Source organism: Aegilops tauschii, chromosome 2, assembly GCF_002575655.3.
Source record: "Aegilops tauschii subsp. strangulata cultivar AL8/78 chromosome 2, Aet v6.0, whole genome shotgun sequence".
Classification (NCBI taxonomy): Eukaryota; Viridiplantae; Streptophyta; class Magnoliopsida; order Poales; family Poaceae; genus Aegilops; species Aegilops tauschii.
The window spans coordinates 461,314,785-461,386,315 of NC_053036.3; the positions used below are offsets into that span (position 1 = coordinate 461,314,785).

The window sequence follows — 71,531 nt, forward strand, 5'->3', positions numbered from 1 at the left end:
CTTTCACCTGTCCTAGAGAAGCCCCCATCTACATGAATCTTGACAACCCCATCCGGCGGCGCCTTCCAAGGTTGTCGTGAGTTTGCACCTGCCCTACTCGGTGCAACCTTGTCTGTATCCGGCCTTCTCAGCGCCTCCAGCTCTGTAATAAGATTCAGCACAAATGAATGGATAGCATGCGGACTCTGTAATATACCTTCATGGATTGCCTTCCGACGAGCTGACCAAATCGACCAGAGCGTGACAACCATCTCCGTGAGATGTTTGTGTGGCAGAGTCTCAATCATTGATAGAATCCAGCTCTTTGCGTTTAGCTCTCTAGTAGAGTGAATATGGTCGACCACCTCTCAGTCAGCTAATGCCCAGACACACCTCGACATCGAGCACTTCACTATGTTTTGTTGGGGCAGTGAGCCGAATTGACCCAGGGCCCCTGTGAGAAGCTTTCGGCTGGCTGGGCCAGTGGCAGATTCAACCGAGAATGGCCCGACAAGAGCGCTAGCTCCTCCAGTCGCGGCCCAGAGAGGCGAGTTAGATCGACGGATCAAATCTCGCCTGACAGCGCAAACATTTCTGTTCCCTTCTCCACCTCCCCGACACACGACCTGCTCCGTCGTCAGATCTCGAGCTCTCCCTCTCCCCCTCCCCCTCCCCAATGGAGCCCGGGCTGAGCATCGAGTCCGGGTCGGCCATCCGGGTGGCGGTGCTGCCGGTGGGCGGGCCGATCCCGCCGCAGTGCCTGCGGGACTACGCGGCGCTGGTGGCGGAGCACGCGCGCGTCGACCTCGCCTCGCTGCGCCCCTACTACTCGGAGCACCAGAAGAGCCCCTTCTCGCACCAGCCCTGGGACACGGGCTGCCTCCGCCTCAAGTTCGTGCTCGGCGGCTGCGTGCCCTCGCCCTGGGAGGACTTCCAGTCCTCGCGCAAGGTGCTCGCCGTCGTCGGCATCTGCCACCTCCCCTCCTCCCCGGACCTCGCCAGGGTCGCCGCCGACTTCCTCGACGCCGCGCGCACCTACCCCTCCTCGCTCGCCAGCCGCTGCTTCGCCTTCTGCCCCACCGACGCGCAGGTACTGCCTGCCCCGATCGCATCTCTTCCCAGACGTCGTTTGTATCGACACACGCAGCTCAGCAGCCGCCCATCTGGGTGATCCAGTTCATCATTTGGTTGCTAGTCGCTCTACCGGGCGAGTATTCCTATGGCTCTTGCTCTTTGGCTATTACAATTAAACTGACCCGAGATCTAAGTGATCATGCAATCCACACTTATGAACTAATATACACCAATTCTAGCTCGAGGGATGGTAATTAGTTCGATTGTCTAATTTTATCCCACTAGCATTTCAAGACCCAAGCCACCCAGGGTGGAATCACCATGCTAAAAAAAACCATTCCAAGACACCTGGAACTTACCCAGTTAACCGAGATGGAAGGAATGACATTATTTACTACTCCAGAGGCAGGATATATAGTGTTGATTTGAATTGTCGGTCTGTGTAATTAAAACTTTACTGATTGCACCAGTGTTGTGATGACCCTTCTAGTCTTGCCTTTTTTTTACCGCTTCTTGCTCTACTTTAACTGATATTTGCATTGTTGTCTTTTGTAGTTGCTAGAGGAAAGGAAGGATGGCATTATTATGTTCCCTCCTTCCGATCAGAAATCACTGGAACTTCATATGCTTACAATGATCCAAGATCTTGCCGCTTCATTGTTGATGGAGTTTGAGAAATGGGTCTTACGTGCAGAATCCACAGGAACTATTTTAAAGACACCTTTGGACTCACAAACCAGTCTTGGCTCAGAGGAGGTTCATACTTTAGGTGTTCCGAGTATTTTGACCAGTGTATGTTGATGATGTAAATGACTCGCTATTCTATTGCTTATATAAGCCAATATACTTCTATATTTTCTAGGTGATCAAGGCCAAAAAAAGAAGGCTGGGCCGTGCACAAAAGATAATAGGAGATTATTGCTTATTGGCTGGATCACCTGCTGATGCTAATGCACACTACACCACAGCAATAGATCTTGCAAGATTGACAGGGGATGTATTCTGGCATGCTGGGGCACTCGAAGGTAGTGTCTGCGCATTAGTGGTGAGTGTTCATGCCTACGAGTTTTGGAAATTCACAGCATTCTTATAGCTGTTTAGGGGCTGATTTTGTGGCATTAATCAGGTTGATAGGATGATGGGCCAAAGTGATCCTGTTTTGGAAGATGAAGTGAAGTATCGTTATTATACCATTATCCAGCTGTACAGAAGAGCAACTTTACAAGATAATGCTCAAAGGTATTGAATTGGCGTGTTATCTTTCTTAATTTAACAATTTCTATGTACAAACATCTTGCTTTTAGTTATTACATTCTACATAAAGTGAACCCCTTTTGCTTTTCACGAGTTACATATGAGAAGATTTTAGTACTTTCATTGTCTTGTATTTTATGATCTGCTGATACATTGAAGGAACCATACAAAAAAGTTATTCATTTATTTCACCAGGGCATTTGCTATTTTGAAAAAAAGTTGGCCATTATTTTTTGTCTGGTTTCGACAAATTCATGATGGCTTCAAAAAGTGTTTCTCTGTTCTATCCTTCTTTCCTATTTTTGCTCGTTTATTAGAGTAGTATTTACTAATATTCCATCAACACTGGAAACTGGTCCAACAGTTGCATGTTATATTGAGCTCTTTACTTGGTGATTTTACTTAACACACTAACACTGAGCTGTATGTCTTGTTTAGAGTTTCACCTGTGAGCTTTGAGCTTGAAGCTGCATTGAAGTTGGCAAGATATTTGTGCAGGTGAGCTGTCCCATTTAGCTATGAGTTGCATAGCCAGTTTACTTTTCTTGCGACTGATTTGCAGTTAATTCTTATGGAATGAGCAAACCGGATATCTCTAATTCTCTATTATGGAATGATGTATTCTGTGCTTAGGATAAAACTATTGATTAAAATGATATGTCTTTCTTTATTAGACGTGAAGTTGCCAAGGAGGTGTCAGATTTATTAATGGGTGCTGCAGATGGCGCCAAGGCTCTAATTGATGCCAGTGACCGGTTGATACTATATATTGAAATTGCGCGACTATTTGGCTCTCTTGGGTATAAACGCAAGGCAGCATTTTTTTCAAGACAAGTTGCACAGTTGTACCTTCAGCAAGACAATGCATATGCTGCTATGAGTGCTATGCAGGTTCTAACGATGACTACAAATGCATACCATGTTCAAAGCAGGAAGACTAGCAAACCTGATCATGCTTCACTGAAGGTGAGTTTGTTACTTACTCGTAGTATGCTGAGGATTGATTAATTGTTATTTATTATGTTTACTGCATTGTGTATTTGTAGTAGGTTATTTTCAACTTCTCTAACATACCTTCCTTTTTTATTTCTTGGCTGCTGCTTTGCTCTTAGTTTAAACCCTGCCAACTTCAAAATTTTGCTGTATCCTGATAGAAATATATAGGGATGCAAATTTGGAACCTTCAGGGTACCCTTCAACCCTACTTAGTTCAACTAAATGAACTAAATTTTCAGAATTCACATCATTTTTGAAAATTTAGTTCATTTGGTTGAACTAAGAAGGGTCAGAGGGTACCCTAAAGGTTCCAAGTTTGCATCTCTAGAAATGTAAAATGGAAATAAACTCTGCTAAGTCAGCTGAGAGTTGATTGCAGCTTCTTTCATTCTTTATGATGGAAGTACACTTTGCCAAGTCAGCTGAGAGTTGATTGCAGCGTCTTTAACACTTTCCTTTATTAACTTGTATTCTCTTTTATCATCTTGTTCTTTGGTTGAGGTAGGATTAATGTGGACTATGAAAATATAATTTGTAGTTAGCTTATTAGAATAAACACAGCGTTGACTAGGAAAATATATGCGGATTATAAAACTGATGCTAACAAGTACTATTAAACAGACACACCTTTCCTTGACTATTTAGATATCCTTGTCGTAACCACATGTTAAAACAGCTGACCATGTTTACTATCCTGATATTTTGATCAGTTAATTTCTTAGTTTAAATTTATTGGCAATGCCATGTACCAAACTGTTGTATTTATGGTTTTCTTGGCAACCCCTTGTTTGTTTAAGGAACTCGGTGCCAGCAACAGCAATGCCGATTCTGGAAAAGCGCACCCTCAGTCTGTTGTGTCATTGTTTGAGTCGCAATGGAGTACCCTTCAAATGGTTGTTCTAAGAGAGATATTGATGTCTTCAATCCGCGCTGCGGATCCCCTCACGTCATGGAGTGCCGCGGCTCGTCTTCTTCGATCATTTTACCCGCTCATCACCCCAGCTGGTCAGAGTGGGCTGGCAAGCTCTCTTTCAAACTCTGCTGACAGGCTTCCTTGGGGCACACGTTGTGCCGACCCATGTCTTCCTTTTATCAGGCATGTTACTTATCGTTTTTCTCGTATTATCATGTTCGCGACAAGGTTTACGAGTTGACGAGTTGTTCCGAGGTTGAAACTCGTAGACTAATCGACACTAGTCCGACACTGAAGTTGCGACTCAGACTAGTCGACACTGAAGTGTAGTCGGCCCTGGAGTTGAGACTCATAGACTAGTCTATAGACTAATCTTGACTAGTCCTTGGACTCTTAATCCATGGTTCGCGTAACAAGAACGAGGCTTGCTGAACTGTGATGTGATGAACTTAGTAATCTGCTGCGGAAACATTACCGCATGAGTATCAAAAAGTTGGTTAAACAAATGATAGAATACGCAAAATCTGGTTAGACAATGTGATTATCATAATCCACCACAATGCCAAAAAGAGCCTGAGTGATATAAGTACTACTACGTTCGTTTGTAAATTGATGCAGTTTTTGGACATGGGCATGATCTCCAATATGCAACTTTGGCCGTTACTTTTTTATTAACATACTAGTAATAATAATAAAAATATTATATTATGAAAGTATTGTTCACGACAGCTCTAACGGGACCATTTTCACCTAGTCAACCTAATTACTTTGCTGTATGTCATCAAAGATAGAAAAGTTGGAGTACATTTCCCAAAAATGTCATCTGTTTCAGAAAGAAGCTCTATATTGCTAGTTGTCAAAGATAACAAAGTGGGAGTACACTTTCCAAAAATGTCATCTGTTTCAGAAAGAAGCTTCTGACAAAATCTGCTTGTTTATATGTTTTCGATGACTTATTTTCATTTCCTTGTTTTTTCAGGTTACATTCTTTACCATTTCATCCTTCACAAAGAGACATAGTAAAGCGCAACCCACATAAAAAGGAGTGGTGGATTGGTGCCGGTCCTTCTGGGCCTTTTATTTATACACCTTTCACCAAGGGGGGCACATCTGGGACTAGCAAACAAGAGATAAATTGGATTGTTGGAGAACCAGTCCAAGTTATGATAGAGTTAGCAAACCCCTGCAGCTTTGACTTAGTTGTTGAGAGCATTTACCTCTCTGTTCATTCAGGAAATTTTGATGCCTTTCCGGTTACTGTTAATCTTCCACCAAACACCTCCAAATTGGTTCTGCTATCTGGAATTCCAACAAAGGTTGGACAAGTATCGATTCCTGGGTGCATTGTCCACAGTTTTGGTGTTATTACAGAACACCTATTCAAAGAGGTTGACAGTTTGCTCCTTGGAGCTGCACAAGGGCTTGTTCTTTCTGATCCTTTCAGATGCTGTGGCTCTAGCAAGTTTAAGAGTGTTAACTTCCCCAGCATTTCTATTGTTCCTCCCCTTCCTTTATTAGTTGCCAACGTTGTGGGTGGAGATGGTTCTATTCTTCTATATGAAGGTGAAATTCGCGATGTTTTAATTACGCTGACAAATGCTGGAACTGTGCCAGTTGAAGAAGCAAATATTGCATTATCCGGGAAGAACCAGGATTCTGTTATTTCAATTGCCCATAATACATGGAAGTCTGCACTTCCGATAAAACCAGGTGGAGAAGTTACATTTAAAGTGACACTAAGAGCCTGGCATCTTAGCTTGACAGATTTGGAAGCAGATGGCAGCAGATCTCCTGCAAATCCAAGGAGAATAGCAAGAGAAGGAATCAATCCCTTCTTGAATATTCACTACGCTGGTGGGTTGCAGGATTTTAAATCTTCTATATTCTCTGTCATCCTTTAATATGTGTGAAATCAAAATTACTCAAATGAACATCTTGCCACTCCAGTGCACTCATACTACTTTATATACCATCAGAACACATAAATCGTCCTCACCAAATGACTAAGGCATGATATAAACAAGTAAATCCATGTAATTGCTAGTTTCCCTCTGTCACTTGTTATGGGCGAACAACCTTGATTTGATGTTTTCTTTGTAGTGCTTGCTTCCTTAAATTAGCAACCATGTTTACCATTGACCTACCACTTTACTACTGTGAACATATACAGATGGCATGTGGAGAAGATTTGTCATTGTGACCTGTTGTAGATATCCTCATAACTTTTGTTTCATGGTTTGGTTTGAGACTAAATTTATACTTTCTGTTACTCCAGGTCCTTCAGCGGCCAAAGGTAATGGTGAGGTTTCTCTCCCACCTGGAAGACGCCTTGCTGTTCCATTAAATATCTGTGTTGTACAGGGCATGCGCCTGGTAAGAGCACGCCTGTTATCCATGGAAATACCTGCCCGGTTTAGTGAAGCACACTTGCGACATGTCAGTGGAAAAGATAATATAAGTGATGAAAGTAATATGTTGCATAATGACATTAGCTTATTGAAGATTGATCCCTATAAAGGAAGTTGGGGCCTCCGCCTTCTGGAACTAGAGCTTTTCAACCCTACGGATGTTGTTTTTGATGTCGATGTTTCTGTCCATTTGGATGGGACTATTGTTCCAGAAGATAACACTGCTGATGTGGCCTGTCACAAAACCAGAATTGACCGTGACTATTCTGCCAGGGTTCTCATACCACTTGAGCACTTCAAATTACCTGTTCTTGATGCTTCCTTCTTTGTAAAGGAAAACGGAAGCGATGAGCAACTTGGGTCCAAAGTGGCCACCATAGCAGAAAAGAATGCCAAGGCAGAGTTGAACGCTTCTATCAGCAACTTGATTTCAAAAATAAAAGTGAGGTGGAATTCTGGGAGAAATAGCTCCGGTGAGCTGAATATCAAAGATGCTATTCAGGCAGCATTACAAGCATCTATATTGGACATATTGTTGCCTGATCCCTTGACATTTAGCTTTAGACTTGCTAAGGATGCCAAGCCTGCTAATGATTCCAGCCATTCTACTGTTGAGAATGTTGGTCCATCTGCCGGTGAGAATGTTCTGAGGTGTAAAGATCCTATATCAGCTCATAAAATGACCCATATGGAAGTTCAAATTCGGAACAACACGAAGGAAATTATTCAGATGAACCTCAGCATTTCATGCAAAGATGTTGCAGGAGAAAATTGCTTCGAAGAAAACAGTGCAACCGTCCTCTGGGCTGGTAATCCACTTATTTGTATAATAGCCCATTTTCTTTCTTTACCATGGTCTGTTTTGAGTTTTAGTTTCTGTGTTCAGGAATAGTATCGTTTTTACATTATTCAGCATCTGTTCTACTCTGACAAGTTTCTTTTTCTGTGTAGGTGTTCTTAACGACATACAGTTGGAGGTTCCACCATTGCAGGAGGTGATACATCCTTTCTCTGTCTACTTCCTAGTACCTGGAGACTACTCGCTGCAATCTTCTTCTGTTATAATTGATGCCACGGATGTTCTTCGTGCTCGGGCAAAGGCAGAGTCGTCGGATGAACCTATTCTATGCCGCGGATCCCCATTCCATATCCATGTAGTTGGTACAGAGTAGCAAACACTGTTTTGGTGTAGTTTAGAGGCAGCGATTTCACCATGACATGTGCAGCTGTGAGGATCATGTACAAGAGCATTATTCCCCTGTACACTTGTGATTTATTTGAGCTACTTGGAGGCTTCCTTTGTAATACAATTGTGTTTGTGTACAGTGTAAAAGCATCCGCCAAGATTAATATGGTGAACTTACACATGCCCTTAGCTGTCCCGTAGGCTCTTTGATTCAACGGATTTTTATTCTTTTTGGGAGGATTATAATTCTCAGAATTTTGCTACATGGGTTGTATGATTCGCAGGATTGCAATCTATAGGGACTTTTGTACGGGATTTATTTGAACTCATAGGAAAAGTTTCATCCACCTAAAAATGTTGGATTCTAAAAAAACAATAATAGGAAAAACACATGATTAGGATGACATGTCACACTGATCCTATAGGAACTGAAAACATGAGAATCTGTAATAGAAGTTGTTTGGTTGCACCACATTTAAAATGCAGGAACTTTTATTTTTATAGAAGATAAGATTAGATGCATGTCATAGTTGTCAGGGAGAGGAAAATTTCCATGTACTTGGACCTAAAATTTTCCTTTGGATTGCAAGCAAAGAAGACCATAGGAATAATTCCTATGGTTTATATTCCTACAAACCACACAAGCTCTATAGGAAAAATTCCTAAGGAACATAATCCTCTAAAGATCTCTTTGGATAGCAGGAACTTTAAAATACATGAATAGGAAAACGTAAGATTTAGATGTCACGTATCATGAAATCCTATAGGATTATAGAACACAGAAGAGGTTTGTGTGGTTCAAATGAATTTTATAGGAATTTTGCGGGGTTGTATTCCTTGGAAGTTTTTCTTGTGTAGCATGTTTGGTTTGTAGGAACAAAAACCATAAGATTTTTTTGTATGCAATTTCATTGGGAACTTCCTATTGGGTTCGAGCTCATGGGGAATTTCCACTGTTTTAAATGCCAACTATGATATACACCTAATCCTTCAGAAAAATTTCCCCTTTTTGTGGTGCAACAAAACATCTACAATAAACCCATGTGTTGTTAATTCCTTTAGGATTCAACATGACATGACATCCAATTCCCACTTTTTTCCTATTCCAGCGAACCAAAGAGGCCCTAAAATGAGGTTTGAAATCGTGTTAAATTCCTATGGAACGTGGAGCACATAAATGGATTTCATGGAATTTGGTGACCCCAACCCTATGATCCCAAGGGCTTCCACAACTTTTTTCAATAAGAGCACTTAAAGGCTTCCTTTAGTTCATAGGAATATAAAAACTATAAGAAGTGAGATGACATGTATCTTAGATCCTATGATTACGAACTAGAAAAGAGATTTCATTTGGTTCACACGCTAGGATTTTCTCCATCGAGTCTAAGTTAATTTCTTTCCTCTAAAATATGAAAGATGTGAATCAATCTTGTATACATATATTATTGTATATTAGCAAACGAAAATGGCTCTAGAAGGGAACTTCCTATAGAAGTCCTATCCTGTAAAATTCCTACGAAATTTCAGTAAATTAAAGGAGGCCTAACTTTTTTTAGAACTTTTCTTCAATTCAAAGATGACCTAAGATTCCTATGAAATTCCCGTGAACTAAACAGATAAAGTGGAGCCTATTTATTCAACGGATTTCATAAGAACCATTGGCTATAGCCCACATGTAGATTTGTTTTTTTGCTTTCTGACTGAAGCCTCCTTAGTGAATCTATATCCTTACTTTCCGGCATTTTCAGTTAGTGAATCTATGTCCTTCGTCTTCCCTTTTTTGAAAATGCATGATTGTAGTGGCATGTCCAATCAGATCATACAGGATTTTTGCACAAAAATGAAATGTTCTTTGAAAGAGGAGTGGATGGAGATTTTCTAATGAAATGTAACAGATTTCTTAGAATAAACATTTCTATAGGATTCAATTCTATGAATCAAACAACCAATGTAGGAAAAATTCCTAAGAATTCTTATCCTCCAAAAGTTCCTATAAATCCTTTAAACCAATTCCTTTTTGAAGTTGCCTCAGACACGTACCTGAGAAGTCCGTAAACTGGGCAGGGAAGCGTATAACTAGTTTAGAAATAAGTTCCTCACTCTCTCGGTCTCTCCTACCTTCCCGCACGAAACCACCGTAAACCCCCCACGACAAATGCTCCTCCGGGCGGCGGCCGCCGCCGCCCACCGCCTCCGCTTCATCCCCCCGGTCCGCTGCATATCTTCCTTGAAGGTCCCGTGGCGCCGGGACGCGGCCCTGGACGCGTCCATCGACCGCGACCGGCGCTTCCACCAAGCGTCCCGCCTCGTCCGCGAGGTGCTCCTCTCCCCCGGCCGCCGCCTCCTCCTCCGCTACCTTTCCAAGCGCCGCCAGCGCATCCGCCTCCCGGTCCACGTCGCAACCTTCCTCCGCCGGTACCCCACGCTCCTCTCCGTCTCCCCTCCCCCCGACCCCGTCGCCTCCCCGTCCCCGCAGCTCGCCTCCTTCCTCGAATTCGCATCCCGTCTCCAGGCCACCCACTCCCCGCTCCTCGCCTCCAGGCTCGCCAAGCTCCTCATGATGTCCTCCACGCGCGCGCTGCCGGTCGCAAAGATTGCTGCTGCCAAGCGCGTCTTCGGCCTCCCGGACGACTTCTTGGTCTCGCTGGTCCCGAGGCACCCCGATCTCTTCCGCCTCGTCGGCGTCCCAGGGCCGGACGCGTCCGGCGACGCGTTCCTGGAGCTCACCTCCTGGGACGACCGGCTCGCGAAGTCCGCGATTGAATTGAGGGCGGACAGGGAGGCCGATGTTGTTGGCATACGGCCGAGGCCGAACTTTACAGTCAAATTGCCAAAGGGGTTCTACCTCAAGAAGGAGATGAGGGAGTGGGTGAGGGATTGGCTTGAGTTGCCGTATGTGTCACCCTATGCCGACACTTTCGGGCTTCACCCGGCGTCACCAGAGGCAGAGAAGAGGTTGATTGGTGTTTTACATGAGGTATTGTCCTTGTCAGTAGAAAGGAGGATGGCGGTGCCAATTATAGGGAAGTTTTGTGATGAGTTTAGGCTATCGAATGCGTTTTCTAACGCCTTCACAAGACACCCGGGGATATTCTACGTTTCGTTGAAGGGTGGCATTAAGACGGTGATATTGAGGGAGGCGTATGACGAAAATGGAGAGCTTGTGGATAGGGACCCTATGATTGAGTTGAAGGAGAGGTTCGTGGCAATCATGGATGAGGGCCATAAGAAGTATTTGGAGGAGTTGAGGAGGAGGAATGAGATGCTGCAGAAAGAGAGGGCAAATGCCATTCACAGGGGTGCCAAAGTTGACACAAATATTGAGGAGGGAGATATGGAGGGATCAGAGGAAGATGAAGTATATGATTATGCACAAGTAGAATCAGAAGGAAGAGAGCCATTGTGAGTGGTGGTTGTGATGTTCGTTATTCTTCTATGATAATGTGACCTAAAGAACAGTGGCAAGGAGATTGGATGTTTTGACAGATTCGAATGTGGTCATTAGGCAGCCAGTAAGAAGATGGCTTAGTTAGCAGGTAATAAATAATACGAGGTTAATCTTGAACCACTTTGTTTTTCAAATGATGCTGAAATGTAGGTTTATCTTCCTTTTTGGAAAGAGTTATGTGGTGACAGGGTTTTCAATGATTTACCACTTAAGTCTTCAGTCAGTAGTTTTCAGGAGATCCGTTTTTGTGACAGATTAAGTCACCTTTGGACTGGGAGGACACAACAGCTTCTGTTTTGGAACCATAGGAACATTCTGATCCAAGTATATTCTTCGTAAGCCGACAACTGATAACTTTCCTTTTTGTTGCGCTATAACAAGCTTTAGTCATGCCGTGCTTTAGATAATTGGACATATTTATAGTTAAAGATCTGAGGACTGAATATGTTTGTGCTCTATAGGGTACATATGACACAATACAATGCAAATTTTCCTTGGGATGAAAGTGCTGTCATGCTCCATTAGATGATTACTGTTTCCTCCAATCCAAATTGTAGGTATTTTAGTGTTAGCCAGAAGAACTAAGGATGTAGGTAAATGCCAATGTTACCCTTCATTTATATATATAACTCCCTTTTTCCTCCCAAATAAATTCATGCTAGAGATATAGGTTCAATTCTTGGTGAAATTTATGAGGGATTAAATTGGAACCACATAAGCAAAAGTGACACTGGGATCATTCAAAGACTTAAGTTTTGAATCAAGTTCGAAAGGCCAAAAGGAAGGAAGTAGATGTGTACCATATTCAGGTGTTATTTTATAGAGTAAGTATTGGCGCATTTGACAAAATTCAAGCCCATAGTGGAAGTTCGTGTGGTTAAACCAAATGTGACACTAGAGGGCGGTATAAACTATTGTCTTGCAAGATAGTAAATGACTTATGTTCATAGTCAGATTGATCAAACTCCAGACATGATAGTTATGTTAAATATTACCAAATGGTTTGCACACGTGACAAATTAGATGACATATATCACACATTTTAATTTCTCGAGTGGGACTATATTTTCTGCCCTCAAAGGCTCAAGACCATAGACTTTTGTAGCTCCATCTGGATTATGCAAGTAGCCCGATGCTTGCACATTACCTGAAAACAACTTGGCAGATGTGACACTAGGGCAGTATAAAGTATTGTCTTGCAAGATAGTAAATGACTTATGTTCAGAGTCAGATTGAACAAACTCTACACATGATAGTATTGTTAATATTTCCAATGGTTTGTTCACATGACAAATTAGATGATATATCACACATTTGAATTTCTTGTGTGGGCCTGTATTTTCTGCCCTAAAAGGCTCAAGACCACAGACCTTTGTAGCTCCATCTGGATTATGCAAGTAGCCCTATGCTTGCACATTACCTGAAGTTTAAACTTGGCAAATAGCTTTGCTTGAGTCAAAAAATGTTAATGTTGTAATGTAAGCTTATCTCAGCTTTCGATTGATCAATCTGGCTCCGTTTTGGTGTGCATCTTTTAATTGTAAACATAAGCTTACAATTGGTCTCGTTTCATTTCTTACTTCCCAGTAGATATCTCCTCCAAGTTTATGCCAGGCTTGTTGGGTGCCTCCTGAGGCCATCTCCGTGAGAAGCACTTTTAAATCGTTACGTGTAACCACCTGGACCATACAGCTTGAGCAGGCTAGCTAAGTTTTTGTTACTGGATGAGCATCTCTTTCATCCCAGGCACTTGGGCCCCACAGTGTTCTGGCCCCGCTTTTCAGCAAGATAGGCAGCCTTCAGCTATCTTGCTTTCGTGTTTGCTCTCCCCCCCTCCCCCTGGCCGGCGTTTCAAGCCGCAGCCGCCGCCATCCACCACCACTTCCGACGTCCTCACCACCTCCACCTCCGACGTCCTCACCACCACCACCTCCGACGTCCTCACCACCACCACCTCCGACGTCCTCACCACCACCTTCACCTGCTCCTCTTGGCCCTCGTGCAATCGACTGCCTTGCTGGACCTTCTTGCCCAGCACTGCAGAGTCCAGCTCCCCTGTTCCATCTCTCCAGGAGCAGGCCCAGATTCAGGACCCCTCTCCTCCCCTGGCCAGGGAGGGAGGTTGGACGACGGGTGATGGTGCCTGGGAAGGTGGGCTGGCGATGCTCCAAGGTGGTGTGGCAGAACTGGGGGTGAAGGCATGGCTTGGCGGCTGTCGGGAGCAAGCTGTGCCCCACGGATGTTTGGCGTAATCGGAGCATGCGCCAAGCGCAGCAGATGGGACCTAATGAAAGAACTGAGCACTCACTCAAAAGTATTTTCATATAGGCATTCAAATTTCTGCCATCTGATCAGCTTTTGGTCTATTTAGCTATATGCAACACCAATTAGTAACTACATCTTGCAGGCGGGCATTTTTTTTACCTCTAAAATTACAAAGTGCATCTGATAGCATAGCATGGATCCTAATGGAAGAACTGAGCACTCAAGTATTTTGGTATTAGCATTCATATTCTGCAACTAGGATAGGCTTTTAGTCGGTTCACTAGAATAAGATGCAAGAAGAACTGAGCACTCACTCAAATTATTTTGGTATCAGTATTCAGATTTATGCACCTCTGATAAGCATTTAGTGCGTTTAGTTTTAATTTGCTAGAATAAGAGTTTGTTTTTCCCAACGTAATTGAAAAAGACATGGACAATCTCCACATTTTTAGTCTGAGAGAACAAGATAGAAGATGGAGTAATGACTGACATGTTATTCTCCGAATTACTTCTCGCCTAAAACTTCAGAGGTTGTGCATAAGTCCACGAGGGACTGGGCTTCAATACCAAAATATAATGTTTTTCGGGTAACTCCGCCATTCACTTAGATATACCAACTCCTTTACTTGGTTTTCTTAATTGCTGATATTCCCTGTTGCCCAACACATGAGCATGGCTTGATCTCTTTGCTATCTAAAGTGTTGTTTGTTTTTGACACATAATTTACCTTAAAAGTACCTTCTGATCTGTAGCGTTTCATTATCTACTTCATTTGTTTCTGAATATGATTTGTTGCAATTAACTATTTAATAATTATGTTTGCGCAATGGACAAGATTGCTTCAACATCTTTTGCCTCAACTGAATCCCTTCTGATATTTTCCTCAAACAGGTTCCAAAACTATCACTTCATCGGCTTTTTACTAATGTGTGATGTTTACGCTGGATTGATGGAATCCTTATCAGCTATTAGAGTGGTATAAACATCTCATTCTCACACTGAGCTCTGACTACTATGTGTTGTAAATGTACTCTGTACTCAAGGAACATTTATGTATGCCATTAAAAGGTAAGTTTGCTTGTTGCCAATTGCCATTGTCACTTATGATCTATCTGTTGCGTTAAAATCCAAGCTACATCATATTCTTACTCTTAATATTTTAAGTCTACTCTTATCTGGATTTTTCTGATTCTGTATACACAGTTATGTTACAAAATTCTTGTGGAGGAAAAGTGTGAGCTTCGCTATTTCCAGGCATTATAGACTCTTTAATGTCTTAAGGAAACGAGGCGAACAAGGCTGGTAAAGTATGATAATGCTTTAATCGACAACCAAATAGAGTTCCACAAGATACAAGATTTAACCCATTATTCATTAGCTGAGCTTCCTATTATGATTGGTAATTGGTTATCCTCGGTACTCGCTAAATTATGTTGTAGCAATACTTTTCTGTGACACATAAGAGCATCTCCAACCATAAACATCAAATTTGGCCCAATTTGTCCACGGACAACAGCCGACCAAGCCCCATCTGTCCGCAGGGCAACGACACCCCACATTCCTCCTCCCCGAATCCATGCAAACCATGCACACAGATCATTCAACAATAAGCCAGCATGATCCACGACAAATAAAATTTAACAATCCACACATAGCCTGTAAAACGAATAAATCAAGTGTTTTTGTTGCGCGCGTGGGTGCAGGCTAGTGCCTTTGCGCATGTGGGTGAACCACATAGTGTTGGTCAATATGATACTCAACTCTTTGATGATCCTTGTGAGCCTCACCTTCTCTCGCAATCTCAATGCAGGGACTCGTAGGCCGTGTCTGCAGAGGCGTTCGTGTCCTTGGGAACCCTTCTGGAATGCCTCCATTGCGAAGCCGTACGGACATCGTACATGGCGCAGTGGATTGCCCCTTACCATCCAGTTTTTGATGAAAGTCACAAGGTTGGAATGTTACATAGTGGTTGGGGCGCACCAGTGGTGCGCCGCCTGAGTGGTGATTCTGCGGTGCCAGGTATGCCTTCGCCAATTCAAGTTGCTTTGTTCAGTTCTTGTTAGCACATGCACATGGCAATGATGCTCTTTGGTCAACGATTTATGTTGATGCTTCATGTGAAAAGCAAATCGAAATCCATCATAGGCAATGGAAATGAATCTTGTCTCTTTCCATATAAGTAAGCGGAATTGTAGCACAGTACTAACAACCTACAAGTTAGCTATTTTTACCGACACCACTTTAGAAAGAGCGTTGACGGACTGACAGCTCCACCGCTTTATCTCCCGTCCGCCGCGTCCAGCACCCTTGCCTGAAGGAGACACGGGGAGAGATCGAGATGGGCAGCGGCGGCGGTGGCTTGCCGGAGTAGAACCAGCCGGTGTGTGTGACGGGAGCCACCAACTACGTTAGCTCATGGCTCGTCTGCACCATGGTCCGGCGAGGCCGCTGTGTCCACGGCACGGCGAGGGACCCTGTATAGAGATGTTTTCCTCAAGTTGTGTTCATGGAAATAACAATGAAATCTGAGGATGGTGACAATTCCAGCCGAGGAGTAACTCTAGAGTACAATGCATCAGTTCTAACACCATACCTCATGAGCGTACACATAGAAATTCCACATGGTCGACCCGAAACATCTCACCACCATCTGAAATTCTTGATAGCCGCCTAGTTCCCTTGCACCCCACGCTACATCTGCTCGCTGCTTACTTTATTTTCCTCTCTAACCTTCACCGCTGCCCTTGACTCTCGAATCTCGACCACCACTCTAGGAGACAACCTGCAGAGGAAAAAAATTGATGATGAATGGGATCGGCACTGGGTGACAAGTTGTGGACAATTGGAGAAGAACGAGCCATCATCGGAACTCACAACTCGTCCTCACCGGCTTGGTAACGATTCAAATGAATCAACCACTCAGGTGACGAGGAGCTCCTAGTACTGGCACCATAAAGAAACTCAATGAAAATTAGGTACAGGAGAGTTTGCGCCTGGTAATGATTCCCATGAATCAACCTCCAAGGTTCTCCAGCAACCTAGAGCACCAATGATTTATTCTTTCAAATTAAGAACAGGCGGGCACACGATCCAGCCGGCCTGCCGATTGCCGATCCGCCAGAATCCAACCTGCAAAATCAAGCACCCATGACAGTAAATCATGAAGAGCATATTACTAAATCGAAGTTATTTCCAATTTATTTTAATAGAAGGAAACTCCTTCGCTGGTCACATTTTCTTGAGTGATAACAATATAAGCTTGTTATGCTGCTCTGTATCAAGCAGTGTACAATCATGAGCATCAGTCAAATTGTTTAAATGTTTTGCTAAGCAATCGCCAGTCCCTGTGAACTATGGACATTTGAGAAAAAAAAAGATTACTTGTCGAATGAATGAGAGCAATAATCGCATGCAGTTTCAGTACCCTGGTAGCTCCTCCTATTAGCTCTACAGCATAGATGTCACCAATTTTCATGCCTGACTGCATGAGTACATCTTTAATTGGAGTCAGAGACTGCTCCATAAATCTTCAAAGCTCTTCATAATTTTCATGTGTTATATGGTACTCCTGTAACAAACATCATGTTGATCAACATGTAAAACCTTTTAAAAAAATCCAATCGTGATTTAAGATTATAGGTTCACTCTATGCTAAGAGAAAGCAAAGGAGAGCTGAATGCATAAGTTGGGGTAGAAGATCAGCCATTACAGAACAAAGCGGTAAGGAATAAGGACAACAATTGCCGCAAGGAAAATACCAAGAATGACAAGAAGCTAACATCAATCATAACCTTGCAAAACCCTAATATTCAACTATGGATGAGTGAGCTACAATATTTAAAATCCAATCAAAGGTAATAATAAGAGTACAATAGTAATTATAAATTATTGTACTCTTTGCAAATTGGAAAGATACATACCGGAAGACCATATGACAATAGTCTTTCCAAAAGAAAAATTGGCAGAGCAGTGTGGAGGGGTATACTGCGAGCCTTAATAGGTAAGTATTATCAGCGCTCTAGTTCCAAAATCATTTCAACAAACTTCACACAAAGGTACAGGGGCGATTTTACCCACGGGCCACGGTATACCTGAAAATCATTGTTGTCTCGTCAATTAGTAGCTAATGGAACATCACTAAACAAGATGATGATTTGACTAATGGAAGCCATGAAATTAAAGAGTTGGTTTGATGGGTATAGACATACACTCAATAGGGGTGGTGTTGGAAAACATGCCAAGAAAATGTGACAGTGACAAGGATCTGTGAACAATTGTTTTATTACCTAAATGGAAAATACTCATGTATGGAATAATATACATTAAATTATTGTAGCACATCTTCCTCAAAAATGAAAAATAACTCCTTCACACAACATGGACCATATTAATTATCTGAAGCCAGTATTGACCTCTTTCCTCGAAAGAAGAAACTACTTTTGTTGTACTCAAACAAGAAAAAGTATAACTACTTGGTAATTCTTCAGCATTGAACTGACTACCGAATGCTGATCTTTCAGGTAGTAACGCTGCGCTTGAATAATCAAGTGTTTGGTAGTCTGGTGCCTGAGATCTGCAATTACTTATTCCTACTTACATAGCTAACTTCATTTAAACGGGATGCACCAGCCTTAAACATACATACGCACTATGCAAAGAAAAACATAGGTAGATTCCTGTGGCTCAATTTAGATGACATGGAAAATTACAGTGATACATTGATGCTATTCAACGCTCACCTGATGCCGAGTTGCAAATTGAGCATTAGAAAATAGCTCATGTGGCCCTTGTAAAAAAAATCCGTTGGCCCTCTTACTTGTTTTGCTAGGTATTTTCCTGTGTTTCACCACTGTCACACATTCCCGAGATAAGCACTGCTTGTATACATCCCCGTTCGTAGACCAAATCCTTACGAACATCACTGTTTACGCTCGTCACTATATATACAAGGATTTATTGGATACATCTTGTGGTAAGTGATGCAATGAAAATGGATGCATAACTTCAATGTAGTTGAAACTATACACAAGAGATATGCAGCTTGACAAAGAAACAAATCATACACAGAGCATCCAAATCGAATAGAACCAAGGGGAGAAGAAGAGGGGTGTGAGACGACCTTGTTGACAAGCCGAAATCTGCCGCCTGAGAAGTTCCTGGGCGGTGCCTGGTAGGAGGCGGCCATTTCAAAAAACAAAATGCAGTGTGGGTAGCACATAGATATGCAAGTGATGAGAGCTTGAAGTGAGTAGAATTTCTCAAACATCTGAGTTTCTTTCGACAATCCTCTGGCACCTAAAATATGTAACCTGGCATGGAAATGATGTATGTTTGAATTTTGTGAAACCTGGGATGATGACAAAACAGATTCTTCAGTTTCTCGTTATTTGAACCATCAGCGAGACTACAAATTATGAGTTCGCTACACATCGAAGTGTGCATCCCATCAGTGGACATTCAAAGGACCCAACAGTGGACATTCAAAGGACACTGAATACACATGCACCCACACTACAGTAGTCACATGCCAAGCACACTGACGGAGGTTCCATTTCAACATCTCTTCCTTTGAACAGCTATAAAATCTTCAGGTTCAGGTTCAAAGCACAAGGGTTCAGGGATCTACATCAGGTGAATGACAAATGAAAAGCAACTATCGGCAACAAGATATCAAACTTATATGCCCACATCTGCATCACAAGGCAAACATAATGAAATTATATTCAGATGGACCTTGATTCGGCATTCGCTGCACTAATCGGGTGTAGTGCTTGCTGTTCATTATTCTTGCTATCAGCTAGAGAAAATTGCCAGAGAGTTTCAGATTCTTTTAATTAATAATCATCATTATTCTACGAGCTTCTGGTTTTGCAATGCAGTAGCCAGTACGTAAAGGTAGCCAAGATGAGATAAGTGGCCCTGATTCCGTCAGGTAAACCAACGCAATTTGCATCGCAGACAAACAAAAATCAAACCCTAGCCGCAGGGTCCGCACAAACCAGCCCTCATCAAAATCAAGGCTACAAGTGTAAGGATAGGAGGCGATGTTTACCTTCGTTACAAGGTGACTTTGCTGTTTGAGGCTGAGCGCCAGCAGCGTCTCCAACTGCATCAAGGCGGGGCCTTCTCCCCATCGACTCCGCCGCCAACGCCTCGATTTCTTCAGGTGGGAGCCTTTAGCCGCTGCTCACCTCGCTGATGTTGCCATTGATATGGAGCTCGGTGGAGTGGGGGCGCGCCGCTGCTTCTCATCTGCCTAGCCTAATCCCGGCCGCAGAGGCATGACACCATCGATCCAACACCGATGGCGTGCTCGTAGCCGCTTCCCCTCGTCCTCACCTGACCCTCGGCCAGCCAACGACGACTTCTTCGTCCCATCCTTCCGGCAGCCACTTCGATCGGATCGATCCGCCTTCTCCCCCGTCGAGGCAGATGACAGATCGAAACTGCCGCCGCCTTCTCCTCCCACCCACTCCTCCAGGAGACGATGGCGTTGGTGTTGTTGCATGGAAGAGCGGAGCCAGTTCCTCTCCCTCTGGCGGCAGTCGTGGCGGCGGATTCGGGAGAGGAAACGAGAGAGAGGGGGGAGGTCGCGTGCGTGGGCTGCCTTCCCAGCGAAGATAAGGGAAGAAAGTTAAAGTGTTTTTTTACGTGAACTTGGGGAGGTGTTATCTGGGTAGATGAACATCTAACCGACCAATCCCTGCGACAGTAAATGTTTGACGTGGCATAGCCGCTTATAAGGCCTTATACAATGGGAGGTGCTTAGAAGAGGTGCTTAGAGAAATAAACCAGGATTTCTTAAGCACCGGTGCTTATTTGTACAGGGTAGACGCTTAACTAAGCGTCTCTTCTATAGAAATAGGCACCGGTGCTTCAGAAAAATCCGGTTTATTTTTCTAAGCACCATCCTAAGCATCTTTCATTGTACAAGGCCTAAGGCGACTCTTATTGTGTTGTATAGCAGCCACATTAGGTGTAAAATCACTTTCCAAAGGCGCTCAAGACTTGTATACTCGAGGTGGGGGTGGAATGGGAATTGTCAGATCATAGCATCGTACGATCGTTTTTTTTTAAACGTGGCAAAAGATTTGCCATATATATTAATTGAGAAGGGAATATACTGTTTTTGTTACAAGCCCGGACATACATAAGTTGTTACTCTTCCAGTATGATGCTCCCTAGTTTTTTTGCGCCCACAGCCATTCAAAGAGAAGCTTAAGCTTCATGTTGTTGTGCAAGATTGTTGGCCAAGAAGGCTTGCTGCGAAAGACTCGTGCATTTCTTTCATTCCAATTAGACCAAGTAATGAATATGGTGAGGGATGCACAAGCTTTGTGCATTTCTTTCATTCCAATTAGACCAAGTAATGAGTATGGTGAGGGATGCACAAGCTTTGCGTTTTCGGACGTTCATGTCAGAGCGGTTGATCCATCAATCTTTCACCGTGGGTAATAATCATAGCAACTTAGCCGAAAAAAGACATGCTTCTTCAAAAATCTCTGGAAACAATTTTGTTCACCTGGCTACAGCGGGCAAAAGCCGCAATCAGCAAGAAGGCTTTGTACAGATCCTTATTCTTCCCGGTGTAAAAAAACTCTGCACCACCAATCAACCGCCACAGAAGCCCCAGCTCCTCTACCTACAACAATGCAAGCTGCAAACACACCAAAACGACCAAGAAAAAGTGCCCGCCACCCCGGCCAGAATTTGAATCTGCGGCTGACGACGTCACGTTAGCCGTAGCCGTCGCCGTCGCAGTCGCACCGCCGCTGTTCTTCCAGCTCAAGTGCTGCGTCGTGGTGCGGCTCCCCACGCTGGCGCAGTCCGCGACGCCGGCCAGCGCCATGGCGCCCTCCAGCCCTTCCTGCTTGGCGTCGTAGCAGAGCCCCTCGTTGCCGCCGACCCGCAGCTTCTTGCCCAGCCTCCACATCATCTGCTTGCCGAACGGGATCGGCCCCACGAGCCGGTTGCCGTCCACGCGGAGCTCGCTCGCCTTCTCCAGCCGCCGGAAGCTCGCCGGTATCACGCCGGTGAACCCGTTGCTGTCCAGGCGGAGCACGCGGAGCTGGCTCAGGCCCCCGATGGACTCCGGCAGCGGCCCTTGCAGCCCCATGCCCGAGAGGACCAGCGTGGTCAGCGCCTTGAGCCCCGTGAAGAGGTCGCCGGGGATCGTCGAGAGCTGCATCGGGTTGTCGCCGAGGATGAGCGACCGCAGCGTCGACAGCCTGCCGACCGCCGCCGGGATCGGGCCGGACAGCGCGTTGTGGCTGAGATCGAGCAGTATGAGGTCGGGTAGGTCGCCGAGAGCGTCCGGGATGGTGCCGGCGAGGCGGTTCTGGCTGAGGTCGATCTTGAGGAGAGACCGGCATTGCCCGAGGCTCGCCGGGACGCGGCCCTGCAGCGCGTTGTGGCTGAGGTCCAGGATGCTGAGCTGCTGGAACCTGAGGTTGGGCACCTGGCCGGCGAGCCGGTTGTAGCTGAGGTCGAGCAGCTGGAGGCGGTCCAACCACTGGACGGTGGCCGGGATGGCGGAGGTGAGATGGTTGCCGTGGAGGTCGAGCACGCGCAGGCCGGAGAGGCTCCCGATCTCGGGCGGTATGGGGCCGACGTGGCCGTTCTGGCGCAGCACGAGGGAGCGGAAGGCGGGGCCGAGGCGGCCGAGGAAGGCCGGGACGGGCTGCGGGTTGGCGGTGAAGCAGCGGTAGAAGAAGAGGGAGCGGAGGTGCGGGAGCGCGAGCACGGCGGGGGAGAGCGCGGCGCGCGCGGGGTCGCAGGCCGGGAAGGCGGTGTCGTCGGAGAGCGCGCCGAAGGAGAGGGAGACGACGTGGTAGACGTCGGCGCGGTCGGGCACGCACTCGATGCCGTGCCACCGGCCGCGGCACACGTCCGCGATGCCGGACGCCCACCCGTTGCCCGTCGCCGCCATCACCTCCAGCACGGCGCGCTGCTCCGCCGGGTCGGTGCGCGCCCGGTCCGAGAACCCCGGCTGCGGCGCGTCCACCAGCGCCCCCGCGCCCGGCACCACCACCGTGAACTCGCCCCGGCACGGCCGGCCGAAGCTGGCCACCATGGCAACGACCAACGTCAGCGCGGACATCAGCGGCGAAGCCATCTTTGCACCGGAAATGGCGCGATCGTTGGATGATGGAGGGAAAGAGGTGGCAGGCTGCGCAGGTTTTATAGTGTCAGAGGGGCACAGGCGCACGGCCGAGGGGAAGGATTAAATGCTGGCTGATGATATAAATGTTGATCACGGGATGGGGGAGAAATGGAGTGAATGAACTGAGGATTTGCTTGCATTCAATTGGTTTCACGGGAAATCGGTCGGAACGAGACAAACACACTGCGCCGTTCATCAGTGGCATGGGGCAGCTACCGATCGATCCATAGAGCGTGTGCCGCCAGGTTCTCTACTACTCCATGATGTCAAAAAAAAAAAGGGTTCTCTGCTACTCCATTTCCTTCGTTGCAGCCTTCGGCAACGTGAATCAACAGCTTCAGAAAAAGAGTGAAATGCGTCCATGAACTCGTTCTCACTGCTCATGGCTGGCTGACCCCGAAAGTGAGAGAAGGAGATCTGAGTCACCGTCGCCGACATCTACATCAGAGAAACGGACGAAGCGGCTCAAGCAGAGCTAGAAACGGACGCCGAAGCATCATCTTCTTCATTTTTCCACACAGAGAGAAAGGTGCCTTCGCTCAGAAGGACTTTGTTTTATTTGATCAGGATTACTTATAATAAATTGGTGCTTAGAAGGTCCACATTGACACCGTCAAACTAATATGGATTTCTTCTTGTCCTAACCCTATCAAACCTCCCCGCAACTACTTCTCTCTGTTCTCGCTCGGAGGATTAGTCTCAAAGTCCTATTAGAACTCCCGCACTTGCTCCTGTGGAGCCAAATGGATCCAAATTTCGGTATGATAATGCATCAATCGATTTGGGTGGGTTCCAAATCTGATGTTCAATCCGGCGCGGGTGTGATACCGGTGAAGAAACGAGTAGTTACAGACAATTATGAAGTACTTACTAGTAGAGGGCTTGCATAAAATTGTCACTACCTTGAACATGCTCTAATGATTTCCCTACAAATTCCAAGCACCAAAACATGTTTTATACTCCCTCCGTCCCAAAATTCTTGTCTTAATTTGTCTAAACATGGATGTATCAAGTCAAGTTTTAGTATTAGATACATCCGTATCTAGACAATTCTAAGACAAGAATTTTGGGATGGAGGGACTAGAATATACAAATTATATTAGGGACTAAGTAACACAAATTCAAAACCAAAGGGATTGCAGAAAGCTGGACATCAGCACAAGGAATTAATACATGTCCCATGTAGCATTCTAAGATAGATGTTTCCTTTTCTAAACTATTCTTATGTTGAGCTAAGCAGTTGTGTCTAAGAGACTCAACCATAACCGGAAAAGTACACATTGCAAATACAATACATGCACTGGAAGCCTGGAACCCAACAGTCAATATACACAACACATATACTTCATGATAGGTTTGGTTTGGTTATGGTCAAGATTTGTACTCGTGTGTACCCAAGACATGTGTCAGGATCCAAGAACACATACACAAGGGTGATGGAGGGAGGGAGATTGCTTGGTGAGGAGGATAACCTCATCAACCTTGGGTGGAAGAAGACGAGGTTGAGGTGGGGGTGGTCTGGCGAGGCGGAGGAAGACGACGACAGCTGTCCGGCAAGGTGGGAGAAGACGCCGCGATGGTCCTACAAAAAATATAGATGGTTTTGTCACAACAATAGATGATGACTTCAGGAAAATCACACAAAGATCTATGTAGATTATAATATGATCAGATATTTTTTGCGGGGAGTATGATTCGAAAGTTTGCAAGTTTGTTGGCATTCTAATATAATATGCAAAGACACACATTTTCAAGCGTTCGCGTGTTGAATATATAACTGAAGTTCCAGTGAAACTAGTAGAAATATTTCATCATCACCGGACCGTAAGAAGATTTGTTTATATAATAACAACAGTAAAAAACAAGGGGCGTGTGTCGGTTGGCGGATCTGTTTAAAAGATCCGCCCGGTTCGGAGCCGTAAGATCAGACAAGATCTCGCGGCCGAGCAGCGCCCTCACTTTCGCAACATAAGTTGTAACCCGTTTGCAACATGGGCTTTGTTGCAGAAACATTTGCAACAAATGTTGTGTTGCAGTTATTTTTTACAACAAAGGACTTGTTGCGGAATTGTTTTGAGAATTTTTTAACAACACATGACTTGTTACTGATTTTGTTTTGCAACAAAGGTGTTTTGCAGATTTGTTTTTGCAACATAGGTCTTGTTGCATAAACATTGCCGTGTAGCGCAGTAGATGGGATCACGTGACTGGTTGGTGCTAGCAAAAACAGTTGTGAATATGTGCGGTTGGATCAGATGGGATCCAACGGCTGCGTGGGCGGCGGAGCATTGCGCTTGATCGGCCGGCTGAACGGAATGATTTTCCAAAAGACAACCATGTTTTAGGACTGTTGTATTTTTTTTAGCGAATTTTACGACTGCAGTAAACTAGGGCCTCGTGCTGATACTCAGTTGGGCTTTAACCAGGCCCTAACTCATAAGCAAACCAAGACTAAAATGGGCCGCGATTGTCGCTGTGCATTAACAGGCCGCCTCTTTGTGGAAAGAGGAAGTGATTTTGACCAGTTGACTCTTGGGTATTCACGCCCGGAGAGAAGAGGGCAGCAGCGGCAGCAGATCGCGGAGCAGGATTTGGTCATTTGGAGAGCATGGCGGAGAAGGGCGGGAGGAAGAGCGTGCCGGCGCTCGGATGGTGGCTAATGCTGGTCGGCTCCCTCCGCCTCGCCTCCGTGTGGTTCGGCTTCTTCAACATCTGGGCGCTCCGCGTCGCCGTCTTCTCCCAGACTGAGAGTGCGTGACCCCTCCCTCCTCCCTCGCTTGCCCGGATTCGCGGCTCCGTGTGGAGCCTATGGCTGCATCTCGTTTATCTGTGTGGATTTGTCCGTCTTAGGGTGGTGTTAGATTGATTATTGCTGCGAATTTACTGTTAGTTTTGTCTGTTTAGGGATCCGCGTTGCGGGAATTAGTAATGTGTAAGTGGGAATTTTACTCTCTGTTTAGTGACCTACTACTGTGACCTAAGCTTTGGGAGTGGGGGTCTGGAGTAGCTGCATCTGTGGTTGACTGGGGATTTGGTGATTTGAAGAGACACGTGCAATAGCAGATTAGCAGAGTTAAGAGGGTTGACTTATGTGTAGATGACGTCTTGTGGTTATGTCCTGAATAAAAGTCATCTTCATCATGACGATGCAAATCAGAAAGAAAGTGGATGCGTAGTAAATTGCCGAAAATTTGCGCCTCAAGAAGCATTAAGATTAAGTGGGCGGATCTTTGACAATTTTGAACATAACATGTGTATAAATGACTTTGCTGTGCATCATCATGATGATGCAAATCAGAAAGAAAGTGGATGGGTATTAAATTGCCAAAAATTTGTGCCTCAAGAAGCACTAAGATTAAGTGGGTGGATCTTTTGACAATTATGAACATAACATGTGTATAAATGACTTTGCTGTGGATCTAAGACGGCCCACATGATAATATGTTGTCATTTGTTGTCAAGAGTTGTTCATTTTGAGTTAAGAGGTGCAATAGCAGAGGTAAGAGGGTTGGCTTATATAGATGACGTCTTGTGGTTATATCCTGAATAAAAGTCATCTTCATGATGACGACGCAAGTCAGAAAGTGGAAGCATAGTAAATTGCTAAATAGTTGTTCCTCAAGAAGAATCAGTATTAAGTGGGTGGATCTTTGACAATTATGAACCTAACAGCTATATAAATGACTTTGTTGTCGCTTTAAGATTGCCCACATGATTATATGTTGTTATCTTCTGCATTTTGTTTTTCAAGAGTTGTTCATTTGAGATACTCCCTAATATCTTAACCTTACTACGATCATCATGGAGCTAATAACATTATTTGTTTATTTGTTCTTTTGCATGCAGTGACTGAAATACACGGTCGTACTTTTGGGGTCTGGACACTCCTAACCTGTACACTGTGTTTTCTGTGTGCATTCAACCTAGAAAACAAGCCTCTGTATATAGCCACCTTCCTGTCATTCATCTATGCTCTTGGTCACTTTCTCACGGAGTACTTGATATATCATACCATGGCTGCAGCAAATCTTAGCACTGTTGGCTTCTTTGCAGGTATTGTATCTTTACTTGGATACTTTGTCATGTTCGTCTGTAACATTATTAGATTTGAGTATTAGCTACTGGCACTTATAACAGCTAGATAAGTAACCTGGTGCTACTGTAAAGCACCCAATCTAGAGAATGATGCTACAAGTTCTGCCATGTAAGAGCTAGTTTTGTATGCTTGCATGTAACTAGTTTTTCTACGTTATTTGAGAATGTACTTTCAGTTCAATTCTGCTCAAATGGCCAAATGGCCTCTAAGGTGATATTACAGTCTGTTATGTCAATGACTGGTGGAGTACAGATAATGCATTCCTAAGTTTAGATTATTTGTTTAACCTTTCTGAGTGACTCACCTGTTCATGTTTGCCCAGGGACATCAATTGTATGGATGCTGCTTCAGTGGAATTCTCATGGGGATTCGCGTGGTTCCCATGCTGTCAAGCAGTCGTGAGTGGCATATGCACACCAGGGGAAGGAGCCTCTCAGATATTTTCTGTTTAAATTTTCCTACAGTTGCATTGTTTTGGTTCGACATTTGTTCTCCATTCATCCGTGGAAATCTGAACTTTATGAGCTGTAACAAACTAACACATTTTTGAGAGAGATCAATATGAGCGCCGGAAAAAAAAGAACTTGTTTGTATCTTTTGAACGCGTATGTTGATGTTAGTGATCCATCCTGTGTTGTATGTGAGCCTAATATTTTCCTGAACTCTTGCCATATAACCCGAGGAACAAGAATGGCATGCGTGAATATATTGGGAACACCAATATGCTAGATGAGCATATCGAAAATATCAGTGCTTTGGTCCTGGTCGTTTCTGTTCGCTTGGTGATATGGTAGATGCGAAACATTAGATGATGCTTTTGTCGTTCTAGTTATGCATGTTGTTTTGTACTTCCTCCGTAAACTAAACGCTCTTATATTAGTTTACAGAGGGAGTATATTTCATGATCCAGTTCTAGTGAAACGTTCGACGTTCCAATAACTGGAATGCACAGCATTCGCAAAAAAAAAAAAAAAAAAAAAAAACTGGAATGTACAACACTTTATTTTTGGTTGAGATGCAGCCCTATGTTTGTTGCTGTTTGGTTCGTTTTGCACCTACAACGAGAGAGGAAGATATATTATAGGCTTAAAGGAACACAAACCAAAAAGCTTTCATAGCTCAGTTGGTTAGAGCACCTGTTTAGTAAGCGGGAGGTCTTGAGTTCAACTCTCAATGAAAGCATTTAAACTCTATATTTTTTTTCCTTCCTCCACTTGTCTCCTCTTCGTGATCAAAATCCACACACACATCTTTCCCTCAAAAAAAGAAAAATCCACACACATCCAGCGAGGAAAGCGACTGAACCCACCACGGAGCTTCTCTGTCCGTCCTCTATATATTTTAACTCTCAATGAAAGCAATTTTTTACTTTATATTTTTTTGCTTCCTCCACTTGTCTCCCCTTCGTCATCAAAATCCACACACACACATCTTTCCCTCAAAAAAATAAAAATTCCACACACATCCAGCGAGGAAAGCGACTGAACCCACCACGGAGCTTCTCTGTCCGTCCTCATGGCCGACAGTGATGGTTGCTCCCACCCCATCCCAGACGGCTCCCTATTCCTCGGGTTCAACTCTCAATGAAAGCATTTTTTTACTCTATATTTTTTTGCTTCCTCCACTTGTCTCCCCTTCGTCATCAAAATCCACACATCCAGCAAGGAAAGCGACTGAACCCACCACGGAGCTTCTCTGTCCGTCCTCATGGCCGACGGTGATGGTTGCTCCCACCCCATCCCAGACAGCTCCCTATTCCTCGGGTTTGACGGTGGCGTCCTCACCGGATATTAAGGAGGAGGAGGTTCGCATGACGGCGGCGTCCTCGTCGGAGATCAAAATCCACACACACACACACACACACACATCTTTCCCTCAAAAAAAGAAAAATCCACACACATCCAGCGAGGAAAGCGACTGAACCCACCACGGAGCTTCTCTGTCCGTCCTCATGGCCGACAGTGATGGTTGCTCCCACCCCATCCCAGACGGCTCCCTATTCCTCGGGTTCAACTCTCAATGAAAGCATTTTTTTACTCTATATTTTTTTGCTTCCTCCACTTGTCTCCCCTTCGTCATCAAAATCCACACATCCAGCAAGGAAAGCGACTGAACCCACCACGGAGCTTCTCTGTCCGTCCTCATGGCCGACGGTGATGGTTGCTCCCACCCCATCCCAGACAGCTCCCTATTCCTCGGGTTTGACGGTGGCGTCCTCACCGGATATTAAGGAGGAGGAGGTTCGCATGACGGCGGCGTCCTCGTCGGAGATCAAAATCCACACACACACACACACATCTTTCCCTCAAAAAAAAATCCACACACATCCAGCGAGGAAAGCGAATGAACCCACCACGGAGCTTCTCTGTCCGTCCTCATGGCCGACGGTGATGGTTGCTCCCACCCCATCCCAGACGGCTCCCTATTCCTCGGGTTCAACTCTCAATGAAAGCATTTTTTTACTCTATATATTTTAACTCTCAATGAAAGCATTTTTTTACTCTATATTTTTTTGCTTCCTCCACTTGTCTCCCCTTCGTCATCAAAATCCACACACACACATCTTTCCCTCAAAAAAAAATCCACACACATCCAGCGAGGAAAGCGACTGAACCCACCACGGAGCTTCTCTGTCCGTCCTCATGGCCGACGGTGATGGTTGCTCCCACCCCATCCCAGACGGCTCCCTATTCCTCGGGTTTGACGGTGGCGTCCTCACCGGAGATTAAGGAGGAGGAGGTTCGCATGACGGCGGCGTCCTCGTCGGAGATCAAAATCCACACACACACACACACACACACACACACACACATCTTTCCCTAAAAAAAATCCACACACATCCAGCGAGGAAGCGACTGAACCCACCACGGAGCTTCTCTGTCCGTCCTCATGGCCGACAGTGATGGTTGCTCCCACCCCATCCTAGACGGCTCCCTATTCCTCGGGTTTGACGGTGGCGTCCTCACCGGAGATTAAGGAGGAGGAGGTTCGCATGACGGCGACGTCCTCGTCGGAGATTAAGGAGGAGGAGGTGCGCCTGACGGTGGGTGCTTCGCGCGCCCGCAAGTCGTTCTTGCCGGCGGGGGGCGCGGTGGAGGTTCGCAAGACGGCGGAGAAGGTGGAGGAGGTTGTTTGGAAACATCTTTCGAAGATCTTCTTCGTTCTGTTCACGCAGTACATGTGCAACGCGGTGTTTGCACTACTTGCCCGGTAGGTCAAACCCGTCTGCCATGGGCATCCTTCTCGCTGTCGGGGCTCGCCGCGCCGTCGGCGTCCCTGATTGGTAAGTACTGTAACTCTATGCCTCCTTGTTCCATCTTCTCTCTCACATCGGTAGGCGTAGGCATCAGTCTTCAACGCCACCCCGTTTTGTTGGAAATATGCCCTAGAGGCAATAATAAATTGGTTATTATTATATTTCCTTGTTCATGATAAACATTTATTATCCATGCTAGAATTGTATTGATAGGAAACTCAGATACATGTGTGGATACATAGACAACACCATGTCCCTAGTAAGCCTCTAGTTGACTAGCTCGTTGATCAATAGATGGTTACGGTTTCCTGATCATGGACATTGGATGTCGTTGATAACGGGATCACATCATTAGGAGAATGATGTGATGGACAAGACCCAATCCTAAGCCTAGCACAAGATCGTGTAGTTCGTTTGCTAAGAGCTTTTCTAATGTCAAGTATCATTTCCTTAGACCATGAGATTGTGCAACTCCCGGATACCGTAGGAATGCTTTGGCTGTACCAAACGTCACAACGTAACTGGGTGTCTATAAAGGTGCACTACAGGTATCTCCGAAAGTGTTTGTTGGGTTGGCACGAATCGAGACTGGGATTTGTCACTCCGTGTAAACGGAGAGGTATCTCTGGGCCCACTCGGTAGGACATCATCATTATGTGCACAATGTGACCAAGGAGTTGATCACGGGATGATGTGTTACGGAACGAGTAAAGAGACTTGCCGGTAACGAGATTGAACAAGGTATAGGGATACCGACGATCGAATCTCGGGCAAGTAACATACCGATAGACAAAGGGAATTGTATACGGGATTGATTGAATCCTCAACATCGTGGTTCATCCGATGAGATCATCGAGGAGCATGTGGGAGCCAACATGGGTATCCAGATCCCGCTGTTGGTTATTGACCGGAGAGTCGTCTCGGTCATGTCTGCGTGTCTCCCGAACCCGTAGGGTCTACACACTTAAGGTTCGGTGACGCTAGGGTTATAGAGATATTAGTATGCGGTAACCCGAAAGTTGTTCGGAGTCCCGGATGAGATCCCGGACGTCACGAGGAGTTCCGGAATGGTCCGGAGGTAAAGATTTATATATGGGAAGTCTTATTTTGGTCGCCGGAAAAGTTCCGCACTTTATCGGTATTGTACCGGGAGTGCCGAAAGGGGTCCGGGGGTCCACCAAGGGGGTCCACCAGCCCCGGGGGGCACATGGGCTGTAGGGGGTGCGCCTTGGCCTATATGGGCCAAGGGCACCAGCCCCAAGAGGCCCATGCGCCAAGAGATAAGAAAAAAGGGAGAGTCCTAAAGGGGGAAGGCACCTCCGAGGTGCCTTGGGGGGGGGGGGGGGAAGGACTCCTCCCTGGCCGCACCCTTCCTTGGAGGAAGGGCCAAGGCTGCGCCCCCTCTCCCTTGGCCCTATATATAGTGGGGGGAAGGGAGGGCAGCAATACCTAAGCCCTGGCGCCTTCCTCTCCCTCCCGTAACACATCTCCCTCCTCCCGCAGCGCTTGGCGAAGCCCTGTTGGAATCCCGCTACTTCCACCACCACGCCGTCGTGCTGCTGGATCTCCATCAACCTCTCCTCCCCCCTTGCTGGATCAAGAAGGAGGAGACGTCGCTGCTCTGTATGTGTGTTGAACGCGGAGGTGCCGTCCGTTCGGCGCTAGGATCATCGGTGATTTGGATCACGACGAGTACGACTCCATCAACCCCGTTCTCTTGAACGCTTCCGCTCGCAATCTACAAGGGTATGTAGATGCACTCCCCTTCCCCTCGTTGCTAGATTACTCCATAGATTGATCTTGGTGATGCTTAGAAAATTTTGAATTTCTGCTACGTTCCCCTACACGTTTGGTATGCAATGGCTGAGCTATGTTGGGGCCGGGGGGGGGGGGGCGTTGCCCCCCAGCCTTTGACCAATTTCTGAAGAGTTTTTTAGGGAGACTTGAAGGAAATATGCCCTAGAGGCAATAATAAAGTTGTTATTTATATTTCCTTATATCATGATAAATGTTTATTATTCATGCTAGAATTGTATTAACCAGAAACTTAGTACATGTGTGAATACATAGACAAAACAGAGTGTCCCTAGTATGCCTCTACTTGATTAGCTCGTTAATCAAAGATGGTTAAGTTTCCTGACCATATACATGTGTTGTCATTTGATGAACGGGATCATATAATTAGGAGAATGATGTGATGGACAAGACCCATCCGTTAGCTTAGCATAATGATCGATTAGTTTTATTGCTATTGCTTTCTTCATGACTTATACATGTTCCTCTGACTATGAGATTATGCAACTCCTGAATACTGGAGGAACACCTTGTGTGCTATCAAATGTCACAACGTAACTTGGTGATTATAGAGATGCTCTACAGGTGTCTCCAATGGTGTTTGTTAAGTTGGCATAGATCGAGATTAGGATTTGTCACTCCGTGTATCGGAGAGGTATCTCTGGGCCCTCTCGGTAATGCACATCACTATAAGCCTTGCAAGCAATGTGACTAATGAGTTAGTTACGGGATTATGCATTACGGAACGAGTAAAGAGACTTGACGGTAACGAGATTGAACTAGGTATGATGATACCGACGATCGAATCTCGGGCAAGTAACATACCGATGACAAAGGGAACAACGTATGTTGTTATGCGGTTTGACCGATAAAGATCTTCGTAGAATATGTAGGAACCAATATGAGCATCCAAATTCTGCTATTGGTTATTGACCAGAGATATGTCTCGGTCATGTCTACATAGTTCTCGAACCCGTAGGGTCCGCACGCGTAACGTTCAATGACGATTTGTATTATGAGTTATCTGATTTGATGACCGAAGTTTGTTCGGAGTCCCGGATGAGATCACGGACATGACGAGAAGTATCGAAATGGTTGAGAGGTAAAGATTCATATATTGGAAGGTTACATTCGGTCACCGGAATGGTTTGGGTTGTTTCGGATAAGTTTCGGAGTACCGGGGGTTACCGGACCCCCCCCCAAGTTCATGGGCCTTCATGGGCCTTAGTGGAAAGGAGAGGAGGGCCACAAGGGAGGCCCCCCATGGCCAGTCTGAACTGGACTAGGGAGGGGGCGGCGCTCCCTCCTTCCTTCTCCCCTCTCCCCCCTTCCCTCCTTCTCCTAGTTGGAATAGGAAAGGGGTGGGGGCGAATCCTACTTGGACCGGGAGTCCAAGTAGGACTCCCCCCCTTGGCGCGCCCCCTCTAGGGTCGGCCTCCTCTTCCCCCCTCCTTTATATACATGGGAGGGGGGCACCCCAAAGGCACACCAAGTCTTCTCTTAGCCGTGTGCGGTGCCCCCCTCCACAGTTACACACCTCGGTCATATCATTGTAGTGCTTAGGCGAAGCCCTGCGCCAGTAACATCATCATCACCGTCGCCATGACATCGTGCTGATGGAACTCTCCCTCGTCCTCAACTGGATCAAGAGCTCGAGGGACGTCATCGTGCTGAACGTGTGCTGAACACGGAGGTGTCGTACGTTCGGTACTTGGATCGGTTGGATCGCGAAGACGTTCGACTACATCAACCGCGTTACTAAACGCTTCCGCTTTTGGTCTACGAGGGTACGTGGACACACTCTCCCCGCTCGTTGCTATGCATCTCCTAGATAGATCTTGCGTGATCGTAGGTAATTTTTTTTGAAATACCGCGTTCCCCAATAGTGGCATCCGAGCCAGGTCTATGCGTAGATGTCATATGCATGAGTAGAACACGATGAGTTGTGGGCGATAATAGTCATACTGCTTACCAGGAATGTCTTACTTTGATTCGGCGGTATTGTTGGATGAAGCGGCCCGGACCGACATTACATGACCGCGTTCATGAGACTGGTTCTACCGACGTGCTTTGCACACAGGTGGGTAGCGGGTGTCTGTTTCTCCAACTTTAGTTGAATCGAGTTTGGCTACGCCCGGTCCTTGTTGAAGGTTAAAACAGCACACTTGACGAAAAATCGTTGTGGTTTTGATGCGTAGGTAAGAATGGTTCTTGCTAGAAGCCCGTAGCAGCCATGTAAAACTTGCAACAACAAAGTAGAGGACGTCTAACTTGTTTTTGCAGGGCATGTTGTGATGTGATATGGTCAAGACGTGATGAAATATAAATTGTTGTATGAGATGATCATGTTTTGTAGAAGTTATCGGCAACTGGCAGGAGCCTTATGGTTGTCGCTTTATTGTATGAAATGCAATCGCCATGTAATTGCTTTACTTTATCACTAAGCGGTAGCGATAGTCGTGGAAGCAATAGTTGGCGAGACGACAACGATGCTCGATGGAGATCAAGGTGTCAAGCCGGTGACGATGGTGATCATGACGGTGCTTTGGAGATGGAGATCAAAAGCACAAGATGATGATGGCCATATCATATCACTTATTTTGATTGCATGTGATATTTATCCTTTATGCATCTTATTTTGCTTAGTACGACGGTAGCATTATAAGATGATCTCTCACTAAATTTCAAGGTATAAGTGTTCTCCCTGAGTATGCATCGTTGCTACAGTTCGTCGTGCCGAGACACCACGTGATGATCGGGTGTGATAAGCTCTATGTTCACATACAACGGGTGCAAGCCAGTTTTGCACACGTAGAATACTCAGGTTAAACTTGACGAGCCTAGCATATGCAGATATGGCCTCGGAACACTGAGACCGAAAGGTCGAACGTGAATCATATAGTAGATGTGATCAACATAGTGATGTTCACCATTGAAAACTACTCCATCTCACGTGATGATCGGACATGGTTTAGTTGATATGGATCACGTGATCATTTAGATGACTAGAGGGATGTCTATCTAAGTGGGAGTTCTTAAGTAATATGATTAATTGAACTTTAATTTATCATGAACTTAGTACCTGATAGTATTTTGCATGTCTATGTTGTTGTAGATCAATGGCCCGTGCTACCGTTCCCTTGAATTTTAATGCGTTCCTAGAGAAAAATAAGTTGAAAGATGCTAGTAGCAATGATGCAGACTGGGTCCGTGATATGAGGATTATCCTCATTGCTGCACAGAAGAATTATGTCCTTGATGCACCGCTAGGTGACGGACCTATTGCAGGAGCAGATGCAGACGTCATGAACGTTTGGCAAGCTCGGTATTATTACTACTTGATAGTTTAGTGCACCATGCTTTACGGCTTAGAACCGGGACTTCAAAAACGTTTTGAACACCAAGGAGCATATAAAATGTTCCAAGAGCTGAAATTGGTATTTCAGACTCATGCCCGAGTCGAGAGGTATGAGATCTCTGACAAGTATTTTGCCTACAAGATGGAGGAGAATAGCTCAACCAGTGAGCATATGCTCAGAATGTCTGAGTACTACAATCTCTTGAATCAAGTGGGAGTTAATCTTCCAGATAAGATAGTGATTGACAGAGTTCTCTAGTCACTATCACCAAGTTACTGGAACTTCGTGATGAACTATAATATGCAAGGGGTGACGAAAACGACTCCCCAAGCTCTTCGCTATGCTGAAATCGGCGAAGGTAGAAATCAAGAAAAGCATCAAGTGTTGATGGTTCACAAGACCACTAGTTTCAAGTAAAAGGGCAAGGGAAAGAAAGGGAACTTCAAGAAGAATGGCAAGCAAGCTGCCACTCCCATGAAGAAGCCCAAAGCTAGACCCAAGCCTGAAACCGAGTGCTTCTACTACAAAGGAAATGGTCACTGGAAGCGGAACTGCCCCAAATACTTGGCGGATAAGAAGGATGGCAAAGTGAACAAAAGTATATATGATATACATGTTATTGATGTGTACTTTACTAGTGTTCATAGTAGCCCCTGGGTATTTGATACTGGTTCAGTTGCTATGATTAGTAACTTGAAACAGGAGTTACAAAATGAACAGAGACTATTTGAGGGCGAGGTGACGATGTGTGTTGGAAGTGATTCCAAGGTTGATAAGATCACCATCGCACACTCCCTTTTCCTTCGGGATTAGTGTTGAACCTAAAATAAATGTTATTTGGTGTTTGTGTTGAGCATAATATGATTGGATCATGTTTATTGCAATACTGTTATTCATTTAAGTCAAAGAATATTGTTATTCTATTTACATGAATAAAACCTTCTGTGGTCATACACCCAAGGTGAATGGTTTATTGAATCTTGATCGTAGTGATACACATATTCATAATATTGATGCCAAAAGATGTAAAGTTGATAATGATAGTGCAACATACTAGTGGGACTGCCGTTTAGGTCATATTGGTGTAAAGCGCAAGAAGAAACCCCATATGGATGGACTTTTGAAATCACTTGATTATTAATCATTTGATGCTTGCGAACCATGCCTTATGGGCAAGATGCCTAAGACTCCGTTCTCCGGAACAATGGAGCGAGCCAGTGACTTATTGGAAATAATACATACCGATGTATGCGGTCTGATGAGTGTTGAGGCTCGCGACGGGTATCATTATTTTCTGACCTTCACAGATGATTTGAGCAGATATGGGTATATCTACTTAATGAAACACAAGTCTGAAACATTTGAAAAGTTCAAAGAATTTCAGAGTGAAGTGGAAAATCATCGTAACAAGAAAATAAAATTTCTACGATCTGATCATGGAGGTGAATATTTGAGTTATGAGTTTGGCCTTCATCTAAAACAATGTGGAATAAAATTCCACAACTCACGCCACTTGGAACACCACAGCATAATGGTGTGTCTGAACGTCGTAACCATACTTTATTGGATATGGTGCGATCTATGATGTCTCTTACCGATTTACCACTATCATTTGGGTTATGCATTAGAGATAGGTGCATTCACGTTAAATAGGGCACCATCTAAAACCGTTGATACGACACCATATGAACTGTGGTTTAGCAAGAAACCTAAGCTGCCGTTTCTTAAAGTTTGGGGCTGTGATGCTTATGTGAAAAAGCTTCAACCTGATAAGCTCGAACCCAAATCGGAGAAATGTGTCTTCATAGGATACCCAAAGGAAACTGTTGGGTACATCTTCTATCACAGATCTGAAGGCAAGATATTCGTTGCTAAGAATGGATCCTTTCTAGAGAAGAAGTTTCTCTCGAAAGAAGTGAGTGGGAGGAATGTAGAACTTGATGAGGTAATTGTACCTTCTCCCGAATTGGAAAGTAGTTCATCACAGAAATTAGTTCCAGTGATTCCTACACCAATTAGTGAGGAAGCTAATGATGATGATCATGAAACTTCAGATCAAGTTACTACCGAACCTCGTAGGTCAACCAGAGGACGGTCCGCACCAGAGTGGTACGGTAATCCTGTTCTGGAAGTCATGTTACTAGACCATGACGAACCTACGAACTATGTGGAAGCGATGATGAGCCCAGATTCCGCGAAATGGTTTGAGGCCATGAAATCTGAGATGGGATCCATGTATGAGAACAAAGTATGGACTTTGATTTACTTCCCCGATGATCGGCGAGCCATTGAGAATAAATGGATCTTCAAGAAGAAGACGGACGCTGATAGTAGTGTTACTATTTACAAAGCACAAATTGTCGCAATTTTTTTTGACAAGTTCAAGGTGTTGACTACGATAAGATTTTCTCACTCATAGCGATGCTTAAGTCTGTCTGAATCATGTTAGCAATTGCCACATTTTATGAAATCTGGCAAATGGATGTCAAAGCTACATTCCTTAATGGATTTCTTAAAGAAGAGTTGTATATGATGCAACAAGAAGGTTTTGTCAATCCTAAAGGTGCTAACAAAGTGTGCAAGCTCCAGCGATCCATCTATGGACTGGTGCAAGCATCTCGGAGTTGGAATATACGCTTTGATAGGTGATCAAAGCATATGGTTTTATACAGACTTTTGGTGATGCCTGTATTTACAGGAATGTGAGTGGGAGCACTACAGCCTTTCTGATAAGTATATGTGAATGACATATTGTTGATAAAAAATGATGTAGAATTTTCTGGAAAGCATAAAGGAGTGTTTGAAAGGAGTTTTTCAAAGAAAGACCTCGGTGAAGCTGCTTACATATTGAGCATCAAGATCTATAGATATAGATCAAGACGCTTGATAAGTTTTTTCAATGAGTACATACCTTGACAAGTTTTGGAGTAGTTCAAAATGGAACAGTCAAAGAAGGAGTTCTTGCCTGTGTTGCAAGGTGTGAAGTTGAGTAAAGACTCAAAACCCGACCACGACAGAAAATAGAAAGAGAATGAAAAGTCATTCCCTATGCCTCAGTCATAGGTTCTATAAAGCATGCTATGTTGTGTACCAGACCTATTGTGTACCTCACCATGAGTTTGGCAAGAGGGTACAATAGTGATCCAGGAGTGGATCACTGGACAGCGGTCAAAATTATCCTTAGTGGAATAAGGACATGTTTCTCGGTTATGGAGGTGACAAAAAGTTCGCCGTAAAGGGTTACGTCGAGGTAAGCTTTGACACTGATCCAGATGACTCTAAGTCTCAATCTGGTACATATTGAAAGTGGGAGCAATTAGCTAGAGTAGCTCTGTGCAGAGCATTGTAGACATAGAAAATTTGCAAAATACATACGGCTCTGAATGTGGCAGACCCGTTGACTAAACTTCTCTCGCAAGCAAAACATGATCACACCTTAGTACTCTTTGGGTGTTAATCACATAGCGATGTGAACTAGATTATTAACTCTAATAAACCCTTTGGGTGTTAGTCACATGGAGATGTGAACTAATCACATAAAGATGTGAACTATTGGTGTTAAATCACATGACGATGTGAACTAGATTATTGACTCTAGTGCAAGTGGGAGACTGAACGAAATATGCCCTAGAGGCAATAATAAAGTTGTTATTTATATTTCCTTATATCATGATAAATGTTTATTATTCATGCTAGAATTGTATTAATCGAAAACTTAGTATATGTGTGAATACATAGACAAAACAGAGTGTCCCTAGTATGCCTCTACTTGACTAGATCGTTAATCAAAGATGGTTAAGTTTCCTGACCATAGACATGTGTTGACATTTGATGAACGGGATCACATCATTAGGAGAATGATGTGATGGACAAGACCCATACGTTAGCTTAGCATAATGATCGATTAGTTTTATTGCTATTGCTTTCTTCATGACTTATACATCACTACTGCGGCGACACTATGATCAGAGACCCTTCGACAAAACTGTGTGCGATGCAATAATCAAAAACGGTGGTGTAAAAACCCGTCAAAAAGGTGCAAAACGTTTCCGATGGAGGATGCATCAAACACGGTTCAGATTTTAGTTGTGTGTGCGATGCAGGACATACAGTTCGGTTCAATTAACTGTTTGCGATGATGAGGAACAAAAGAAACAGGCAGCCAGATGATGGTGTGTGCGATATACAGTATACGGTTCACTAGGATGAACTGTGTGTGATCAGGCAACACAATGGAAACGGTTCAACTGAACAAGATGTGTGTGATACGCGGCAAACAGGTCCGTAATCAGAAATGTGTGCGAAGACCAATAATAACATAGACGATTACTGCTAATAAGCCGTGTGATTTGCTCTGTCTACAGAAGAATAACATGTATAAAGACTTGATGAAGGAAATATGCCCTAGAGGCAATAATAAAGTATTATATATTTCCTTATATCATGATAAATGTTTATTATTCATGCTAGAATTGTATTAACCGGAAACATAATACATGTGTGAATACATAGAGAAACAGAGTGTCACTAGTATGCCTCTGCTAGACTAGCTCGTTAATCAAAGATGGTTATGTTTCCTAGCCATATACATGAGTTGTCATTTGATTAACGGGATCACCTCATCAGGAGAATGACGTGATTGACATGACCCATTACGTTAGCTTAGCACCCGATCGTTTAGTATGTTGCTATTGCTTTCTTCATGACTTATACATGTTCCTATGACTATGAGATTATGCAACTCCCGTTTACCGGAGGAACACTTTGTGTGCTACCAAACGTCACAACGTAACTGGGTGATTATAAAGCTGCTCTACAGGTGTCTCCAAAGGTACTTGTTGGGTTGGCGTATTTCGAGATTAGGATTTGTCACTCCAATTGTCGGAGAGGTATCTCTGGGCCCACTCGGTAATGCACATCACTATAAGCCTTGCAAGCATTGTGACTAATGAGTTAGTTGCGGGATGATGTATTATGGAACGAGTAAAGAGACTTGCCGGTAACGAGATTGAACTAGGTATCGAGATACCGACGATCGAATCTCGGGCAAGTAACATATCGATGACAAAGGGAACAACGTATGTTGTTATGCGGTCTGACCGATAAAGATCTTCGTAGAATATGTGGGAGCCAATATGGGCATCCAGGTCCCGCTATTGGTTATTGACCGGAGAGGTGTCTCGGTCATGTCTACATAGTTCTCGAACCCAAAGGGTCCGCACGCTTAAAGTTACAGTTTTATTATGAGTTTATATGTTTTGATGTACCGAAGGTTGTTCGGAGTCCCGGATGTGATCACGGACATGACGAGGAGTCTCGAAATGGTCGAGACGTAAAGATTGATATATTGGACGACTATATTCGGACACCGGAAGTGTTCCGGAGAAGTTTCGGATTAAACCGGAGTGCCGGAGGGTTACCGGAACCCCCCGAGGAAGTATTGGGCCTTAGTGGGCCTTGAGGGGAGAGAGAGGGCAGCAGCCAGGAGGTGGTGCGCCCCCTCCCAAGAGGAGTCCTAGTTGGACTAGGAGAGGGGGGCGCAGCCCCCTTTCCCTCTCCCTCTCCCTCTCCCTCTCCCTCTCCCTCTCTTTCCTTCCCCCCTTCTTTTCCTAGTAGGACTAGGAAAGGGGAGTCCTACTCCTACTAGGAGGAGGACTCCCCCCTCTCCTTGGCGCGCCCATAGGCAGCCGGCCTCCCCCTTGCTCCTTTATATACGGGGGCAGGGGGGCACCTCTATACACACTTGATATACGATATTTTAGCCGTGTGCGGTGCCCCCCTCCACCAGATTACACCTCGATAATACCGTCGCGGAGCTTAGGCGAAGCCCTGCGTCGGTGGAACATCATCATCGTCACCACGCCGTCGTGCTGACGAAACTCTCCCTCAACACTCGGCTGGATCGGAGTTCGAGGGACGTCATCGAGCTGAACGTGTGTAGAACTTGGAGGTGCCGTACGTTCGGTACTTGATCGGTCGAATCGTGAAGACGTACGACTACATCAACCGCGTTGTGATAACGCTTCCGCTGTCGGTCTAAGAGGGTACGTGGACAACACTCTCCCCTCTCGTTGCTATGCATCACCATGATCTTGCGTGTGCGTAGGAATTTTTTTAAATTACTACGTTACCCAACACTTGATTTCATAAACAGATTGAACATCGAATTACATATGTGGCTAGTACACACATGACCTTTGCACACACGAAAGTACGTTCCAAAATGCGTATGAAACTCAAATAATGTATAGAAAGGCAAAATGAACTGTGATTAATTTCATATTTTTAGGACGATGCTACTATATATAGTTGCATGTTGCCTCTGTAAAATAAATCAAGGCAGGAAGAGACATCGTATGTCGTTTCGCACACATAGGTGACAAGGTCCCTCTCGGTACCATGAGCCTTTTTGAGAGAAGCTCCGGTTTGTAAGAAGATTGTACCAAAACTTGTCCCAAATTGGACTAATTTTTTACAACAACATGTTGGTGCTATGACATAACACCATGCCAAGTTTCATGATTTTGAGGCGAGTTTTGGATTTACAGTCATTTTAAAACCAGGTTTCTCAATGGTTACTGTCGAGTCGGCACCGCCCTAGATAGGCTTTTTCCTCGTGGGTCCCAAATGATAAATCCAAATTTGTGACTACCATGCAGCTTTTCTTATTACGAATTACAACCCTTGGTGTGCAAGCTGAAAATAAGTTTGTGGGTGCTGGTGGGCACTAAAAACTTGCGGTTCTGTAATGAACAAAGATCTCAAGGATCCCGCGAGAGTGATGTTCTTTGCCTATGTTGTGAATGCTTATAATATTTATGTCTTAATTAAAGAAATGGCAAGCCATTGGCCTAGTATGAAAGAGAATATGGGTCAAAGCCGAGTTGAAAAGGGCAACAATATCTAACTCCAGCTAACAAACAGTACAAAAGCACGAGGATTAATTGCTCATCAGGTTTAGACAAAATCCAGATTGAACAGGACAATGACATCTAACTCAACCAAAGTTTTTGGCAGTCACAATCAAATGGATCGGTCTGATCCATAAAATCGAGATCAACGGCCAGAAATTCTACTGGTCCATGATGACAAGTTGTTGTAAATAGAAGCCGAGCACGATCAGAAGCCCTTAGGTCCACATGAAACTTTTTTTATGTTGTTCAACACCTGCAGCCGTAAGAAATTTCTTGTTCAAAAACTTAATCCTCATGGACAATAGTGCCCTCGCATTCAACATGAAGAATGTGACAAAGCTAGTGTTCGCATTTTTGGATGCATATCCTTCCAGTATTACTGTCTTCAAACAAATGTCGTGAGATCTGAGAAAATCCCGGTGCTTCTTGAACCATCGATTGGTTATACCTTTTTCTCCATGTGTTAGTGCCTAAATAGAGATGAAGGTTGAAAACAGTTAATGTCGAAAAAAGATTATGTTGAAAGAGTGATAGCTGAATGATTAATTATAGTACGTTATATATGGGCTTTCAATGTGCATGAAATCATCACCTTCACATACAAATTCTCCAAACATGGAAAGCATTGCAGCAAGGCAATAATGATGTTGAGATCAAAACACCACATAGTGATATATAAGGTCTTGACAGAATCCACCACCACTGATAGGATGGACAAGCGCTTCATTGAGCATAGAACATAATATTAGCACTGAAAGTGTACTCCAAGATGATACTTAACTTATGCGCACAAATGAAAAATGCAAATTACAAAAGTGTACGTGAATAATATACAGTACCTCAATAGGGTGTGGAGGCAAACACCATCTCGAACCATTCAAACGGATCACTAATTGCACCCAAGGTCTCCAGTTTAGGCGCAGAGACCACAATTATTTGTGAAGGTTTATAACAACAATTAAGGAGCAACCTCTGAAGTGAAGGGGCTTCTTCGATGATGAGCTCATGTCCTTCAAAATGAATTCCAATGCTTGCAAGGTGAGACGACTTTATTTTGAGACAAGGGATATGGATTCCTATTCCAAAAAAGAGCACCAAATGCTACAGTGCAGGGCAGCTAGAGTGGATGAAGCTGTGAACTGAGGCCACCGACAGATCAATGATGTCTACTACACAACCTTCTTCTTGTAGACGTTGTTGGGTCTCCAAGTGCAGAGGTTTGTAGGACAGTAGCAAATTTCCCACAAGTGGATGACCTAAGGTTTATCAATCCGTGGGAGGCGTAGGATGAAGATGGTCTCTCTCAAACAACCCTGCAACCAAATAACAAAGAGTCTCTTGTGTCCCCAACACACCCAATACAATGGTAAATTGTATAGGTGCACTAGTTCGGCGAAGATATGGTGATACAAGTGCAATATGGATGGTAGATATAGGTTTTTGTAATATGAAAATATAAAAACAGCAAGGTAACTAATGATAAAAGTGAGCACAAATGGTATTGCAATGCTTCGAAGCAAGGCCTAGGGTTCATACTTTCACTAGTGCAAGTTCTCCCAACAATAATAACATAATTAGATCATATAACTATCCCTCAACATGCAACAAAGAGTCACTCCAAAGTCACTAATAGCGGAGAACAAACGAAGAAATTATTGTAGGGTACGAAACCACCTCAAAGTTATTCTTTCTGATCAATCCAATGGGCTATTCCTATAAGTGTCACAAATAGCCCTAGAGTTCGTAGTAAAATAACACCTTAAGACACAAATCAACCAAAACCCTGATGTCACCTAGATAGTCCAATGTCACCTCAAGTATCCGTGGGTATGATTATACGATATGCATCAGACAATCTCAGATTCATCTATTCAACCAACACAAAGAACTTCAAAGAGTGCCCCAAAGTTTCTACCGGAGAGTCAAGACGAAAACGTGTGCCAACCCCTATGCATAAGTTCACAAGGTCACTGAACCCGCAAGTTGATCACCAAAACATACATCAAGTAGATCACGTGAATATCCCATCGTCACCACAGATAAGCACATGCAAGACATACATAAAGTGTTCTCAATTCCTTAAAGACTCAATCCATTAAGATAACTTCAAAGGGAAAACTCAACCCATTACAAGAAGATAGAGTGGGAGAAACATCATAAGATCCAACTATAATAGCAAAGCTCGCGATACATCAAGATCGTGCCATATCATGAACACAAGAGAGAGAGAGAGAGATCAAACACATAGCTACTGGTACATACCCTCAGCCCCGAGGGTGAACTACTCCCTCCTCATCATGGAGAGCGCCGGGATGATGAAGATGGCCACCGGTGATGGATCCCCCCTCCGGCAGGGTGCCGGAACAGGGTCCCGATTGGTTTTTGGTGGCTATAGAGGCTTGTGGCGGCGGAACTCCTGATCTAGGTTATCTTCTGGAAGTTTGAGGATATATAAGAGGTGTTGGCATCGGGAACAAGTCAGGGGTGTCCACGAGGCACCCACGAGGTAGGGGGCGCGCCCAGGGGGTAGGGCGCGCCCTCCACCCTCGTGGTGGCCTCAGGACTCTTCTGGTCCATCTCTGATGCTCCGTGGGCTTCTTCTGGTCCAAAAACAATCTCCATGAATTTTTAGATCAATTGGACTCTGTTTGGCATTCCTTTTCTGCGATACTCAAAAACAAGGAAAAAACAGAAACTGCCACTGGGCTCTAGGTTAATAGGTTAGTCCCAAAAATCATATAAAATAGCATATAAATGCATATAAAACATCCAAGATTGGTAATATAATAGCATGGAACAATAAAAAATTATAGATACGTTGGAGACGTATCAAGCATCCCCAAGCTTAATTCCTGCTCGTCCTCGAGTAGGTAAATGATAAAAACAGAATTTTTGATCTGGAATGCTACCTAACATATTTATCCATGTAGTCTTCTTTATTGTGGCAAGAATATTCAGATCCATAAGATTCAAAACAAAAGTTTAATATTGACATAAAAATAATAATACTTCAAGCATACTGACAAAGCAATCATGTCTTCTCAAAATAACATGGCCAAAGAAAGCTATCCCTACAAAACCATATAGTCTGGCTATGCTCTATCTTCATCACACAAAATATTTAAATCATGCACAACCCCGATGACAAGCCAAGCAATTGTTTCATACTTTTGATGTTCTCAAACTTTTTCAATATTCACGCAATACATGAGCGTGAGCCATGGACATAGCACTATAGGTGGAATAGAATGGTGGTTGTGGAGAAGATAAAAAGGAGAAGATAGTCTCACATCAACTAGGCGTATCAACCGGCTATGGAGACGCCCATCGATAGATATCAATGTGAGTGAGTAGGGATTGCCATGCAACGGATGCACTAGAGCTATAAGTGTATGAAAGCTCAAAAGGAAACTAAGTCGGTATGCATCCAACTTGCTTGCTCATGAAGACCTAGGGCAATTTGAGGAAGCCCATCATTGGAATCTACAAGCCAAGTTCTATAATGAAAAATTCCCACTAGTATATGAAAGTGACAACATAGGAGGCTCTCTATCATGAAGATCATGGTGCTACTTTGAAGCACAAGTGTGGTAAAAGGATATTAGCATTGCCCCTTCTCTCTTTCTCTCTCATTTTTTTATTTTATTTTTTGGGGCCATTTCTCTTTTTTATGGCCTTTTTTCATTTTTTTTCATTTTTCGTCCGGAGTCTCATGCCGACTTGTGGGGTAATCATAGTCTCCATCATCCTTTCCTTACCGGGACAATGCTCTAATAATGATGATCATCACACTTTTATTTACTTACAACTCAAGAATTACAACTCAATACTTAGAACAAAATATGACTCTATGTGAATGCCTCCGGCGGTGTACCGGGATGTGCAATGAATCAAGAGTAACATGTATGAAAGAATTATGTGTTGGAAATATGCCCTAGAGGCAATAATAAAATGGTTATTATTATATTTCCTTGTTCATGATAATTGTCTATTGTTCATGCTATAATTGTGTTATCCGGAAATCGTAATACATGTGTGAATACATAGACCACAACGTGTCCCTAGTAAGCCTCTAGTTGACTAGCTCGTTGATCAACAGATAGTCATGGTTTCCTGACTATGGACATTGGATGTCATTGATAATGAGATCACATCATTAGGAGAATGATGTGATGGACAAGACCCAATCCTAAGCATAGCACAAAGATCGTGTAGTTCGTTTGCCAGAGCTTTTCCAATGTCAAGTATCATTTCCTTAGACCATGAGATCGTGTAACTCCCGGATGCCGTAGGAGTGCTTTGGGTGTACCAAACGTCACAACGTAACTGGGTGACTATAAAGGTACACTACAGGTATCTCTGAAAGTGTCTGTTGGGTTGACACGGATCAAGACTGGGATCTGTCACTCTGTATGACGGAGAGGTATCTCTGGGCCCACTCGGTAATGCATCATCATAATGAGCTCAAAGTGACCAAGTGGTTGGTCACGGGATGATGCATTACGGTACGAGTAAAGTGACTTGCCGGTAACGAGATTGAACAAGGTATTGGGATACCGACGATCGAATCTCGGGCAAGTAACGTACCGATTGACAAAGGGAATTGTATACGGGATTGATTGAATCCTCGACATCGTGGTTCATCCGATGAGATCATCGTGGAACATGTGGGAGCCAACATGGGTATCCAGATCCCGCTGTTGGTTATTGACCGGAGAGTCGTATCGGTCATGTCTGCATGTCTCCCGAACCCGTAGGGTCTACACACTTAAGGTTCGGCGACGCTAGGGTTGTAGAGATATTAGTATGCGGTAACCCGAAAGTTGTTCGGAGTCCCGGATGAGATCCCGGACGTCACGAGGAGTTTCGGAATGGTCCGGAGGTGAAGAATTATATATAGGAAGTTCAGTTTCGGCCACCGGGAAAGTTTCGGGGGTCACCGGTATCGTACCGGGACCACCGGAAGGGTCCCGGGGGTCCACCGGGTGGGGCCACCTATCCTGGAGGGCCCCATGGGCTGAAGTGGGAGGGGAACCAGCCCCTGGTGGGCTGGTGCGCCCCCCCTTGGGCCTCCCCTGCGCCTAGGGTTGGAAACCCTAGGGGTGGGGGCGCCCCCCACTTGACTTGGGGGGGGGGAAGCCACCCCCTTTGGCCGCCGCCCCCCTTGGAGATTGGATCTCCCAGGGGCCGGCCCCCCTAGGGACCCTATATATAGTGGGGGGAGGGAGGGCAGCCACACCACAGCCCCTGGCGCCTCCCTCTCCCTCCCGTGACACCTCTCCCTCTCGCTGTGCTTGGTGAAGCCCTGGCGAGATCCCCGCTACTTCCACCACCACGCGTCGTGCTACTGGATCTCCATCAACCTCTCCTCCCCCTTGCTGGATCAAGAAGGAGGAGACGTCTTCCCCAACCGTACATGTGTTGAACGCGGAGGTGTCGTCCGTTCGGCGCTCGGTCATCGGTGATTAGGATCACGACGAGTACAACTCCATCAACCCCGTTCACTTGAACGCTTCCGCTCGCGATCTACAAGGGTATGTAGATGCACTCCTTCCTTCTCGTTGCTAGTAATCTCCATAGATGGATCTTGGTGATGCGTAGAAAATTTTAAATTTCTGCAACGATCCCCAACAGTGGCATCATGAGCCAGGCCTATGCGTAGTTTCTATGCACGAGTAGAACACAAACTTGTTGTGGGCGTAGATGTTGTCAATTTTTCTTGCCACTACTAGTCTTATCTTGTTTCGGCGGCATTGTGGGATGAATCGGCCTGGACCGACCTTACACGTACGCTTACGTGAGACAGGTTCCACCGACTGACATGCACTAGTTGCATAAGGTGGCTAGCGGGTGTCTGTCTCTCCCACTTTAGTCGGAACGGATTCGATGAAAAGGGTCCTTATGAAGGGTAAATAGAAATTGGCATATCACGTTGTGGTTTTACGTAGGTAAGAAACGTTCTTGCTAGAAACCTATATAAGCCACGTAAAAACATGCAACAACAATTAGAGGACGTCTAACTTGTTTTTTCAGCATATGCCTTGTGATGTGATATGGCCAAAAGGATGTGATGAATGAGATATATGTGATGTATGAGATTGATCATGTTCTTGTAATAGGAATCACGACTTGCATGTCGATGAGTATGACAACCGGCAGGAGCCATTGGAGTTGTCTTTATTTTTTGTATGACCTACGAGTCATTGAATAACGCCATGTAAATTACTTTACTTTATTGCTAAACACGTTAGCCATAGAAGTAGAAGTAATCGTTGGCGTGACAACTTCATGAAGACACGATGATGGAGATCATGATGATGGATATCATGGTGTCATGCCGGTGACGAAGATGATCATGGCGCCCCGAAGATGGAGATCAAAGGAGCAAAATGATATTGGCCATATCATGTCACTATTTGATTGCATGTGATGTTTATCATGTTTTACATCTTATTTGCTTAGAATGACGGTAGCTTAAATAAGATGATCCCTCGCAATAATTTCAAGAAAGTGTTCCCCCTAACTGTGCACTGTTGCGAAGGTTCGTTGTTTCGAAGCACAACGTGATGATCGGGTGTGATAGATTCTAACGCTCGAATACAACAGGTGTAAGCCATATTTACACACGCAATACACTTAGGTTGACTTGACGAGCCTAGCATGTACAGACATGGCCTCGGAACACGGAAGACCGAAAGGTCGAGCATGAGTCGTATAGAAGATACGATCAACATGAAGATGTTCACCGATGTTGACTAGTCCGTCTCACGTGATGATCGGACACGGCCTAGTTGACTCGGATCATGTTTCACTTAGATGACTAGAGGGATGTCTATCTGAGTGGGAGTTCATTGGATATTTTGATTAGATGAACTTAATTATCATGAACTTAGTCTAAAATCTTTACAATATGTCTTGTAGATCAAATGGCCCACGTTGCCCTCAACTTCAACGCGTTCCTAGAGAAAACCAAGCTGAAAGATGATGGCAGCAACTATACGGACTGGGTCCGGAATCTGAGGATCATCCTCATAGCTGCCAAGAAAGATTATGTCCTAGAAGCACCGCTAGGTGAAGCACCCATCCCAGAGAACCAAGACGTTATGAACGCTTGGCAGTCGCGTGCTGATGATTACTCCCTCGTTCAGTGCGGCATGCTTTACAGCTTAGAACCGGGGCTCCAAAAGCGTTTTGAGCAACACGGAGCATATGAGATGTTCGAAGAGCTGAAAATGGTTTTCCAAGCTCATGCCCGGGTCGAGAGATGTGAAGTCTCCGACAAGTTCTTCAGTTGTAAGATGGAGGAAAATAGTTCTGTCGGTGAGCACATACTCAAAATGTCTGGGTTGCACAACCGCTTGACTCAGCTGGGAGTTAATCTCCCGGATGACGCGGTCATTGACAGAATCCTTCAGTCGCTTCCACCAAGCTATAAGAGCTTTGTGATGAACTTCAATATGCAGGGGATGGAAAAGACCATTCCTGAGGTATATTCAATGCTGAAATCAGCGGAGGTGGAGATCAAAAAGGAACATCAAGTGTTGATGGTGAATAGAACCACTAAGTTCAAGAAAGGCAAGGGTAAGAAGAACTTCAAGAAGGACGGCAAGGGAGTTGCCGCGCCCGGTAAGCCAGTTGCCGGGAAGAAGCCAAAGAATGGACCCAAGCCTGAGACTGAGTGCTTTTATTGCAAGGGAAGTGGTCACTGGAAGCGGAACTGCCCCAAATACTTAGCGGACAAGAAGGCCGGCAACACCAAAGGTATATGTGATATACATGTAATTGATGTGTACCTTACCAGTACTCGTAGTAGCTCCTGGGTATTTGATACCGGTGCGGTTGCTAATATTTGTAACTCAAAACAGGAGCTGCGGAATAAGCGGAGACTGGCGAAGGACGAGGTGACGATGCGCGTCGGGAATGGTTCCAAGGTCGATGTGATCACCGTCGGCACGCTACCTCTACATTTACCTACGGGATTAGTTTTAAACCTCAATAATTGTTATTTAGTGCCAGCTTTGAGCATGAACATTGTATCAAGATCTCGTTTAATTCGAGATGGCTACTCATTTAAATCCGAGAATAATGGTTGTTCTATTTATATGAGAGATATGTTTTATGGTCATGCCCCGCTGGTTAATGGTTTATCTTAATGAATCTCGAACGTGATGTTACACATATTCATAGTGTGAATACCAAAAGATGTAAAGTTGATAACGATAGTCCCACATACTTGTGGCACTGCCGCCTTGGTCACATTGGTGTTAAGCGCATGAAGAAGCTCCATGCTGATGGACTTTTAGAGTCTCTCAATTATGAATCATTTGACACATGCGAACCATGCCTCATGGGCAAAATGACCAAGACTCCGTTCTCCGGAACAATGGAGCGAGCAACCAACTTATTAGAAATCATACATACTGATGTGTGCGGTCCAATGAGTGTTGAGGCTCGCGGAGGCTATCGTTATGTTCTCACTCTCACTGATGACTTGAGTAGATATGGGTATGTCTACCTAATGAAACACAAGCCTGAGACCTTTGAAAAGTTCAAGGAATTTCAGAGTGAGGTTGAGAATCAACGTGACAGGAAAATAAAGTTCCTACGATCAGATCGTGGAGGGGAATATTTAAGTCACGAATTTGGCACACACTTAAGGAAATGTGGAATAGTTTCACAACTCACGCCGCCTGGAACACCTCAGCGAAATGGTGTGTCCGAACATCGTAATCACACTCTATTGGATATGGTGCGATCTATGATGTCTCTTACAGATCTACCGCTCTCATTTTGGGGCTATGCTTTAGAGACTGCCGCATTCACTTCAAATAGGGCTCCGTCGAAATCCGTTGAGACGACACCGTATGAATTATGGTTTGGGAAGAAACCTAAGCTGTCGTTTCTAAAAGTTTTGGGATGCGATGCTTATGTCAAGAAACTTCAACCTGAAAAGCTCGAACCCAAGTCGGAAAAATGTGTCTTCATAGGATACCCTAAGGAAACCATTAGGTATACCTTCTACCTCAGATCCGAAGGCAAGATCTTTGTTGCCAAGAACGGGTCCTTTCTGGAGAAAGAGTTTCTCTCGAAAGAAGTGAGTGGGAGGAAAGTGGAACTTGATGAGGTGATAGTCACCCCTTCCGAACCGGAAAGTAGCGCAGCGCGGGAAGATGTTCCTGTGGTGCCTGCGCCGACTGGGGAGGAAGTTAATGATGATGATCATGAAGCTTCAGATCAAGTTACTGCTGAACTTCGTAGGTCCACAAGGACACGTTCCGCACCAGAGTGGTACGGCAACCCTGTCATGGAAATCATGTTGTTAGACAACGGTGAACCTTCGAACTATGAAGAAGCGATGGCGAGCCCGGATTCCAACAAATGGCTTGAAGCCATGCAATCCGAGATAGGATCCATGTATGAAAACGAAGTATGGACTTTGACTGACTTGCCCGATGATCGGCGAGCCATAGAAAATAAATGGATCTTTAAGAAGAAGACAGACGCGGATGGTAATGTGACCATCTATAAGGCTCGACTTGTCGCTAAGGGTTATCGACAAGTTCAAGGGGTTGACTATGTTGGGGAACGTAGCAGAAATTCAAAATTTTCCTACGTGTCACCAAGATCAATCTAGGAGATGCTAGCAACGAGAGGGAGGAGTGCATCTACATACCCTTGTAGATCGCGAGCGGAAGCATTCAAGAGAACGGGGTTGATGGAGTCGTACTCATCGTGATCCAAATCACCGATGATCCTAGCGCCGAACGGACGGCACCTCCGCGTTCAACACACGTACGGAGCGGGGATGTCTCCTCCTTCTTGATCCAGCAAGGGGGAGGAGAAGTTGATGGAGATCCAGCAGCACGACGACGTGGTGGTGGAAGTAGCGAGATCTTGGCAGGGCTTCGCCAAGCGCAAGCGGGGAGGAAGAGGTGTCACGGGAGGGAGGGAGGCGCCAGGGCTTTGGGTGCTGCTCCCATGCGCCTCCCCACTATATATAGGGGTGGAGGGGGCTGGTTTCTTGCCCTCCAAGTCCATTGGGGCGTTGGCAAAGGTGGGGGAAAGAAATCCCATCATTTCCCTTCCCCACCGATTGTTATCCCCCTTTTTTAGGGATCTTGATCTTATCCCCTCGGGATATGATCTTATTCCTTCTAAGGTGGGATCTTGGTGCGCCTTGACCAGGGGTGTGGGGCCTTGCCCCCACTACCCACGTTCATGTGGGCCCCCCCAGGTAGGTCAGCCCCACTTCGGAACCTTCTAGAACCTTCCCGGTACAATACCAAAAAATCCCGAACATTTTCCGGTGGCCAAAATAGGACTTCCCATATATAAATCTTTACCTCCAGACCATTCCAGAACTCCTCGTGATGTCTGGGATCTCATCCGGGACTCCGAACGACTTTTGGATTTCCGCATACTAATATCTCTACAACCCTAGCGTCACCGAACCTTAAGTGTGTAGACCCTACGGGTTCGGGAGACATGCAGACATGACCGATACGACTCTCCGGTCAATAACCAACAGCGGGATCTGGATACCCATGTTGGCTCCCACATGTTCCACGATGATCTCATCGGATGAACCACGATGTCGAGGATTCAATCAATCCCGTATACAATTCCCTTTGTCAATCGGTACGTTACTTGCCCGAGATTCGATCGTCGGTATCCCAATACCTTGTTCAATCTCGTTACCGGCAAGTCACTTTACTCGTACCGTAATGCATCATCCCGTGACCAAACACTTGGTCACATTGAGCTCATTATGATGATGCATTATCGAGTGGGCCCAGAGATACCTCTCCGTCATACGGAGTGACAAATCCCAGTCTCGATTCGTGCCAACCCAACAGACACTTTCGGAGATACCTGTAGTGCACCTTTATAGCCACCCAGTTACGTTGTGACATTTGGTACACCCAAAGCATTCCTACGGTATCCGGGAGTTGCACAATCTCATGGTCTAAGGAAATGATACTTGACATTAGAAAAGCTCTAGCAAACGAACTACACGATCTTGTGCTATGCTTAGGATTGGGTCTTGTCCATCACATCATTCTCCTAATGATGTGATCCCGTTATCAATGACATCCAATGTCCATGGTCAGGAAACCATAACCATCTATTGATCAACGAGCTAGTCAACTAGAGGCTTACTAGGGACATGTTGTGGTCTATGTATTCACACATGTATTACGGTTTCCAGTTAATACAATTATAGCATGAACAACAGACAATTATCATGAACAAGGAAATACAATAATAACCATTTTATTGTTGCCTCTAGGGCATATTTCCAACAGACTACGATGAGACTTTCTCACCCGTAGCGAAGCTGAAGTCCGTCCGAATCATGTTAGCAATTGCCGCATTCTATGATTATGAGATATGGGAAATGGACGTCAAAACGGCATTCCTTAACGACTTTCTTAAGGAAGAATTGTATATGATGCAGCCGGAAGGTTTTGTCGATCCTAAGAATGCTAACAAGGTATGCAAGCTCCAGCGCTCCATCTATGGGCTGGTGCAAGCATCTCGGAGTTGGAACATTCGATTTGATGAGATGATCAAAGCGTTTGGGTTTACACAGACTTATGGAGAAGCCTGTGTTCACAAGAAAGTGAGTGGGAGCTCTGTAGCATTTCTCTTATTATATGTGGATGACATACTATTGATGGGAAATGATATAGAATTCTTGGAAAGTATAAAGGCCTATTTGAATAAGTGTTTTTCAATGAAGGACCTTGGAGAAGCTGCTTATATGTTAGGCATCAAGATCTATAGAGATAGATCAAGACGCCTCATTGGTCTTTCACAGAGTACGTACCTTGACAAGATATTGAAGAAGTTCAATATGGATCAGTCCAAGAAGGGGTTCTTGCCTGTATTGCAGGGTGTGCAATTGAGCACGGCTCAATGCCCGACCACGGCAGGAGATAGAGAAAAGATGAGTGTCATCCCCTATGCCTCGGCCATAGGGTCTATTATGTATGCCATGCTGTGTACCAGACCTGATGTAAACCTTGCCGTAAGTTTGGTAGGAAGGTACCAAAGTAATCCCGGCATGTAACACTGGACAGCGGTCAAGAATATCCTGAAGTACCTGAAAAGGACTAAGGATATGTTTCTCGTTTATGGAGGTGACGAAGAGCTCGTCGTAAAGGGTTACGTCGATGCTAGCTTCGACACAGATCTGGATGACTCTAAGTCACAAACCGGATACGTGTATATTTTGAATGGAGGGGCAGTAAGCTGGTGCAGTTGCAAGCAAAGCATCATGGCGGATCTACATGTGAAGCGGAGTACATGGCGGCCTCAGAGGCAGCACAAGAAGCAATCTGGATGAAGGAGTTCATTACTGACCTAGGGGTGATTCCCAATGCGTCGGGCCCGATGACTCTCTTCTGTGACAACACTGGAGCTATTGCCCTTGCCAAGGAGCCCAGGTTTCACAAGAAGACCAAGCATATCAAGCGTCGCTTCAACTCCATTCGTGAAAGTGTTCAAAATGGAGACATAGATATTTGTAAAGTACATACGGACCTGAATGTAGCAGATCCGTTGACTAAACCTCTCCCTAGAGCAAAACATGATCAACACCAGAACTCTATGGGTGTTCGATTCATCACAATGTAACTAGATTATTGACTCTAGTGCAAGTGGGAGACTATTGGAAATATGCCCTAGAGGCAATAATAAAATGGTTATTATTATATTTCCTTGTTCATGATAATTGTCTATTGTTCATGCTATAATTGTGTTATCCGGAAATCGTAATACATGTGTGAATACATAGACCACAACGTGTCCCTAGTAAGCCTCTAGTTGACTAGCTCGTTGATCAACAGATAGTCATGGTTTCCTGACTATGGACATTGAATGTCATTGATAACGAGATCACATCATTAGGAGAATGATGTGATGGACAAGACCCAATCCTAAGCATAGCACAAAGATCGTGTAGTTCGTTTGCTAGAGCTTTTCCAATGTCAAGTATCATTTCCTTAGACCATGAGATTGTGTAACTCCCGGATGCCGTAGGAGTTCTTTGGGTGTACCAAACGTCACAACGTAACTGGGTGACTATAAAGGTACACTACAGGTATCTCCGAAAGTGTCTGTTGGGTTGACACGGATCGAGACTGGGATTTGTCACTCCGTATGACGGAGAGGTATCTCTGGGCCCACTCGATAATGCATCATCATAATGAGATCAAAGTGACCAAGTGGTTGGTCACGGAATCATGCATTACGGTACGAGTAAAGTGACTTGCCGGTAACGAGATTGAACAAGGTATTGGGATACCGACGATCGAATCTCGGGCAAGTAACGTACCGATTGACAAAGGGAATTGTATACGGGATTGATTGAATCCTCAACATCGTGGTTCATCCGATGAGATCATCGAGGAACATGTGGGAGCCAACATGGGTATCCAGATCCCGCTGTTGGTTATTGACCGGAGAGTCATCTCGGTCATGTCTGCATGTCTCCCGAACCCGTAGGGTCTACACACTTAAGGTTCGGTGACGCTAGGGTTGTAGAGATATTAGTATGCGGTAACTCGAAAGTTGTTCGGAGTCCCGGATGAGACCCCGGACGTCACGAGGAGTTCCGGAATGGTCCGGAGGTGAAGAATTATATATAGGAAGTTCAGTTTCGGCCACCGGGAAAGTTTCGGGGGTCACCGGTATTGTATCGGGACCACCGGGTGGGGCCACCTATCCCGGAGGGCCCCATGGGCTGAAGTGGGAGGGGAACCAGCCCCTGGTGGGCTGGTGCGCCCCCCCCTTGGGCCTCCCCTGCGCCTAGGGTTGGAAACCCTAGGGGTGGGGGCGCCCCCACTTGGCTTGGGGGAAGCCACCCCCTTTGGCCGCCGCCCCCCTTGGAGATTGGATCTCCCAGGGGCCGGCGCCCCCCAGGGCCCCTATATATAGTGGGGGGAGGGAGGGCAGCCGCACCACAGCCCCTGGCGCCTCCCTCTCCCTCCCGTGACACCTCTCCCTCTCGCTGTGCTTGGCGAAGCCCTGCCGAGATCCCCGCTACTTCCACCACCACACCGTCGTGCTGCTGGATCTCCATCAACCTCTCCTCCCCCCTTGCTGGATCAAGAAGGAGGAGACGTCTTCCCCAACCGCACGTGTGTTGAACGCGGAGGTGCCGTCCGTTCGGCGCTCGGTCATCGGTGATTAGGATCACGACGAGTACGACTCCATCAACCCCGTTCACTTGAATGCTTCCGCTCGCGATCTACAAGGGTATGTAGATGCACTCCTTCCTTCTCGTTGCTAGTAAACTCCATAGATGGATCTTGGTGATGCGTAGAAAATTTTAAATTTCTGCAACGATCCCCAACATTATGGATGGCGGCTTTGCCACAAATACAATGTCAACTACAAGATCATGCAAGGCAATATGACAATGATGGAGCGTGTATGGAAAGTTGCATGGAAATATATCTCGGAATGGCTATGGAAATGCCATAATAGGTGGCTGTTTTGAGGAAGGTAAATGGTGGGTTTATGGTACCGGTGAAAGTTGTGCGGTACTAGAGAGGCTTGCAATGGTGGAAGGGTGAGAGTGCGTATAATCCATGGACTCAACATTAGTCATAAAGAACTCACATACTTATTGCAAAAATCTATTATTTATCGAAACAAAGTACTATGCGCATGCTCCTAGGGGGATAGATTGGTAGGAAAAGACCATCGCTCGTCCCCGACCGCCACTCATAAGGAAGACAATCAATAAATAGATCATGCTCCAACTTCATCACATAACGGTACACCATACGTGCATGCTACAGGAATCACAAACTTTAACACAAGTATCTCTCAAATTCACAACTACTCTACTAGCATGACTCTAATATCACCATCTTCATATCTGAAAACAATCATAAAGAATCAAATTTCTCATAGTATTCAATGCACTTTATATGAAAGTTTTTATTATATCCCGCTTGGATGCCCATCATATTAGGACTAAATTCATAACCAAAGAAAATTACCATGCTTTTTTAAAAGACTCTCAAAATAATATAAGTGAAGCATGAGAGTTCATTAATTTAAAACCACCGTCATTCTCTAAAAGATATAAGTGAAGCACTAGAGCAAACGACAAACTACTCCGAAAGATATAAGTGAAGATCAATGAGTAGTTGAATAATTATGTAACTATGTGAAGACTCTCTAACATTTAAGAATTTCAGATCTTGGGATATTATTCAAACAGCAAGCAAAACAAAATAAAACAAAATGACGCTCCAAGCAAAACACATATCATGTGGTGAATAAAAATATAGCTCCAAGTAAAGTTACCGATGAACGAAGACGAAAGAGGGGATGCCATCCGGGGCATCCCCAAGCTTAGGCTCTTGGTTGTCCTTGAATATTACCTTGGGGTGCCTTGGGAATCCCCAATATTAGGCTCTTGCCACTCCTTATTCCATAGTCCATTGAATCTTTACCCAAAACTTGAAAACTTCACAACACAAACTCAACAGAAAACTCGTAAGCTCCGTTAGTATAAGAAAATAAAACCACCTTTTAGGTACTGTTGTGAACTCATTCTAAATTCATATTGGTGTAATATATACTGTATTCCAACTTCTCTATGGTTCATACCCTCCGATACCACTCATAGATTCATCAAAATAAGCAAACAACACATAGAAAACAGAATCTGTCAAAAAACAGAACAGTCTGTAGTAATCTCTAACTCTCGAATACTTCTGTAACTACAAAAATTCTGAAATAAATTGGCAGACGTGAGGAATTTGTTTATTAATCTTCTACAAAAATAATCAACTCAAAAGCACTCTTCTGTAAAAAATGACAGCTAATCTCGTGAGCGCAAAGTTTCTGTTTATTACAGCAAGATCACATAAACTTTCACCCAAGTCTTCCAAAAGGTTCTACTTGGCACTTTATTGAAACAAAAGCTATAAAACATGATTACTACAGTATCTTAATCATGTGGACACACAAAAACAGTAAGGGTAAATATTGGGTTGTCTACCAGCAAGCGCTTTTCTTTAATGCCTTTCTAGCTAGGCATGATGATTTCAACGATGCTCACATAAAAGATAAGATTTCAAATATAAAGAGAGCATCATGAAGAATATAACTAGCACATTTAAGACTAACCCACTTCCTATGCATAGGGATTTTGTGAGCAAACAACTTATGGGAATGATAATTAATTAGCATAGGAAGGCAACGCAAGCATAACTTTAAGATTTTAAGCACATAGAGAGGAAACTTGATATTATTGCAATTCCTACAAGCATATATTCCTCCCTCATAATAATTTTCAGTAGCATCATGAATGAATTCAACAATATATCCATCACATAAAGCGTTCTTTTCATGATCTACAAGCATAGAATTTTTATTACTCTCCACATAAGCAAATTTCTTCTCATGAATAGTAGTGGGAGCAAACCCAACAAAATAACTATCATGTGAGGCATAATCCAATTGAAAATTAAAATCATGATGACAAGTTTCATGGTTATTATTGTTCTTTATAGCATACATTTCATCACAATAATCATCAAGATAGCAACTTTGTTCTCATCATAATCAATTGAAAACTCTTCCAAGATAGTGGAATCATTACTAAATAAAGTCATGACCTCTCCAAATCCACTTCCACCAATATAATCATCATAAATAGGAGGCATTCTATCATCATAATAAATTTGCTCATCAAAACTTGGGGGACTAAAAATATAATCTTCATCAAACATAGCATCCCCAAGCTTGTGGCTTTGCATATCATTAGCATCATGGATATTCAAAGAATTCATACTAACAACATTGCAATCATGCTCATCATTCAAATATTTAGTGCCAAACATTTTAATGCATTCTTCTTCTAACACTTGAGCACAATTTTCCTTTCCATCATTTTCACGAAAATATTAAAAATATGAAGCATATGAGGCAACCTCAATTCCATTTTTTGTAGTTTTCTTTTATAGACTAAACTAGTGATAAAACAAGAAACAAAAAGATTCGATTGCAAGATCTAAGGATATACCTTCAAGCACTAACCTCCCCGGCAACGGTGCCAGAAAAGAGCTCAGTTGACGGGGTGTTAGTGCCGCTTACCTAGCCTCCCCGGCAACGGCGCCAGAAAAGAGCTTGATGTCTACTACACAACCTTCTTCTTGTAGACGTTGTTGGGCCTCCAAGTGTAGAGGTTTGTAGGACAGTAGCAAATTTCCCTTAAGTGGATGACCTAAGGTTTATCAATCCGTGGGAGGCGTGGGATGAAGATGGTCTCTCTCAAACAACCCTGCAACCAAATAACAAAGAGTCTCTTGTGTCCCCAACACACCCAATACAATGGTAAATTGTATAGGTGCACTAGTTCGGCGAAGAGATGGTGATACAAGTGCAATATGGATGGTAGATATAGGTTTTTATAATATGAAAATATAAACAACAAGGTAACTAATGATAAAAGTGAGCACAAATGGTATTGCAATGCTTCGAAACAAGGCCTAGGGTTCATACTTTCACTGGTGCAAGTTCTCTCAACAATAATAACATAATTAGATCATATAACTATCCCTCAACATGCAACAAAAAGTCAGTCCAAAGTCACTAATAGCGGAGAACAAATGAAGAGATTATTGTAGGGTACGAAACCACCTCAAAGTTATTCTTTCCGATCAATCCGTTGGGCTATTCCTATAAGTGTCACAAACAGCCCTAGAGTTCGTAGTAAAATAACACCTTAAGACACAAATCAACCAAAACCCTAATGTCACCTAGATACTCCAATGTCACCTCAAGTATCCATGGGTATGATTATACGATATGCATCACACAATCTCAGATTCATCTATTCAACCAACACAAAGAATTTCAAAGAGTGCCCCAAAGTTTCTACCGGAGAGCCAAGATGAAAACTGTCACGGCCCTAGAATTCTGCTTTGTAATTAGTTGCATCTGTAAGCATCCATGCATCACGTTTAAATTTATGAAATTTGAATTGGGGATGTTCAAACCCTAGCACCAAATGAATTCAACTAGTTTCAAATAAAAATATTTTCAATGAACCCAAAATGCCCTGCAGAAAAGTTCATCAATTTTGAATTGGCTAAAAACCTCTTCCAAAAATGGTGCACATATTTCTAGGACATTCTGGATTTTTGAATTAATCCATATTGTATTTTCATTGGGGCATTTAAATTCTATAAATAGTTTAAATGTTCTAATAATGGTGAAACTAGTTGAGGGCTGTTGGAAATAATTTCAAAAGTGCCCACAAACATTTTCAGCATTTTACAAATGGTTTGGTATTTTATTACTAAACCAAAACAGAGAAAAGAATAGAAAAACAAAAACAGAATTAGAAAGAGAGAGAGAATACCTGGCCACTTACCCAGCCCAGCGGTGCGGCCCACTGGCCCAACTGCCAGTCGTCGTCTCCACCGCGCCAGTCAGACGCCGAGCGCGTGCCCGACGCACACACACGGCCGTGCTGCCACGCCACCTGCCTGCCTGCCCCTCTCCCTCGATGCCCGGACGCTCTGGACGTCGCCATGACTCACCCCGAACGTCTCTCGCTCTCTTCCGTCCTCGTCCCCTCCCCTGCTGCTCTCTCTCCCGCGGGACCGAGCGCTGCCGTCGCCGCCGTTCGCCGTAGACGCAGTCACCGCCGCCCCCTCGCCCTCTCTTCGTGTCCGAGAGCTCCGCCACGTTGCCTGCTACCTCTCCGTCAAGCCGTGCGTCGCCGGACGCGCCGTAACGCCGCCATCGCCGTCGTCTTCACCTCTGGCCACCCGAGATCGCCGTCGCCGTTCTGCCCGCGTCGGACCACCCCGAGCTCGCTGACGCCTCCGTCGAGACCGCTGTGAGCTCCTGCTCTGAACCCCTCTCCTTTCCCTTGTTTTTGCGCGCTCTAGCTCCGTTCCCCGCCATGGTTGTAGCTTCTCGCAGCCGTTCATGTCGCCGTTGTCGTTTTGGCCCGCATCCCCCCAAACCGAGCACACCACCGTGCTCCTCGTGACATGGGGAAGCCGTAGACCCCCTCAGTTTGGCTCTCTGTGCCCTGTAGCGCCAACCCGCACGCCACCTAACTCCGGCCGCCGCCTCGAGCTCGTTTCCGACGAGCTCTGGCCACCCCAGCTGCTGCCGCTTGCTGCACTGGATGCGGGAGAGCTACGGCTCCCCGTAGGTACTCTTCGTCGTTCATTTGGGCGCCGGAAGAGCGAATCCGAGCGTCCCCGTCGCGTCTGCATGCTCGCCGGCGTTCAACTCCGGCGGGATGACGTGGCACATCATTAGCTGCCTAAGCACACCACTAACCACCCTCAGGCCCACTGACACCCGGGCCCCGCTGCCAAATTAACCACGGTTTAGTTTCTGTTTAGCTCTAATTAAACACAGTGGCCCCAGGCGTCAGCTTTGACCGTGCTGACGTGGCTGTTGACCTAGGCCCACTAGTCAGCCTCTGTTCCTGCCCTGTTACACCGACGTGCGGGCCCCACTGGTAAGGTTTGACCTGCACCAGCCCCTGTTGACTTGCTGACGTCGTCATGACGTGGTGCTGACGCAGTAATGCTTTCTGGGATTTTAATAAATCAGAAATGATTTATTATTTTCAGAAAATGCCCAAAACTTCTAAAAATCATATAAAATCAACCGTAGCTCAGAATGAAATAATTTATATATGAAAAATAATCAGAAAAATTCAATCTATCCATATGTACTAGTTTCATGCGTGACAAACCAACCTAAACCTGCTGTATAGATGAAAACACATAAAGGGCATTTAAAATGCTTAAGTTTGGAGTTGCATTTGAATCCTTGATTCAAATGAGCTCCATTGAACTTGTTGCTGTTTGTATTAGCACAAACAACATCACATATACATGCCATGTTCATGCATCATATTGTGCATTGCATTGATTGTGTTTATTCTCTGTTGGCTGGTGTTGTTCCCCCTCGGTAGACGTTGTTCCGACGCTGTGATCGTTGACACTGATGAAGACCCAATGCTATCTTCAGAAGTGCTAGGCAAGCAAAACTCCCTTGTTCATTCTGATACAATCCCACTCTCTCTCTCCTGCTCTCCCTTACTACATTAGGACAACACCGTTTCAACTATTACATGTTGCGGTAGTTGAACCCATTTCCTCTGCATGACCTGTCATTGCCACAGTAAATAGATGAAACCCACTAGCATGAGTAGGAGTTGTTTGATCCCTGATGTGCCTACTCATTCATGCTTGTTTGTCATGCCAGCTATTGCTTAGGGTTGAGTCAGGTTTGATTCATCGGGGATGAATTGGAATGTGGTGAACATGTCCTACTGTTGAGAGCTAAGTGTGTGAACACGATTTGGTAAAGGTAGCGGTGAGAGGCCATGTAGGAGTACATGGTGAGTTGTCTCGTTGCAGCCGTCCTGAGGAACCGAGTTCTGTGTATGTGATCCATGAACAGTTACTACCACACATTGGGCCCCGGGCGCTCCAAGCTTTCTCGACTTATTAATCAACCTGATCTCTGTCCAGGAGTTGCAACTAGTTTCTGGTGTTTGTAGGTAGTGTTAGTAGTCTACCAAGTGGCACCTGGTACAGGTGGGCTTGGGACAGACTAGGCACCGTGGCACGGTGTACCAAGCGTAGATCCATCCGTCGAGGTGGGCTTGGGAAGCCTGCACACATCGTTTGGGGCCGTGAGCGACACCCCGGCCGGATCTCCTTGCGGATGGAACCCAAATAGGCGATAAACCTGGACTAGAGACTTGTGTGGTTAGTCAGGTCGTGGCCGACTCCCTCGCCAGGCTTCCGTTTGGAGGTTGTCGAGATACACGACGTGTACATGGTGGTAAGTGGCGAGAGCGTGTGTGAAGAAGTACACCCCTGCAGGGTTAGCATCATCTATTCGAATAGCCGTGTCCGCGGTAAAGGACTTTTGGGTTGCCTGTACAGTTCATAGATAACTTGAAGTGGATACTCTAAAATGCGCAAGATAAGCATGGTGCTATGGATGGCCTTCTCGTAGGGAGACGGGAGCGGATCCATAGTGGTGTGTTGATTGGTGAATATGTGGACTCGTGTGCGCCACCTCAAAAGAGTTACTTGCAGTCGTAGTTTAGGATAGCCACCGAGTCAAAGCTGGCTTGCTGCAGTTAAACTCCACCACCCCCTTTTGATGATACCGATGCATATGTAGCTAGTTCTGATGTAAGTCTTGCTGGGTACATTTGTACTCACGTTTTCTTAATTTATGTTTTTGCAGAGAGACGTCAGTCTCACTAGTAGTTCCGCGTGGACTTCGATGTTTAGCTTGTTACCTCAGCTACGATCTTATACCCTTGGGAGGGTCTTGTAGATAGTCAGGTTTCTCAACCTTTTTCATTTGTAGTTGTCTGTACTCAGACATGTTCATGCTTCCGCTTGATGCTTGTATGCTCTGTATGTTGGTTCATGAGACCCATGTTTGTAATACTTGGCTCCTCGGAGCCTAATGAATAAATACTCTGAGTCGTAGAGTCTTGTTGTGATGCCATGTTGTACTTGCACATATTGAGCATATTGTGTGTATGATTTTGAAATGCTTGGTATGTGTGGGATCCGACAACCTAGTTGTCTATCCTTGGTAGCCTCTCTTATGGGGAAATGTAGTCTGGTGCTTCCACTGAGCCATGGCAGTCCGCTACAGCCCGGTTTACTGGAGTCCTGCTAGCCCAGTACTACTGCTCCGGAACACCTAGAATGGCCGGCATGTGATACACTTCGTTCCTGTGTCTATCCCTTCGGGGAAATGTCACACGATGACATCCGGAGTCCTGCTAGCCTGCTACAGCCCGGGTTCCTGGAGTCCTGTTAGCCCAGTTGCTACAGCCCGGATTTACACGCTGCTGATCGACATGCTCGATGTTGTTTCATGTATGCTTGTCCCGTAAGTTAGTGCCACTTTGGGTTCACGACTAGTCATGTCGGCCCGGGTTCTCTGCCATATGGATGCTAGCGACACTATCATATACGTGAGCCAAAAGGCGCAAACGGTCCCGGGCCAGGTAAGGTGGCACCCGTGGGAATACCGTGCGTGAGGCCGCAAAGTGATATGATGTGTTACATGCTAGATCGATGTGGCTTAGGATCGGGGTCCTGACAGCTTTTGGTATCAGAGCCTGACTGCCTGTAGGATTACCAAGCCAAACTGGTCGAAGTCGAGTCTAGAAATGCTTTAGTTATATAAGGGAATTGATTGTGGAAGGAAACGTAAGGCTCCTTTTCTCCTTTAACTTATGCCTTCTGATCTGAGTCATCCTCTTCTCTTCTACGGGGATTAAGAACTAGGATTTGTCTTCTTTCTATCAGGATCACATGTTACTAATCCATATACTTGTAGGTTTGATGGATTCAAGCCCCAGTTCAGTTTCTAGTACTTCTGTATGTTGACAGTTGATCTCAGAACCCTGTTATTGTGATGTTGAGTGGTTATGCCACCATTTTGCAGGATGTCTCAAATCTTTTTGAGCATTTACAGCCGTTATGCTGTCCGAGTTATCCCAGGTTTCTAAATAGTCTGATGCACTTGCAAATTCTTTCTCCCTGTTCCGACGTCCCTTTTGGCCAGATTAACCACACTAATCAGTGTGTTGAGGTACTCCATTGCCTCGACGTATATGTTGAAGCTACTGTTATGACACTAGGGTATCTTAGAGAACCACCCAGTAATTTAGCTCTGATTTGTATTCCTAGTGTGATGATTCTGGCCATCATTCTCAAAAGCATCCTGTGATGCCACTTAGTTAGTGGACTATTCCTGGGTTCTTGAACCCGAGATTCACTCTACTTACTTCGTGTAGATAGTGTTTGCTCGTTCCTTTAGGATATTAGTAACCTTTGTGATAGTCCTCGAGGTCCGTGGTATTTCTTTCTTCCAAATACCATGAACTGCTTATGGCAGAAGTTCTTTTGAACCAAAAGATCACAACCAGAGTGCTCTTGATGAGTTCTCCATTCTACATTGTGAATCTGCCAGTTCTACCTTTCTGTTATCCGGAAGAAATGTTGAGCTTTGCTCGACATACTAATCTATGCATCCACAACTCAGAAAGATATATGCCCCTTTGAGTTGTCCCTCTTTAGTTGTTATCTGACCTTCGTCTATCAATTGTTGGTTAGGAGTAGTTGTGCATTCGTGTTCATCGATGCCTTTCACTCTTGTGGTCCGTCAAGCCATTTTATTCCGGAATGACTAGGAGAAACAAACTCCAGTACCTCATCCATTTCTAGGATTGGGTCAAAGTAGTTGTATTCCGCAGATCAAATGCCAAACCAGCTTTTGTTCTGTTATACCTTAGAGTATTATCGTCTTTATGTCAAGAATGTCATGGAAATTGCACAACCTTTTATGAGTTCTTGATGTAGTGATACTTCTTGCCATCATTGTTCATTCCTTGGTCCCCGTGTTGTTGCAACCGGAATGCCGACAGGTGAACTATGATGTGTGAAATCAATAATCCTAGCAACCCCGTTGCTTGGTAGTTAATGGACAATAATCTCATTCTTAGCGTGTTGGTTATTGGATCATCACCCTAAGGTTGATCGTGCCACCTAGTTCATTTTCCCTGGTGCACTCTTCGATCAAGAGTTAGGATTGTGTCAATCCTTGCTTAATTGATCACATCATCTTGCCTAACAAGCAAGATTGTTCTCGAGCTTAGTAACATATCGGTGGTTTGTGATTTTCCGAATATCTTCTCGGAAGTGTTACCAGGTTGTCACCTGACCGCTATGTTGAGTTCGTGATCAAGTTGGGTTCTTGTAACCCACCCTTTCTCCAAGAATCTGTGTTGGATACCCTGAACTAGTTAGTTAAGCTAAACAACGACTTGGAGAGTTGGAAGATAAAAGCTTTGTCTAACTTAGTTCATTGCCAAAGGGATATCCTTGTGTTCGTGTGTTAGCCGAAGAAAGATGATATCTTCATTGGTTGATCCTCGTGATCAGTTGTTGGATCTATTATCTTACCAATCTTTGATTTGAGTATGGGCTATCGTCAAATTAAATCAGAACCAACGATTTTTGTAATGTTGTCTTACTCGTGGTTATTTCCTCGGGCATACATCATTATATCTTTTGGGTCTGAGCAATGCTATCACCTTGTTCACATAATTGTGGAATTCCATCTTCATCGGAATCTCGATGATTTGCTATTGAGCTGATCAACCACATTTCATCTTGTCCATGATTCATGTTGAACATCTAAGTTAGTGTTGGAAATTTTCTTAAACATCTATGTCTTCTAGGCATAGCCAGTCCCATGGGTATGAAACCCAATTGAGCGAGAGTAGTACTAGGATGGGTGACCTCCTGGGAAGTCCTCATGAAAGGGTTTCATATCTAATGGTTGTGATAGGCTTTTGGCGAGCCAACGTAAAAACTAGCCAGTCCTTTGGGTATGAAATCCATTTGGGCGAGAGTAGTACTAGGATGGGTGACCTCCTGGGAAGTCCTCGTGAAAGGGTTTCATATCTAGCCTACCCCAACTTGTATGGGACAAAAGGCTTAGTAAGAAGAAGATTATCTTCATGTTAACCCTTGAAGTATAATTCATGATGAAAGAAGTGACTTCCTCTAAGTTCATGTGCATTTGGTGCAAGTTGCCGCCGTGAATTCGAGAAAGTCAATGTTGCTTCCTCTGGAATCATCCCAAGTCAGTCATGCATGTGTGAAGTATACTTTGGTTTGTGAGATTAGCTACCTCCATTCTATATGTATCCCTAGCACACCAAGCTACTGATTGACTTGTTCAAGGAAAAGGAGTTGTTGTGCTAATCCTAGGTCATGCACAAGACTTTGTTACCAAGATGATGGTTCCCAACCAGAACTCGGTAGTGTTTTGTTGTAAGACTACTACGTGGTCATGCTTGTCTGGGACAACGTGTTCACATGCGTGTAGCAGAACCAGCTCATGTTTTGGAGCTTACTACCATAGTCCATTTCCCGAGAATCTCCCAACCTCATCTCGTCGATTTGTGTTGCAACCTTTCCTTTTCAGACATGCCGTCTGAAATGTCCTGTTACCAACCAGATCTGAATCTTAGGCAGATATGATGATTGGAACTTTTCCAAGATCTATGATGTAGGTCCCGACAAGGTTGATGTTGGCCGACACACCTAGCCGAAGATCTATTATTGTAGCATCTTAACTGAGAAATTTGACCATCCTCTCCATAAGGATGTTGTGCGACTTATTTTAGAAGTTATTCCTTATGGATCCCTTGTCCTCCCGAAGTCAGACCTTTACTTGATGTTCCAGATACCGAATGGTATTGGGTTAAGCTGGTACATCAAGGAGAACATTAGAAGCGGAGTGCTAAATGTCTCTCGGTCGATCATCCAGATTTATTTTCCTTGGCATCGCTAAGGTGAAATCTGAGAAAGTGTTATCTTCCTTTGCATCTGCATTCTCCATCATTGTTCATCATGGTAGTATGATGTATTGCCAGGATCCTTGGCACGGATGTTGGTAAGATCTTGATGAGTATGGAAATGCTCAAGTTCTTGAAAGCATGCTCAGTTACTAGGTTATATCCTCGGTATCAATTGGAATGTGCCTCCCATTTGCCGAGTTGTCTTATAACTCTAGTTTCCTCTCCAAACTGAGTATGCCATTCTTACGAATTCATTCAAACGATCAATTGTGATTTTCCTTAGGCTGGTATAGGAGTTTCCATGATCTCTGTATCAAAAGTAATTCTTTTTGCCACTTAAGGGAATAATTCTACGAGTCACCTTCCCCGAGGTGTCCTGTTATGGAATCATGGCAATTATCTCCTCGCTACCTTGAAAACCATGCACCATCCTACTCCAGCATGGAATTGTTGCCTACCAAATTGAGCAATCGCCATCTATTTCCTTTCACCCCTGATATGTGTCTTGTGTCTCAGCTCAAGAGACATTCTTCCGTCTCACTCCGTGAGTTGATCTTGAGTGCTCGAATTTTGAGGAGATCGATTCCAGTAGAGTTTCTCTCTGTCGTCATCATGTTGGATGAAGATCTCGAAAGCAAAGACGTCAAGATCAATTTGAAGCAATGATTGAACATCTTCGAGAAGGGAAATTGGATCATGAAGATCGTGTTAGCTTTGTGTCCCCTCTGTCTTCTTACCCTACGCTTGAATCTCGGGACGAGATTCTTGTTTAGTGGGGGTGAGTTGTCACAGCCCTAGAATTTTTCTTTGTAATTAGTTGCATCTGTGAGCATCCATGTATCATGTTTAAATTTATGAAATTTGAATTGGGGATGTTCAAACCCTAGCACCAAATGAATTCAACTAGTTTCAAATAAAAATATTTTCAATGAACCCAAAATGCCCTGCAGAAAAGTTCATCAATTTTGAATTGGCTAAAAACCTCTTCCAAAAATGGTGCACATATTTCTAGGACATTCTGGATTTTTGAATTAATCCATATTGTATTTGAATTGGGGCATTTAAATTCTATAAATAGTTTAAATGTTTGAATAATGGTGAAAATAGTTGAGGGCTGTTGGAAATAATTTCAAAAGTGCCCACAAACATTTTCAACATTTTACAAATGGTTTGGTATTTTATTACTAAACCAAAACAGAGAAAAGAATAGAAAAACAAAAACAGAATTAGAAAGAGAGAGAGAATACCTGGCCACTTACCCAGCCCAGCGGTGCGGCCCACTGGCCTAACTGCAAGTCGTCGTCTCCACCGTGCCAGTCGGACGTCGAGCGCGTGCCCGATGCACACACACGGCCATGCTGCCACGCCACCTGCCTGCCTGCCCCTCTCCCTCGATGCCCGGATGCTCTGGACGTCGCCACGACTCACCCCGAACATCTCTCGCTCTCTTCCGTCCTCGTCCCCTCCCCTACTGTTCTCTCTCCCGCGGGACCGAGCGCTGCCGTCGCCGCCGTTCGCCGTAGACGCAGTCACCGCCTCCCCCTCGCCCTCTCTTCGTGTCCGAGACCTCCGCCACGTCGCCTGCTACCTCTCCATCAAGCCGTGCGTCGCCGGACGCACCGTAACGCCGCCATCGCCGTCGTCTTCACCTCCGGCCGCCCGAGATCGCCGTCGCCGTTCTGCCCGCGTCAGACCACCCCCGAGCTCGCTGACGCCTCCGTCGAGACCGCTGTGAGCTCCTGCTCCGAACCCCTCTCCTTCCCCTCATTTTTGCGCGCTCTAGCTCCGTTTCTCGCCATGGCCGTAGCTTCTCGCCGCCGTTCATGTCGCCGTCGTTGTTTTGGCCCGCCTCCGCCCAAACCGAGCACACCACCGTGCAACTGGTGACACGGGGAAGCCGTAGACCCCCTCAGTTGGGCTCCCCGTGCCCCGTAGCACCAACCCGCATGGCACCGAACTCCGGCCGCTGCCTCGAGCTCGTTTCCGACGAGCTCCGGCCACCCAGTTGTTGCCGCTTGCTGCACTCGATGCGGGAGAGCTCCGGCTCCCCGTAGGTACTCTCCGTCACTCATTTGGGCGCCGGAAGAGCGAATCTGAGCGTCCCCGCCGCGTCTGCGTGCTCGCCGGCGTTCAACTCCGGCAGGATAACATGGCACATCATTAGCTGCCTAAGCACACCACTAACCACCCTCAGGCCCACTGACACCCGGGCCCCGCTGCCAAATTAACCACGGTTTAGTTTCTGTTTAGCTCTAATTAAACACAGTGGCCCCACGCGTCAGCTTTGACCATGCTAACGTGGCTGTTGACCTGGGCCCACTAGGCAGCCTCTGTTCCTGCCCTGTTACACCGACGTGCGGGCCCCACTGGTAAGGTTTGACCTGCACCAGCCCCTGTTGACTTGCTGACGTCGTCATGATGTGGTGCTGACGCAGTAATGCTTTCTGGGATTTCAATAAATCAGAAATGATTTATTATTTTCAGAAAATGCCCAAAACTTCTAAAAATCATATAAAATCAACCGTAGCTCAGAATGGAATAATTTATATATGAAAAATTCAATCTATCCATCTGTATTAGTTTCATGCGTGACAAACCAACCTAAACCTCTGTATAGATGAAAACACATAAAGGGCATTTAAAATGCTTAAGTTTGGAGTTGCATTTGAATCCTTGATTCAAATGAGCTCCATTGAACTTGTTACTGTTTGCATTAGCACAAAGAACATAACATATACATGCCATGTTCATGCATCATATTGTGCAATTCATTGATTGTGTTTATTCTCTGTTGGCCGGTGTTGTTCCCCCTCGGTAGATGTTGTTCCGACGCTGTGATCGTTGACACTGATGAAGACCCAATGCTATCTTCAGAAGTGCTAGGCAAGCAAAGCCCCCTTGTTCATTCTGATACAATCCCACTCTCTCGCTCTTGCTCTCTTTTACTGCATTAGGACAACAACGTTTCAACTGTTACATGTTGCGGTAGTTGAACTCCTTTCCTCTGCATGACCTGTCATTGCCACAGTAAATAGATGAAACCCACTAGCATGAGTAGGTTTTATTTGAGCCCTGATGTGCCCACACATTCATGCTTGTTTGTCATGCCTGCTATTGCTTAGGGTTGAGTCACGTCTGATTCATCGAGGATGAATAGGAATGTGGTGAACATGTCCTACTGTTGAGAGCTAAGTGTGTGAACACGATTTGGTAAAGGTAGCGGTGAGAGGCCATGTAGGAGTACATGGTGGGTTGTCTCGTTGCAACCGTCCTGAGGAACTGAGTTCTGTGTATGTGATCCATGAACAGTTACTACCACACATTGGGCTCCGGGCGCTCCAAGCTCTCTCGACTTATTAATCAACCTGATCTTTGTCCAGGAGTTGCAACTAGTTTCTGGTGTTTGTAGGTAGTGTTAGTAGTCTACCAAGTGGCACCCGGTACAGGTGGGCTAGGGACAGACTAGGCACCGTGGCACGGTGTACGAAGCATAGATCCATCCGTCGAGGTGGGCTTGGGAAGCCTGCATACATCGTTTGGGGCCGTGAGCGACACCCCGGCCGGATCTCCTTGCGGATGGAACCCGAATAGGCGATAAACCTTGACTAGAGACTTGTGTGGTTAGTCAGGTCGTGGCCGACTCCCTCGCCATGCTTCCGCTTGAAGGTTGCCGAGATACACGACGTGTACATGGTGGTAAGTGGCGAGAGCGTGTGTGAAGAAGTACACCCCTGCAGGGTTAACATCAACTATTCGAATAGCCGTGTCCGCGGTAAAGGAATTCTGGGTTGCCTGTACAGTTCATAGATAACTTGAAGTGGATACTCTAAAATGCGCAAGATAAGCGTGAGTGCTATGGATGGCCTTCTCGTAGGGAGACGGGAGTGGATCCATAGTGGTGTATTGATTGGTGAATATGTGGACTCGTGTGCGCCACCTCAAAAGAGTTACTTGCAGTCGTAGTTTAGGATAGCCACCGAGTCAAAGCTGGCTTGCTGCAGTTAAACTC

General features: G+C 44.9%; 3 protein-coding genes, 1 long non-coding RNA gene and 1 other non-coding gene across 56 annotated transcripts; 4 read left to right on the forward strand and 1 right to left on the reverse strand.

Annotated features, from left to right (window-relative positions):
• The first annotated feature begins 563 nt into the window (after positions 1-563).
• Positions 564-7,991, forward strand: LOC109737414 (trafficking protein particle complex II-specific subunit 120 homolog). 2 transcript variants are annotated; one of them, XM_020296548.4, is made up of 10 exons: positions 564-1,069; positions 1,609-1,845; positions 1,916-2,098; positions 2,180-2,292; positions 2,746-2,805; positions 2,982-3,273; positions 4,101-4,399; positions 5,196-6,070; positions 6,492-7,433; positions 7,576-7,991. In XM_020296548.4, exons 1-10 carry the CDS (start codon positions 656-658, stop codon positions 7,794-7,796), a joined length of 3,636 nt encoding a protein of 1,211 aa, XP_020152137.1. In that variant the 5' UTR covers positions 564-655; the 3' UTR covers positions 7,797-7,991. The 2 variants fall into 2 exon arrangements, with proteins under 2 accessions (XP_020152137.1, XP_020152138.1); XM_020296549.4 differs by having other exon boundaries at positions 565-1,069; positions 1,609-1,809.
• Positions 7,992-9,913: 1,922 nt separating this feature from the next.
• On the forward strand, positions 9,914-14,517 carry LOC109737416 (protein WHAT'S THIS FACTOR 1, chloroplastic). 4 transcript variants are annotated; one of them, XM_073508797.1, is made up of 3 exons: positions 9,914-11,346; positions 11,486-11,593; positions 14,415-14,517. In XM_073508797.1, the coding sequence occupies exon 1, from the start codon at positions 9,966-9,968 to the stop codon at positions 11,214-11,216; it is 1,251 nt and encodes a 416-aa protein (XP_073364898.1). In that variant the 5' UTR covers positions 9,914-9,965; the 3' UTR covers positions 11,217-11,346; positions 11,486-11,593; positions 14,415-14,517. The 4 variants fall into 4 exon arrangements, with proteins under 4 accessions (XP_073364898.1, XP_073364897.1, XP_073364896.1 ...); XM_073508796.1 differs by having other exon boundaries at positions 11,513-11,593; XM_073508795.1 differs by having other exon boundaries at positions 11,513-11,582.
• A 1,150-nt stretch (positions 14,518-15,667) lies between these two features.
• LOC109737418 (uncharacterized) lies at positions 15,668-25,153 on the reverse strand. 48 transcript variants are annotated; one of them, XR_012203050.1, is made up of 8 exons: positions 19,576-25,153; positions 18,643-18,690; positions 18,287-18,460; positions 17,444-17,614; positions 16,948-17,091; positions 16,411-16,652; positions 16,117-16,305; positions 15,668-15,997 (listed from the first exon to the last, which is right to left on the reverse strand). It is a non-coding gene; the product is annotated as an uncharacterized lncRNA (long non-coding RNA). The 48 variants fall into 48 exon arrangements; XR_012203047.1 differs by having other exon boundaries at positions 16,398-16,652; XR_006670383.1 differs by having other exon boundaries at positions 16,398-16,652; positions 18,263-18,460.
• A 25-nt stretch (positions 25,154-25,178) lies between these two features.
• Positions 25,179-27,375, forward strand: LOC109737417 (ergosterol biosynthetic protein 28). The gene is made up of 3 exons (XM_020296553.4): positions 25,179-25,436; positions 26,533-26,739; positions 27,105-27,375. The coding sequence occupies exons 1-3, from the start codon at positions 25,295-25,297 to the stop codon at positions 27,182-27,184; spliced, it is 429 nt and encodes a 142-aa protein (XP_020152142.1). The 5' UTR covers positions 25,179-25,294; the 3' UTR covers positions 27,185-27,375.
• A 515-nt stretch (positions 27,376-27,890) lies between these two features.
• On the forward strand, positions 27,891-27,964 carry TRNAT-AGU (transfer RNA threonine (anticodon AGU)). Its single transcript has one exon. It is a non-coding gene; the product is annotated as a tRNA-Thr (tRNA).
• The last annotated feature ends 43,567 nt before the right edge of the window (positions 27,965-71,531 follow it).

What these genes read in the sequence shown, in the direction of transcription:
- LOC109737414 (XM_020296548.4), top strand. Translation starts at nt 656, where the DNA reads ATGGAGCCCGGGCTGAGCATCGAGTCCGGGTCGGCCATCCGGGTGGCG. An exon ending in GTAGTGTCTGCGCATTAGTG is followed by an intron (nt 2,099 to 2,179) that starts GTGAGTGTTCAT and finishes GGCATTAATCAG; the next exon opens with GTTGATAGGATGATGGGCCA. An exon ending in TTGGCAAGATATTTGTGCAG is followed by an intron (nt 2,806 to 2,981) that starts GTGAGCTGTCCC and finishes TTTCTTTATTAG; the next exon opens with ACGTGAAGTTGCCAAGGAGG.
- LOC109737417 (XM_020296553.4), top strand. Translation starts at nt 25,295, where the DNA reads ATGGCGGAGAAGGGCGGGAGGAAGAGCGTGCCGGCGCTCGGATGGTGG. An exon ending in CGTCTTCTCCCAGACTGAGA is followed by an intron (nt 25,437 to 26,532) that starts GTGCGTGACCCC and finishes TTTTGCATGCAG; the next exon opens with TGACTGAAATACACGGTCGT. An exon ending in CACTGTTGGCTTCTTTGCAG is followed by an intron (nt 26,740 to 27,104) that starts GTATTGTATCTT and finishes ATGTTTGCCCAG; the next exon opens with GGACATCAATTGTATGGATG.
- LOC109737416 (XM_073508797.1), top strand. Translation starts at nt 9,966, where the DNA reads ATGCTCCTCCGGGCGGCGGCCGCCGCCGCCCACCGCCTCCGCTTCATC.